The sequence below is a fragment of the Cavia porcellus genome, unplaced genomic scaffold, assembly GCF_034190915.1.
Source record: "Cavia porcellus strain 051 isolate PalLab524CR breed Dunkin Hartley unplaced genomic scaffold, mCavPor4.1 scaffold_25, whole genome shotgun sequence".
NCBI lineage: Eukaryota > Metazoa > Chordata > Mammalia > Rodentia > Caviidae > Cavia > Cavia porcellus.
The window spans coordinates 34,268,412-34,339,789 of record NW_026947508.1 but is presented as its reverse complement, the minus strand read 5'-3'; the positions used below and the strand labels follow the sequence as shown (position 1 = coordinate 34,339,789).

General features: G+C 46.7%; 1 protein-coding gene across 1 annotated transcript; it reads left to right on the top strand.

The window, feature by feature from the left end:
- Positions 1-48,291: 48,291 nt before the first annotated feature.
- On the top strand, positions 48,292-68,426 carry Foxo6 (forkhead box O6). The gene is made up of 2 exons (XM_063236197.1): positions 48,292-49,350; positions 66,276-68,426. The coding sequence occupies exons 1-2, from the start codon at positions 48,937-48,939 to the stop codon at positions 67,530-67,532; spliced, it is 1,671 nt and encodes a 556-aa protein (XP_063092267.1). The 5' UTR covers positions 48,292-48,936; the 3' UTR covers positions 67,533-68,426.
- The last annotated feature ends 2,952 nt before the right edge of the window (positions 68,427-71,378 follow it).

Genomic DNA, 71,378 nt, shown 5'->3' with positions numbered 1-71,378 from the left:
CAGGGTTGACCAAATGCCCTGAGATTCTTGTGGTCCAGATCCTGTGCCATGAGGTTCAACAGCACACGCTCCCCTATCCGCCAGTTCTTTTTTTATGCTGTTAACGACAGTCCCCAGGTGGGCCTTCCACACCTAGAATCACACTGATTCAGTTCATCTGGATATTACAAACAAAATTTATTCGATATTACAAACTGACCATCAGTTGACCATCTTCTCAACCTCTTCCTGTTGCAGTCAATGCTCTGGGCTCCGTCCTTACCCTTCCTCTCTTTGCCCACCTTGCTTCCTGAGTTCTTCCCTCTGAGTTCATGGCTTTTGGTGCAGGACAGGTCACGGGAGCCAAGGAAGAGACTCACTGGAGGTGATCCATAAGGATCCAGTGAGGGAGGTGGGCATCTGTCTGCTGATGACTTCAACTCTCAAGTGCATTTCTTTAGCACATACCTCTGCCCTGAACTCCAGATTTGTGCTTCCCCTCTTTGCTCAACTTGATATTGATCAGGCATCCAAATGTCAACTCTTGATTACTATTGTAATCAACCTTGCCCCCCCCAGGGTTACTGAAACTTGATCTCAGTGATATCACCATAGACACTAATTCTTCCAGTTTCTCAGACCAAAGACATTGGAATGATGCCTCAGCCCCTCCCGAAATTTCATCCAAAGCACTCTCCCATTGTCTTTCTGTTGGGTTGCTGTAGTGGCCCAGACTGGTCTTCCTGCTTCTATCTTTGCCTCTGTCTTTTTTTACCAGTTTCAAACTGGCAATTCTGGCTGCCTCCCAGTTCTTGGCCTGTTTCCTAATACACCAGTCATGCACTGATGGCCTTGGCCCATCAGTGTTTCTCTTTCTCTCCTGCATCATCCTGAGTCCTTGTTTCCATGAGCCTGGAGCCTGTTCTCACTATATTGGACCTTTAGGTGGTGACAGCATCTGACAAGCAACATAGGCAACTCTTCTGTCCCTTCTTACTCCATCTCTTTTGTTAGCCTCTCACTGCAGTCCCAACTGTTCTGGACAAGAGAAACCAGGTCTTAATCTAGGCCCATGACCAACATCTTAGGCACAAGAGCCTTCCAGGAGCCCAAGAGCCCAGGGATTAAGCCATTCCTTTGTGTTGGCTCTTACCTTCCTTTAATTTTTGCAAGAGTTCTGTGAGGCATCTATCATTGCCCCTTCCTATAGGAGAGAGAAGGAAGAAAAGACAACCCCGGTGACCACAGCTGCACAAGTCAGGATGGGACTCCAATCATCCATCTCCATGTTTGTTAGTCCCTATGTCTTCCACTTCCACAATCCACAGCAATCAAGTCACCTTTTCCCCAGTCACTCGGAAAAGAAGGTACTGAACCCCAGAGGTAGGGAGGAGGAGCCTTCCCAAAGGCCACAGAGGGACTCAGTGACTGAGCTAGGAAGGGTCCCCAGACATTTGACTCTGATGACCCTAGATAGACACAGAGGTAGAAGGGGCATACACCCCAGTTAACCCTCCCCCAACCCAGACTGGAGCCTAGAGCCCCAAATAGAACACGCGATGCCGTTTCCTTTCCTGGGGAGGGAAAGGCAGCTGTGGTGGTTGTGGCAGGCAGAGAGAAATTTCCCCTTTCTGTAGATTGGATCAGTCACTCTCAGAATTGATGGCAACGGCTTCATCACGAAGATCTAATGCTTTAATTATGTTGTGACATGACCTGACATGGGGGTGGCATTTGATGGATTCTCTGGTGTCATCAGCATGGCCCTGCCATAGGAAAGTGGCAGAAAGCAGGGGGAGGGGGAATAGGAAGGGTTCTCAGTGGGAGACGTGTCCTCCCTTTACCCTGCTCCCCACCTCGTCTCCCACAGCAGTCCCAGCAGCCATGGGGACTCCCGAGAAGAGGGGCAGCAGCTCCTGTGCGGGAGAGGGTGGATGTGCCCTTCTGGATGTCTGCGTGTGTGCGTGTGAATGGGTACACATGCTTAGACACACAGGGACATATCTGAGCCCATGGAGTTCAGATTCAGTGATAGAAACAACACCTGCATTGCTATCTGCCTACACAGGAGGACTGGGAGGTGAGGGTAGGGCCAGGGCACCCGCTTGATCTGTAAAGCCTGAGCAGAAGGAGCAGCAGCACTAGGCCTGGAGGGCAGACCTACAAACAACAGAATATCTTCAGGGAGGCAAGCTTTGCTCAGCAGAGTGAGAAGCTCTTCTAGGAGAGGGCTGCTGGGGCTGCCACAGAGGGCCTCCCTTCCCTCGTCTCTGGAGCAAGAATCCTGTGTATCCGTGGGTGAAAGTGTTGATCTCTCTCTCTTCTCCTGCTTCCCCAGTCTAGCTGTCTGCTCAGAGTAGTCTTGGCATGTCCTCTACATGACAAAAGAGAAAAGCAAGCAGCTCCCATCATCTGAGCTCCTTGCAGGGATGCCGGCTCACACAGCCCTCCTTTGTCCATTCTCCCTAGCCCTTTCCTGGGGCAAACTCATCCTCCCCAAGCTCACAGGTTCTAGGGAGCCTGACTCCAGAGCTAGCTATGTGAGTATACAGGCTCGATGGGGAAGGGTGTGGACATGCTTGTTGCTGGACCCATCTGGGCCAGATTTTAGCTGACACTTTTTTATGCAGTATTTCACATGATCCTCATGACCCATGTAGCCAGGGGCAAGCTGTTATCTCAGTTTCACAGTGGTGGACAGTGAGGCTCAGAGCTACAAGGTTGCCTGCCCAAGGCTATAGGGCTAGGGAAGAATGAATTAGGCTCAATTTAGCAATGTTTGTGAAGTGACTCCTATTTGTCAGGTCCTGTAGGAGAAGCTGCAGATCTGGAAAGTGTGATTTCACGTGGGCTCTGTGTGGCCACAGTTCTCCAGTTTGGATATTATTGTCCTTTGCATTGCTCTGTTCTGTGTTGAACAATGGTGCTGGATCCACAGCCCAGAGCTAGGGAACAGCACTAGAGCAGGTATCCAGAGACATTGGCTCTGGATGCCTCCATCCTCAGGGTAAGCACGGTCTGAGAACTCTTTCTCATTCCACTGTACCCCTACCTCCATGGGGCGGGGGAAGGAGCAAATGAGGTCCAGAGAGAATGGATGGAGTCCAGGCTCACCCAGAAATTAGAATATGAGCCAGTATTATGACTCTGGGCTCCTAATTCTTGGCTCACGGCTTGACCATGACTGTACGCAGGGACAGTGTTGCTAGGGACAGTCATGAAAGGCTTCTGGGAAGCCTTGGGCTTCTTCTGGGAAAGATAGTTAAGAAAAGGCCAGCCACAGAGGAAACTCCCAAAGCCTAGAAGAATTTTCACATCCTGAAGAAAGCTCTGCAACCCTTCTCAACCATAAAGCCACCCAAGCCCAGCCTCAGTGAAGAATGAGAAGGAGGATTGGCCAGGCCTGGAATTGCCTGGCCTGTGTCTCAGAGTTGTCAGGGAGGGGAGGCGGAAGGGGTTTCCTCTGCATGACTGGATGCTTCAAAATGCTGCCTGAGCAAAGACAGAGGACAAGAAGGGCCTGGCAGACATAGGTATGACACAGTGTGCCTCTGGCCACACACAGAAGCAAGTCATCATTGTATCGAGTAGTGGTCAGTGTTTTTTGTGGAGTTGAGGGTCTGCCCAGCTGAGGAGCTGTGGACAAAGCCTGGTTAGGGGTTGCACCTGTTTTCTCAGTGAGTTCTGTGCTGGTATAAGCCAGTATTCTAGTATGACTATGCTATGTATGGGACACCTGCCACCCAAGGCTCCATTGTGGTCAGGTGGTGTTGGGTGTCCCTGTGTCAAGGCGCTCCTAGTTATGCCATGTCTAGATATGGGTGGTGTGAGCAGCTGTTCCTATCGGAGTGTCCCATAGGTGCCAGCCAGAGAGTGTCCAAATGTGGTTGGATTTTTAGGGACTGTGGCTGCAGGCGTAGCCACGGTCCTCAAAATAGTCTGTGTCCCAGTGTGGTAGCTTGTGTGGAACTGTATGGCACTGTTTGATATTGTTTCTGGCATAGCTTTGACTCTGCATTTTGGCTCTTGGCTATTTGGGCTCTGTAGCAAATGGTCCCCACCACAGTGAGGTTTGGTCTATCATCCTCTACCTTCACTATCAGCTGGATTCCAGAGTGTGGGTAGGGTAGGGTGGGGATGGGTACCAAGATCCCCTTGGCTAAGCCCAGCCACCTCTGTCTACTTCCAACTCCTTGGTCCAAGTCTCCTCAGAGTTTTTGCCCTATGGGAAAGGGAAAGGATGCCATTAAAATCCTGCCTAGTAAGTCTCATGGTAGGTGTCTGGGGAGATAGGTCTTCTAGGTGTCTCATTTGACAAATAGAGAAATGAGATTTAGATAGGAAGTAACCTGCCCCAAAGCCACACCTAGGATCACATCCCAACCTTGAGATAAGGCTAACCCTACCTGATGTGCAACTGTACTTTCCAGTTCCTACCATAGGCCTTACAGTGCCCCGTTTGACAATAGGTATCACTCTGTATGTGGGAGCTGCCCTGACCTGGGATTCTGGTTCTGACTCCTTCAGTTAATTGTTTTGTGACTCAGAATCACCCCCACCCTCTCTGGGCTCCTTTTCCATCTGTAAACAGAGGAGCTATGTGTTTGTTCTTCAAGCTCTCCTTCACTCACAGGCCTTCTGTATCCCAGAGGTCAGAGATCAGTGCAATCTGGGAACAATGGAATTGTGTGACCCTTTCCAGTGGTGGTTACCTAGGACCCAATGATGCTGAGCATTCAACAAAACCTGGAGGGACAAGCAGTGAATGTGGGGTCATACCACGGAATGATGGCAGAGCCAGGATGAGAAACAACCTCTCAGCCCCTCATCAGTGCCTTCTGCCTCACCCCAGCAGCTGTCTCCACCCTATTTCTGGACCTGTAAGTGTCAGTGCTTCCTGATCTACCTGAAGTCCTCCCGAGGGCTGCCTGGCCATTTTCTGTGCTCTCCTGTCTGCGTGTATATGGCAGACAGATGCTATGCTAGATACTGTCCCCTCCGTTCCCTTATTCAGTCCTTGTAGAAGCCCTATTTTACAGATGAGGAGACTGAGGCTACAAAGAAAGCAGGAGGCAGGAGGGAAAGAGGAAGTGAAGACATCATAATGGCTTCGCCTTGTGAGCCTTCTCTGGCTGAATGCAAGACTCTGTGCTGGACACTCACAGAAGTGAGTCCAGCCTCAAAAATATGCCCCTAAATAGTCCTGAGACCTGCTTGGGATCTGCCAGCCTGATTTAGACAGCAATTTGCATACAATTTATCCAGAAAGCTGCACTGTGAAAAATATAATTACTTTTTTAATATTCTCACTCTGATGTGAATGCTTACCGCTTGTAATGAATTACTTGCTTAATGAAGATAAACCTGAATTGGAGATGCACTTCTGAGGGCTGCTGGGGCAGCCGGTTTGATGCCATCATTTGCAGCTGTTAATCTCTGAAATTGATGCCTTCGTTGGTGGGATCATAAATCTAGGGGAAAATCTATGAGCTCTAGTACTTACAGCAGAAAGGCTACTCTGCCTCTCTGTGCCTCAGTTTCCTCATCTGTAGCAAAGGTACTGGCATAAATTAGAGCTATGGTGATTCAAGGGAGGAACTGATGTTTATTCAGAAATGATTGTGTACATTCTGCTAGGCAAGATCCAGAGAGGGGAAGTGATTTAGTCAAAGACGCAGGTAGAATGAGGAAGCTTATGAATTAGAACTAGAACTATTAGCTACAGCTTTGCTGCCAGGAGCTACATGAGGTCCCTTTCTTAAGTCACCTCAGAGTTGCTTCTCATCTGCTGATGATGGGAGAAGGAGCCAGGGATGAATTTGGCCTTGATAGTACAATAAACCTGTATAGTATGTAGCCACTGGAAACTGGCCCATTCTTTGACTTGATGCTGGCCATTTTGGGGGGACAATCAAAAAAAAAAAAAAACAAGGACAGTGTCAAGAAGTGATAAATGGTGTGAAAATTTAAATGGATAATATGATATTGACAAGAAGGGTATTTTTTTTTTTTTTTTGTCTTTTTCGTTTTTATCGGTACTGGGGATCGAACTCACGACCGCCTGCTTGCAAGGCAGGTACTTATGCTGCTGAGCTAAATCCCCAGCCCTAAGAAGGGTATTTTGACTTATTGGTCAAAACATCTCCCTAGGGAGGTTACACTTAAGCTGAAATCTAAATAGAGTAAAGGAGTCCGCCTGTAAACATCAAGAATGTGGTTCCAGGTGAGATAAGAAAAGCAGGCAGGAGCTATATCATAAGGGACTTTATAAGTTGTGGAAGGAAGTCTCTTTCAAGGGAAACTATTGAGTGTTTTTATAAAGGAAATGATATGATTTATTAACATTTTGAAAGACCATCTTGTGAGAATGGATAACTCTACACCGTGCCTATTAAATTGTAACATGAAAATTTCTTACCCAGATGGTTTCACTGGTAAATTTGATTTTCAAAAATTTAATGAGTAGATAATACTTGTCTTGTCTTAGACAAGACCTGAGAAAATGAAGAAGTAATATATCACAAAATCTATTATGAGGCCAGCATAATCCTATTGTTGGTCATTTCCTTACAACTATCCCTAAAAGTAGTGGCTTAAAATGTAAGTTGAAATTACTATATCTCCTAATTCTGGGCCCAGAAATTTGGACAGAACACAGAGAAGATGGCTTATCCGTGCTCCACAATGTCTGAAGCCTTGGCTACTGTGAGATGGCTAGGGTATGTAAAAACTGGAGGCAGCTGAGCATCTTTTTCTCCTCTCCACCTAGCCTCTTGGTTAACTCAGGTTCCCTCACTGAATGGTAGCCTCAGTGTAATTTGCCTTCTAAGCAGGGCCTTCCAACAGGCCTAGGAAAAAGTGTTAAGCTTATAATGCAGTTTTGGAAGTGTACTTTTATTGGCCAAGCAAGTCATTAAGGCAGCTCAGGTTTCAAGAGATGGGAGTTAGTCTTGACTTCTCCAAATTACAAAAGCAAAGAATTTGCAGTAATCTTTAACACATCTCTGATGCAAAGGTATTACAAGAAAAGGAATCTATAGGTTAATGTTACTCATGAACAAAGATGCAAAAATCTTTTAACAAGACACACTGGATGAAGTCTATTAATGCATAAAAAAGATAATAGATTATTACGAAGCAGGGTTTACTATAGGAATGCAATATTTAATGCTTAATAAATCAACCAATTTAATTCATATTATTAACAGAATAAAGAAGAAAAATCATGATGATATCATCTCAAAAGATGTAGAAAAACATCATTTAACAAAATTCACTACCCATTCATGGTTTGAAAAAGTTTTTTAAAAACTATTTTTAAAAAAACTCTCAGTGGTCTAGGAATAGGAGCAAACTTCCTAACCTGATGAACAGCACCTCTGAAAAATCTGCATTTAATGCAGTCTGATGAGAGGAAAGAATGAATGATTTTCTCCTTTTTAGTACCAGGCAAGTTGCTTGCTCTCACCACTTCTGTACTGGAAGCCACAGAAGGTGAAATAAGGCAAGAAAAGGAAATAAATTTTGTAAGTACTGAAAAGGAAAAAGTAAAATGACTTTTACTGGTAGGCAACATAACTATTTATGTAGAAAATCCTAGAAGATCTCCTAAAACTACCAGAACTAATAAGGAAACAATATTTTGGAATACAAAGTCAATATATAAAAATCAGTTATAATCTATATATTAGAAATAAAAATGGGAAAAGTACAATTTAAAAAATATTTTAATAGCATAAAAACATTAGAGACTTAGAAATATATTTAGCAAAAGGTACAAGACCTCTATATGAAAATTTCAACAAACCACCGCTGAAATAAACAGACCAGAAACACATTCATGGATGGGAAGTCTCAATGTGTTAGTATATCCATTGGACATAAATTGATCTATAAATTCAGGCAATCTCAGTAAGTATTCCAGCAAGTTTGTCTGTTGTTAAAATGACAAGTTCATTCTAAAGTGTATATAAATATACAAAAGAATTAGAACAGCCAAGATAATTTTGAGAATGAATAAAGCTGAAAGCTTTCTACTCCCGATCTGAAAATGTACTGTAAACATAGTCATTTAAAGGAGTAAATGTAGGTAGAGAGACAGCGAGCATGTTTTTGGCATGAGCCAGATGAGAGATGATGAAATCTCAGCCTCCCGTGACAATGGTGGAGATGGAGGGAAATGAAGGGTGTATGTTGTATGTGTTGTATTTTGGAGACAGAGACAGATTTGCTGAAGGTAGCTGAGAGGTGAAAGAGACGAATCAAATGTTATTTGGACTTGACAGCTGGGCAACGATGGTGTGACTTACTGAGATGGGAAAATTGGTGGAGGAATGAATTGGAGTAGAGGAATCAAAGCTCTATTTTAGATGCATTATGTCTGGGAGACCCGTGAGGCCATGAGGGAATGTGTCCAGTAGGCAGGCTAATGTATAGGTTTGGATTCTAGGAAGAAATCAAAATTGCAAAGTTACTTTTTGGAGTAAATGTGAACATGACTGGATGAGCTCATCTAGTGAGGGAGACTACACAGAAGAAAGGGGAGTACAGTGATTGTTCCCTAGATCGCTCTCACTTTGGGAGGGGAGACCAGCAACAGGATTTGAGCAGAAGCCAGGGAAGAGTCCGTAGGAAGACAACCAGGAGAATGAGATACAGTGAGAGCCTACCTCACACTGTCCAGTGTCTTCCATGTGTCATGCACTCTCTTGGGAGATTTACTTCCTCAGAAAAACACTGAGAAATATTATTATTCTTATTTCATAGATAATAAAACTGAGACTCAGGTTGGTGAAGTGTCCTGCTCAAATCATACAGCTTGGAAAGGGCAAGCCTAGATCGGTAGCTAGACCCATCTTTGCAGTTCTGTCTACCAGCTCCTTTGTCAGTGCCTACAGGAAGGTAAAGGCTTGGAGAATCCACGTAGCGGTCTCTCTTCTCTAAATGCTCCCATTTCAGGGTTATGAGGATAAAATGGGGTAGTCTGTGTTAAGCACCTGGCAATGCTTAGCTGGGTGTGCTTCCCAAGAGATAATAAGCCTCGTGACTGTACATGCAGTATACAGCAAGGTCTTGTGGCCACTGGAGCCAGGGCTGGAGAACTGAGCAGATGAGAATGAGAGGGTGTTGGGCAGGTTTCCTGGAGGAGGAACAATGTGAGCCGAGGACTCAGTGGTTCTAATCTATGACAGAGTTTCCAGTGGCGGATGGGATGAAATGAGAAAAATGACAATACAACGGTTTGTGCACAAAGCTTAATGTGTTCAACATAAAGGATTACCCTTCATACTGAGATTGGGCCCTCCCTACTTTGTTGGTATGAAAGCATCCTTTTTATAAAATGGTCATGGAGAGGATGATTGCTTTATTTTAAATATGATTACTAATAGAAAGAAAATTTGGCAACCTTCTGTCAATTTCCTAAACTCTTCTCTCCAAGTTGTTGTTGTTGTTTTGTACCAAGGATTGAACTCACGACCTCACACTTGTCAGGCAGGTGCTTGTGCCACTGAGCTAAATGCCTGGCTATCTACAAGTTTTTAACTGGTCTATAGAATTCAAGACTCTGAGAACAACTGACAGCTCCAGTAGGAGGGCATAGTAGGCAACAAGAGCTGTGTGTGCAAAGGCAGAGTTAAAGGGGACAGCACAGTGTGTTCTGGAACTGCAGCTAAGTAGCAAGAGCACATGGGTGGGGTTTAGTGGGGCTGAACCAGGAGTCCAGAAGCCATGTCCTGGAGTGGGGTGGTTACCCCGTGGAGTCCCTACCCTCGGCTTTCTGGCAGCCTACACCATGGCAGGAGAACTTCCTGTGGTCTCAGACCCCATGGCTTTCCATGACCATATGCAGTGTGTGTGAGTTGTGAGTGTACATATAAAAGTCTGATGAAAGAAAGAGGCCATGCATGGGGAAGTGTTAAGACTGACAGCTCCCGCCTAATAAGTCTCAAAGGAGATGCACAAGATGCACAAAGAGACCAGGGAAGGAAGTGGAGAGAAAAGGAAAAAAAATGGGTCTATCCGAGGAGGGATCCAGTGTCAGCATGTTTGGGCACATGTATTTTGGGTGTGCACATGTGCTCTTGAGAGCATATGGGCACTTCTGCATACATTTGTATCCCATATGTGTGTACCCGTTTATCTGGGTTAATGGGAAGAATCTCTGTTGGCTATATTGGGCTTTGGATTGAGTATGTTGGTATACACTGGATGCTTTGTATGCTAGTATTACAATTATGGCACTCTTGGGTATATTGTGCACACACAGGTATGTATGAGAAGTGAGAGGTATCTATACTGTGTGGCTCAGTGTATTCCTGTGTGCTCCTGGATTGTGCCTATTGAGTCTGGGTACGTCTGAGCTGTGTGTGTCTCTGCCTCTGTGTAGGTTGTCTGTGTTGGGTTATGCTGATGGTATTGAATGTAAATTGTGTGTCAGAGGAGGTCCAAATCAGAAATGTGCTGGTGGACTCAGCTGTGTGCTGTGTCTGCGGTTTGGGGAGGGTTCCACATTGTGTATGTGCTAATGAGATTGAGTGTGGACTGGAGCCAAAGGGATCCTCTCCTTTCCCCATTTCTTCTAAGGACCAGGCCATGATGCTTGTCTATTTTTATGTGATGCTTTTCTGTTCTGTGTCTTTCTGTATCTGACCCTGACCAAGGACCCTTGGGTAGGAAATAGGGTACTAAAATCCTGGTACTTTCCCTTCTAACCCTCCTGGGCTTTTGTCAGTTTTAAGCCACTTAGGCTCATGCTCTTGGTTCTTTGGTTCCTCATTCTCAGAACACCTCTCAGCACCTGGCTGGCAGCCTCTTGCAAGGCCTGGTCTCAGGTGGCAGCCTTCTCACTGGCCTGGTGAGCAGCGGGGTCCAACCAAACCCCCTTCCTCATGTCCTACCTCCTTGGCCATTCATCTGGCAGCCTCAGGTCCCTTCCTCTGGTTTCTTCAGATTCTGGCCTTGGTAACAGGCTGTTTCACTGGGAGCAAGCTTTTCCTAGAGCCCTTGCCCCCTGACTTTCTGTGCCTCGCCTTGGAGTCTGCCAGGGAGAGTTTTGCAGAGGAGAAATGGGTCATGGTGAGAGGATGAGGGTACCCTGGGAGTGTGTTTGAGTTCCTGCAAGCCTGACTATGACAGGTGTGTCCAGGAGTGTCTGTGAGTGTCACTGCTGCAGCCAGTGCTGATGTACAAATAGGACTATGTGTGGATGTTGGGATGGTGGTACAAGTCCACATTTATCAAGCACTCAGGGCAGTCGATAAGATGCTAGGTGCTATACTCAAATGATCTCATTTAATGAGTGTGACTGTGTGAGACAAGACAGTTGGGGCAGTGAAGGGCAGGCAGTCAGCAGGCTGCTGCTGGACATTCCTTGCAGAGTACTCCCTCACCCCTCTCAGGGCTGCCCTAGTGGGTCTGAACTAAGCCTCATGTTGAGGGGCAGCTTCATAGCCCCTCCCCATATGAACTTGGCAGGGGCAAAGAGCAGGCTCCGCTTGGTTTCCAGCCCACCCCCCTGCCTGCCCTCTGCCCCCAGGATAGGCTGATTGTCCTCCTGCCAGGGCAGAGAGTTGCCCATTTCTTCTTTTCTTGTGGTGTGCTCAGTACAAGGCCCAGCCCTCAGGAGGTGCTTATCAGTCCCGTTCCTCAAGAGAGGCAGGCAGACTCCAGAAGGGGCCTGCACACGTCACATGGAGGGAACAAGAACCTCTTGGCTCCAAGGCCAGCCCTGGCAATGAAGATCAGTGGGTCTGAGCCAAACTCTGACTCTGTCTTTGGCTCATGTGTGGTTACCTTCTCAAATGTGCTCTCACATGGCTGCTCCTCTGTGCATACACACTGATGGCGTCTCTTTGGTTTCCTCTTCTTAGAAGGACCTCAGTCAGATTGGATGAGGGACCACTTTGAGGGCCTCTGTTAACTTAGTCATCTCTTTAAAAGTAGCTACATTCTGCGGTACTGGAGGTTTGGGCCTCAACATATGAATTTTGAAGGGATATAAATCAGCTCATAATACTCCTTTTTTTCTGGGCCTTTATTTTACACTGAGGTTCTTGCTGCTGGCAGCACTGTCAGTTCCTTCCCTCCCTTACAGATCTCTTTGTCATCTAAAAACCCAGCCAGAGCCTCACCACCTCCAAGAAGCACTCCTGGATAGACAGCTGCCTCCTCTGGGTTCCCACAGGCAGCACACTGCACTGACCATATCATCCACTGCACGCAATATACTCCAGAATTGTCATCTTACTTGCCACTTTCCTCCCTGGGCTGGTTGCCCATTGTTTTCATCTATACAGCATCCCTTCTCCTTTCTAATAGCATCCTCTTCCTCCCTTTGAAAAAGCACTACTCCCTTGCCCCTGTGGTTCTGTTAAGTGTTGAATTACAACTGCTGCTTCTCAGGGCAGGGACAAGGCATGTGAGGAGCAGAGCCGATTGGAGTTCTCCCATGAGATTTTCGTCTGTGAGTGCTGGGTGAGAAGATGCCTTTCTTTCCTCCAGGATCTAGGATGATGTAAGCCTGAAACCGTGTTTGGCCATGACATCTATCTGCAGGGGTCAGTATGGTCTTGGGCGAGTCACTTAACCCCTGTGGAATCCAGTTTTCTCTGCTGCACCACGTGGATCATAACAGCACTTAGAGGACCGTAGTGAGAACTCAAGTTAATGTGTGTGAGCGCGCTCAAAGGAAGCACCTACCGAGGGCCAGCCATGTTACCTACTTGGAAACGCTTTATGTTTAACTTTTTGTATTTTAGGTGAGAAGCATATTAAATAGTTCAAAAATCAAAATAATGCACAAAGCCATATAATAAAAGTCCTAGTTTTACTCCTATTCCTGAAAATCCTCTCATCACTTAGGTAATTACTTTTTCAATTTTCATGTAGATCCTTCAGTGTTTTTAAAATAAAAATATAAGTGAATAATAAGTATTTTTTCTTTGGAAAATATGCATTCTTTCATGGAAAAGGGAAAATAACATATATAGTGCTCTATAACTTGCTTATTTTCACTTAGCATTATATTGGGGTATTTTCTATAATGTTCTCTGTGACCTTGGTCTTTCTTATAGCTGTGTAATATTCCATTGTGCAGATGAACACAACAGTCTGAAATAATGAACATCAGGGTTATTTTCAATCCCTTTAATAATTATAAACATGCAATGGAAAGGCTTTGCATGCATCATTTCATAGGATTACAAAAGTATCTGTAACCTTAATAATACAAAATACAAACCTAGCTGAAAAAATGAATCAAGTATTTGAACAGATATTTCTCCAAAGAAAATAAACAAGTAGGTGATAAGCCCATAAAATGATATTCACGGTGATTACCTATTAGGGAAATGCGAATCAAAACCATAATGAGATATCACTTCACATCCACTAGAATTAATATAATAAAAAAAAGAAGGGCAATAGCAAATGAGGATGTCTTAGTATGCTTAGGCTTCTAAAAGAAAATGCCACAGTTCAGGTGGCTTACACAACAGACATTTGTGGTTCACAGTTTTGGAGGCTGGAAATTCCACAGTTAAGATATGCTGAGAGTGATTTCTTCAAGGTGTGGCTTGTCTTCCTGTCTTGTAGACGCTTGCATCTCACCAAGTACTTATGTGGCTTCTTTGTGCACAAAGAGGGAACTTGTGTGTCTTCTTTTTGTTTTATCAACTTGATTTAACTTTATGAACTACTTCAAGGACACAGAAAATGCAGAAAAATGCAGTTGACCTCCGTGTATTCTATTCATTTGATTTTGCCTTCTTTACTTCACAATATTCTTTGGTAGGAAATAAGATTTTAAAAGCACAGCTAGAGCCCAATACACTCATGCCCTCCCACTCCCTCTCCTAGGGTTAATCACTAGCTTGAAGTTGTATGTTTTTATACTTTATTACATATACAAGGATAGCCATAAAATATAGTGGTTTTTTAAAATAATTTTGATTATATTTTTGGAATTTTATTGTAGTAAAATACACAAAACATAAATTTTACTACCTTAGCCATTTTTAGGCATAGAGTTCACTGGTATTTAATACATTCATAATGGTGTATTAGCATCACTACCATTGATCTCCTTTTGATCTTATAAAACTAAAACTCTGCATCTATTAACAAATAACTCCCCATTTCTTTCTTTCCCCAGCTCCAGAAAACCACTGTTTTACTTTCTATTTCTATGATTTGGACAATTCTAAATACCTCATATGACAGTATTTGTCTTTTTGTGACTGGCTTATTTCACTTTTCATAGTATCCTCGTTTCATTCATGTGGCCTGTGACAAGATTTCCTTCCTTTTTAAGAGTGAGTAGTATCCCATTATAATGCATATCATATTTTGTTTACCTATTCATCCGTCCATGAACACTTGGGTTGTCTCCATGGTTTAACCATTGTGAACAATGTTTCTATGAATATGAGTACACAAATACCTTGTTGTTCTTACAAGGGCACCAGCCCTATCACTTTAGAACCCCTTATGGAACTTATGGAACATTCATCAACTTGTCAAAGGCTCTACATCTAAATGCAGTTCCACAGAGCTTCCACAGATGAATTGTGAAGGGACACAACAGTCCATATCATTGGTGAAAATGGGAAGACTAAAGTCCCAGTACTTTGCTAGTGGCAAAATAAGACAATGCAGCCAATTTGAAAACTAGTTTGAAAATTCTTCAAAATGTTAAAATGAGTTATCATTTGATATAGAAGTTCTGCTCCAAGGTACACACAAGAGAAATGACAATAGATTGCATGTGAACGTCCATAGCAGTGTTAATCATAATAGTGAAGAAATAGAAATAATCCAAATGTCATCAACTGATGAATGTTAAAAATGTATATAGTCATACAGTGGACTATTATTCAGCAGTAAAAGGCAGTGGAGTACTGATATATATGCTGCCATGTGTATGAACCTTGAACCTTTGCTAACTGAAAGAAGCCAGTTATGAAGGACCACGTATTATGTGATTCATACGAAATGACTAAAATAAGCGAAAACATATAGAAAGAAAGTGGATCAGTGGGATTTTTTTGGCTTTTATTTATTTAGAGAAAAAAGCAAAACAGAAAAGAAGGTAGAAATAATACAGAATTTTTTAAAAAGTAAGAAATCACTAGTTGATAAATTATATATATTGTTATCTTAGAAGTAGTTTCTCAAGTCACAAAATCAAAGCATAAAATGTGGACAAACAGTGACAGCACAAACCATTCTGTTTGATGAACTAACAGAAACTTAGTAGTATGATATTGGATCAGTGTTTTTTAGGACCGAGAAAATCAGTAGAAAATGGGAATGACCACCAATAATTATGAAATTCTGGGGAGGGAGGCAAATATATTTAAAAATAGTTTATGGTAAAGGTTGTACAACTTTGAGGATAAGCTAAAAGTCATTGATCTGTACACATTAAATAGGTGTATGGCATGATGTAGGAATTATATCTCAAAAGAGTTATTAAAGAAAAAAGGCATCTTGCAAGTAGGATAAATTTCCCGAATTGGTAATACTGAGTCAAAGAGAAAATGCATCTAAAACTTTGATAAATGTTGACAAATCGGGCCCCGTGAGAATGTTTATATTTTAATTCCCATGAGAAATTCATGAAAGTACAAAGCAGTACAATATATTATCTTCATTTCACATGTGAAGAAACAGAGGCATGGACATTCCAAGATGACAAAATGGGTAATGTCCACACTGTGACAAATCAAGATTCTGTGTAGAATCTGGGGCTCATGTTCTGTTGCACCCCATTCTTTGATATTTTCCTAACGGTCACATGACTTTTTTATCAATATATGTTTGCAGTACATAATGTTTACATTCTTTGTGTGGAGGTGGTACGTGCACATAGCACATCTTAATTCCTTTTTTCATTCCCTTCCTCTCCGCTCCCTCCCCTCTCCTGCTTCTCTTGATCCCCTTCCCATTTGAGAAAGATGTATCTCCCTGCTTCCTATTGTATATCTTTTATTTTGCTGTCTATAATTCGGGTGAGAGAAAGCATGCAATATTTAAACTTGTGTGTCTGGTTTATTTCACTTAACATTATGATCTCAAGGTGTATCTATTTTCCCACAAATGACTCGTTTACCCTTCTTTATGGCACAGTAGCACTCCATTGTGTGCAAAGACCATATTTTTAAAAACCATTCATCTGTTGCTGTATGTATAAGTTGCTTCTAAGACTTAGCTATTTCAAAGTGTACTGCTATAAACGTGGGTATGTAATACAATGTCTTTAACTCTTTTGGAAAATATGTATAAGGGAAATACTTGGGTCAAATGGAATTTTTAGTTTTAGTTTTGTGTTTTTTTTTTTTTTTTGACGAATTTCCATACAGATTTCTGTAGTGGTTGCACTAGTTTACATTCCCACCAACAATGTAAAAGGGCTCCTTTTCCACCACAACCACACCAGCATTTATTGTTTGATTGCTTGATGATGGACACTCTTTCTGGGGAAGATGAAATGTGAGTGTTGTTTTAATTTGCATTTCTCGAGTGGCCAGCAGTGATAAACATTTCTTCAAATACTTGCTAGTCATTGTACTTCTGTAAAATATCTATTAATTTTACTCACCCATTTTTTGATTGGGTCTTTTATTTGGGGGGTATAAATTTTTTAGTTCTTTATATATTGAGGATATTAGTTGTCTGAGGAATAGCTGGCAAATTTTCCCATTCTGTAGGTTTTATTTTCACTCTGTTGGTTGTTTCTTTTGACGTTCAGAAACTTTTTAAATTTAATGTGATCCCATTTCTTGATTCCTAGTACTGTTCCTGTGCAGTTGGGGTTCTGTTCAGGAAGTCCTTGCCTATGCCTGTGACCTTGAGTTTTATGTATTTTATCTCCCAGAAGTTTAAGTGTCTGTTTTAACATATAGTTCTTTGATTCATTTTGGTTTTAGTTTGGTACTTGATGAGAGGTATAAATCTAGGTTCAGTTTCCTGCACTGGATTGCCAATTTTTCCAGCATCACTATCTTTCTTCCAGTGTATGTTTTTGTCTCCATTGTCAAAGACCAAGTAGTTGAATGTGGTTGGGGTTGTTTCCACATTCTCTTCCATTGATCTTCATGCTTATTTTTTTTTTGTGCTGCCACCATGCTGTTTTTATAATAGGAGCTTTCTGGTATAACTTTAAGTCTGGAATTGTGAAACCTTCTGTTTTGTTCTTGTTACTAGGACTGCTTTCATTCTTCTGGGTCTCTTCTGGTTCCGTGTGAATTTTAGGATTGTTTTCTCCAGTCCTGTGAAAAAATGTTGTTGGTATTTTCACTGGGATTGCATTAAATCTTTTCAGAAGTTACAGTGGTACCTTGGTTTACAAACTTAATTTGTTTACAGTTTTGGGGAAAATGGCTTCATTTATGGCTGTGTGGGGAAGATGGCAATGGTTATGTTTGTCTATTGATGTGGAGTTTGATAATCAGAACAAAATTTTACTGAATGCTTTTGTTTACAAACAGAAGTGTTTGTGAACCAAGGCATCACTGTATGTCAGTTTTAGAATTGTGGCCATTTTGACTATATTCATTCTGCTTCTCCAGGAACAGGCGATAATTTCCTATTTTCTAATGTCCTCTTTGATCTCCTTTTTCAGAGTGCTGTAGTTTTTGTTGTAGAGCTCTTTCATTTCCCACATATTTAATTTTTCATGGTGCTATCATCAGTGGGTTTTTGTAATTTATTTCTCAATGAATTATTAGTGTATAGAAACACTACTGATTTTTGCATGTTGATTTTGTATGCTACTACATTACTGAATTTGGTTATTAATTCTAAGAGTCTTTTGGAGGATCTTTTTGGGTCTTCTGCATACATGCTCATGTCATCTGCAAAAAATGATAACCTTATTTCTTTCTTTCCTAGTCATAGCCCCTTTATTTCTTTTTCTTGCGAATGTTTTGAGTATTATGTTGAGCAGGTGTAGTGATAGTGGATATACTTGTTTTATTTCTAATTTTAGAGAAAAAGCTTTTGCGTTTTCTCCATTTTATCCATGTCTCCAAAGTGATGTTGCTACTTGGTTTATCATAAATGGTTTTCATCACATCGGGGTAAGTTTCTCCTCTACCTATTTTCTTTAGTATTTTTATCATGAAAAGATGGATTTTTTTTCCCAAAGGTTTTTCTGCATCTACTGAGATGATCATGTGATTTCTGTGCTTGCTTCTGTTTATGTGTTGCAATACATTTATTAATTTGCATATAGCAAAACATCTTTACATCCCTGGGTTGAAGCCTACATGGTCATGATGTATGACCTTTCTGATGATTTGTTGCATTATGTTTGCGTATTGTTGAGAGTTTTTGCATCTATATTCACTGTTTTGGTTGGGTCCTTGTCTAGTTTTGGAGTCAAGGTAATGGTAGTTTTGAGGAATGAATTTGAGAGTGTTCCTTCCCTTTCAATTTCATTAAAAAACTGAGTATTGGCATTAGAACTTTCCTGAAATTTTTGTACAATTCACCAGTAAATCCATCTGAACCTGAGCTTTTCTTAGTTTTCTTGTAGATTTTTTAATTACTACTTCAATGGTGTTCTCTGTTATTGTGCTATTTACAGTTTTTAAATCTTCTTGGTTCAGTGTTGGCAATTTATCCATATCTAGGAATCTATCCATTTCTTCTGAATTCTCCAATTTATTGACACACAGGTTTGCCAAGTAATGGTTAACAATCTTTTTAATTTTACTCATTGCAATTTTACCCTTTTCATTTCTAATTGCATGGTTTAGGTCTTTTCTCTCCTTTTTTGGTTAGATTAGCTAAAGATTTTTCTATTTTGTTTATTCTGTTGAAGAACCAATTATTTGATTCATTAATTCTTTATATTCTTTTTGGGTGTCACTTTCATCAAGTTCTGCTCTGATCTTTGTAATTTCCTTCCTTGTGCTAGCTTTGTGTTTATAGTATTCTTATTTTTCTAGGAATTTTAGGTGCAGTTTTAGGTTATTTATTTGAGTTCACTCTATTTTTGTTATGAGAGCACACACAGTTCACATCAAGTTATGCGGGCATAAACTTCCCTCTTTCATTATGTCTCATAAGTTTAGGTACATTACATTATAGCTTAGTTCTAGAAACTGTCTTATTTCTTCCTTGATTTTTCTCTGTAACAATTATTCATTTGAGAGTGTAATGTTTAGTTTCCATGCATTTTCATAGTTTTTGTGTTTTCTCACTGATTTCTAATTTCATTGTGCTATAATCTCATAGTAGGCATGGTACAATTTCATTTCTTTTTACATTTACTTAAGCTTATTTTATTGGCTAGTATGCAGTCTATTCTGGAGGAAGATCTGTGCACTTCTGAAAATAATGTATATTCTGTTGTCATTTGGTGGAACACTGTAGACATCTATTAAGTCCATTTGTTCAAAGATTTTGTTCAACCCTGCTATTTCTTTGTTGATTTTTTGTCTAGTTGATTTATCTATTTGTGATAGGGGGCTGTTATGTCCTCCACTATAATTGTGTTTGTGTTTATCTGGTCTTTTATGGCAGTAGTGCTTATTTTATAAAGTTGGATATGCCAGTGTTTGGTGCATGTATTAAAAATTGTTGTCTCTTGCTGTTCCCTTAACCAATATGTAGTGACCTGCTTTGCCTTTTTTGATCAGTTTTGACTGAAAGTCTACTTCTGAATATGGGATAGGTACACCTACTTCTGGGTTCCCATTGCATGGAATATTGTTTTCTTAGTCTTTAAGTTTCTTTTTGTATTCAATGTGATTCTTATTATAGCTTATTATTAGATTTTGTTTCTTGATCCATGCTGCTCGTCTCTTAATTTGAGAATTTAGACCATTCACATTGAGAGTTATTATTGACAGGTATTGATTTATCAGTGCAATTGCCTTATTTTCCTGTGCTGATTATCTTTTCCTTCTAGTTAATTGCTCACTCTACCTGTTGAATTCATTCTGTTAGATTTTTGTCATTTTTAGCTTTGTTGTCTTTTCTAGTATATTCTTGAGAAATATTTGGAGTGCTGGTGCGGTGGCAAACAATTTGTTTAGGTGTTCTTTATCATGAAAATATCTTCTTTCTCTATAAATTTTGAAAAATAGTTTTTGCAGACTGTATCAGCCTGGATTAAAGATTTTTTTTCCTTTTAGGGCTTGAAATACTTCATTCCAAACTCTCCTGGTTTTTAAGCTTTCTTTTGAGAAGTCTACTATTATTCTTTTTTTTTTTTTTTTTTTTTTTGTCTTTTTCATTTTTACCAGTACCAGGGATCGAACTCACGACTGCCTGCTTACAAGGCCGGTGCTTATGCCTCTGAGCTAAATCCCCAGCCCCGAGAAGTCTACTATTATTCTAATGAGTTTCCTTTATAAATGATTTGTTGCTTTTTTTCTGCTTTTAAGGTTCTGTTCTTTTGTTGGACTTCCAAGATTTTGGCTATGATACATTACAGAGAAGTTCTTTTCTGATCATTGCTATTGGGGTTCTATATGCCTTCCTTATCTGTTTGTTAAATTATTTTCTCCTATTTGTAATGTTTTCTGCTTTTATTTCAGTAGACAGGTTTTTAAGTACCATTTGTGCTGTCTTCCGATTTTTTGCTAATTCCAGTTAATCTTAGATTGGTCTTGTTTGGATCACCTAGGAGCTGGATCCATTTTTCCATGTTCTCTTGTTTTCATTAATTGGTCACTGAAAACAGCCCTGTCTTCCTACCTCTGGCACTCTGTCCTCCCATTGGTCACTTTTGCTGCCCATACTTTCAACAGAATTTTTAATCTCCTAAATTTTTACTTGAAGACTTATTATGCACTTTGTTTTCTATGCTGATCATTCATGTTTTACATCATTTTGTTTTTTTTCATCTAGCTTTTCATTAGTGTTTTTTGTTGACTCAGTGATCATTTTATTTATTTGGTCCAATATCTTATTACTTATATTTCCTGTGTACTTACCAAATTCCTTATTGATCTGTTTTGTTATCTCCCTTGATACTTCAAATAATTTGGGTGTGCAGCTTTTGGTTTCCTCTCTTTCAATGTCTCATAGATTACCTTTGGGGAAGTCGGTAGTTTTTGGAGGCATTTTGTTGGTTTGTCTTCTCATATTTCTATTTGCTTGTTTGTTTGCTTGTCTTGCAATTTGGTGTAGTGGAAACATTTGTTTCTGGTTTGGATCTCTTTAGTTAACGTGTATTTTTCAGTTTCATCCTTTGGAAGTGGCCAACTGTTGGTCTTTGCCTCTGTCCCAGGATTCAACTAAATTTAGTTACTTGGTATGGAAGGTTGTAGCATATTTGACTCAGAACCCAGTTTTCCAGGAATGAATCACAGTATTTTTAATGACTCCCAAGGGAATCCAGATATGGCATCTCATAACAACCGATTAATAGTAACTGCTATGTTGCCTTGGCTATAATCATAAAATCAGCATCATCTATAGCATCAAATACAAATTGAATATTGATAAATACTAAGTACCAATAATGTACCACCCCTAACAATAGAAAAGTGACCTTTAATTATAGTATGAAAACTAAGAAAAACCAAATACTGATCTACTATTGACTTAGTATAAATGTTGACTAAATGGAACAACTTTACCTCTATAATAATGTTCAATAGCAATAGTGTAAAATTAGTTACCCAGAGGTTAATAAAGCTAAAAAGTTATGCTAGTAAAGGTAGAAGGGAGGAGAACCAAAGAATGAAAATGCAAAGAATGAAAAATTAATCAATAGGATATGAAGAGGAGAGAAAAGTGAGATAATGGGTCCTATTGAAGAGAGGAAATTAATAGTTTTAGAGACTTGCTACAGGAAAGAGCAAATAAGAAAAAGATGAAAAACAACAAATAGAGATCAAAAACAGAAAACAAAAGGAAAAAAGTTGAAAGGGAAAAAGAAAAGAAACTAAAATTGGAAACAAAAAACCAATCCCCCAAAAATTCAATGAAGGAAAATAACAATAATACAAAATAGAAAGGTTAACCAAAAAAATTCTGTGTTTTTGAATGCATGGTTGCTTTTCAAGATCTGTATCTTGGGATCCAGACAGTCACGACTTTCCTATGCCCAGCTTTAGGGTCTATGTGTTTTTGAGGCCCCTCTGTTTGTTCCTTCCAGGCCATGGGTACTGTCTGATGTGTCCATTGGTACGCGGGGAACATTATTAGCATTCAAGACTCTGCTGAAGGCAGGCCCTAGCATAAGGTTTCCAGTGAGCTGTTGGACTTAATGCTCACAGTCACAGGATCTGTTTGGTCCCTTTTCTCCCTGGGGTGTTGCCCTCATCGAGTATACGCTCAGTTGGTTAGTGCTCATCTCTGCTGCCCAAAGCTATAGGGAAGCAAAATGTAGATCTGGCTTGCAGTTGGCAGATAGTCACACCCATGTGTCAGGAGGCCCTGCTTGTGTGGTGTGGGTCTGCTTGTTCCTGTGGGGGAGGAACTGCTCCTAAACTGTCCTTTTAGAACCATATAGCTTTATGGTCAGGCATGGAAGTGTACATCTGTAATCCCCACACTTGGGAAGCTGAGGCAGGAAGATCATGAGTTCAAGGCAAGCTTGGGAAAACATAGCAAAACTCTGCCTCAAAGAAATGAAAACAAGTAAAAAAGCCAACAGAAAGACACACAGCTTTTAGCTGCGTTAATTTACTCTGTTATGTTTCTGCTTTATATTTTATTTTATTTCTACTCTAATTGCCTTGGTTACTTTTCTCTTGTTGTTGAGACAAAATGCCTGACGCCCAAAATTAGGGAAGGGAAGGTTTATTTCTTACAATTTTGGAGGTTTCAGTCCATACTTAGTTGGCTCCAAGTGGCAGGGTGCCATGGTGGGGCTGCTGTTCATAGGCCCTGCAAACAGCAAGTGCAAAGAGCAAAAAAGAGAGAAAACACGACTTTTTCCCGCCTTTACACTGCATTCTGGCTCAGGTGTAGCACTCATACCATCAATCCGAGTGCTGGACAACAAACCAATCACAAACGCTAGATTTGGCTGCGTCCATGATTGCATGAGGCTTGGGGGGCCATCTGACATAAGGCATAACACTAGTCTTTATTATTTTCTTTTTCTGCAGATTGGAGTTTTAATTTATTCATCTTTTTTCTATTTCATTTTTTGCTGTTTTAAAAAACTTTTATATTAATGGCACATGTGTGCAGTACATGCAGTTTACAGTCATCTTGGAGGCAGTTGCATGTACATATTATGGCTCATTTCTTTTTCCGTTTTTCAGTCTCCTTTTCCTTCCTACCCCTTCCCTCCCTCCTGTATTTCCTCATCTCACTTTTCATTCTTGTTGATATCACTAATCTTAGCTCATGTTATGGCCTAAAATGTTTACATGAATTGAAGTTATTAGATTATGGCATGTCTTTATTCTTGTTTTCCTTTTCCCTCCTCTTCACACTCAGTCTTGTTTTCTTGGTCCTCTTCCCTGCTGCAGGAGATCCTGCCCCTTGTCCCTTTCTATCCATTCTTTGTTTATCGTTCTCTTTATTTGTACTTTGCCTCTCTCAAATAAGAGAGATGATATGGTATTTAAGCTTGTGTGTCTGGTTTATTTCACTCCACACTGTATTTTCCAGGTACATCCATTTTGCTACAAATGTCTCAAACTTGTCATTCATTATAGCCAACTAATATTTCATTGCATATGGGTACCACATTTTCTTTATTCAATCTTCTGTTAATGAGTATTCAGGCCACTTCCCAGACTTATTTTTCTGTTTCTTAAGGTAAAAACTGATGATACTATTTGAGAACATTCATTTCTACTATAGGTATTTATCCCTATAAGTTTTTCTCTAAGTACCTTGACATCCTACAAATTCTAATGTGTTCCATTTTTATTTTCATTCAGTTCCATACACTTTTTTTTTGTCTTTTTTGTTTTTATCGGTACCAGGGATCAAACTCACGACTGCCTGCTTGCAAGGCAGGCGCTTATGCCGCTGAGCTAAATCCCCAGCCCCAGTTCCATACACTTTTTAATGACTCTTTTGTTTTCTCTTTTAGCCCATGCGTTATTTTTAAGTATCTTATTTAGTTTCTTATTATTTAGAGGATACCTTTTTGTTATTGATTTATAATTTAATTCCATTTTGATCAGACAACATATTTTGACTAATTTATTTAAACTTGTTTTATAGTTAAAATATAGTCTTAGTAAATTTTATGTGTACTTAAAATATACATATTCTACTGTTGTTAAGTAGACAAATAAATTGATGGTGTTGTTTGTAAATAAATGTTAAGTAGACAAATAAATTGTAAATAAATGTTAAGTAGACAAATAAATTGATAGTGTTGTTTAAGTTCACTATGTATCCTTGCTGATTTTCTGACTTTTTGTGCTACAAATTATCAAGAGAAAGATATTAAAATAATTCCAACTATAATTGGGAAGTTTTACACTTATCTTGTCATTTCCATCAGTTTTTAACATATTTTAAAGCTTTGCCACTAAGTATATAGTATTTGGTATTATTATATCATCTTGATGAATTGAATCCTTTATTATTATGAAATAACTATATCTGTGGTGATATTTTTAATTAAAATCTGTTTTGTCTTTTTTAAATAAAGTCATTTCAGCTTTCTATTGGTTATTTCTAGCATGGTATTTTTTCATCATTTTAATTTAACTGATTACAATTAAAGTAGATTTTTTGTTACAGGCAGCTTATAGTTGCATCTTTCTCTGTATAAACAGTCTGGCAAACTTGGCCTTTTAATTGTGGTATTTTTGTCATTTACATTTAATATGGTTATTGAGATGAATTTAAATCTACCTTCTTGTTATTCATTTCCTGTTTGGCTTGTGTGTTGTTTACTCTCTTTTTTCTCCTTTTCTGCACTTTTGAATTAAGTATTATAACTATCTCTTTTATTGGTGTAACTTTTTTAGGGGTTAGTTAAGGGTTGAGAGTGTACAAATTCGATTTATCCTATTTGACCTTCAAGTAATATTATACCATTTCACATATAAAATAAGAACATTACAACAGAGTGTGCTTCTATTTTCTTCTCTTCATATACATGCTAGCGCTGTCATATTTTACTTCTATATATGTGAAAACCCAGAATATTTATTATTTTTTGCTTTAAGCAATTTATTATCTTTTAAATATAGTTTCTAAGATAAAGCTGTATTTGACATTTCACCACATAGCTACATTTCAGGAGTCTTCGTTCCTTTACGTAGATCCAGATTTCTATCAGGCATCATTTTTCCTTGTGTCTCAAGGACTTCCTCAACCTTTCTTCTAGAGCAAGTCTGTTAGTCATCAAATCTATCTTTCTTATTTTATAAATAATCTTCATTTCACCTGTTTTGAAATATAAGAGATGTGATCAAAGTCTAGATTACATGTTTAAATTTTTAAAAATTTATTATAGCTAAAGACACCTTGCCATTAATCTCCCTCAATAAACTCCCTCTTCCTTCAAACACACACATTCCTGTTGTTTTTGCCACTTGCTAAAGCAGTTTTGCAAGTCCAGTTTTATGAAAGTTTTCAGTTGGGCTGTCATGGCTGTCTTGGTGGCGTGAAGTGATTCAAAACACTGACCTTTTGTCTTAGTTACTTTTCTCTGTGCTGAAACAAAGTACCCAATAATCCAAAGTTAAGGAAGGAAAGATATATTTGACTCACAGTATGTAGAGGTTTCAATCTATAGTCAGTTGGCTCCAATTCATAGTCAGCTGGATCCAAGACAGCATGACATGGCAGACAAGCATTGCAGAGGAGAAGCAATTAATAGCGGGAAGAAAGTAGCAAAGCAATCAAGGGGCAACCACTCTTCTTTCTATCTCTTATATCTTATCCAGGCTATTTATAGCAGGTAGCACTTATACCCTTAATCTTAGAGGCCTTGGTTCTAGCACTGAACCATGAATCAATTCCAGCAACATACACTCTAGATCCAGTTACTTGTGAAAAAGCCTCACCTGTGACCATCTGAAGCTTTGAGGAGACATCTAGACACAAACCATAGCATTTTGTTCCTGGCCTCCAAAATATTAATGTATATTTCTTTATGAAAAATGTATTTTTCCTAACAAACTCCTAACAGTTTCAGCATTGCTAAAAATTCCAAGTCCCAAGTGTTCTCTGAGATTTAAGGCAAGCTCTTAGCTGCAAGCCCCTGTGCAAATGAAAAGAAAGTTAGGGGCTGGGGATTTAGCTCAGCGGCATAAGCGCCTGCTTTCCAAGCAGGCAGTCGTGAGTTCGATCCCTGGTACCGATAAAAACGAAAAAGACAAAAAAAATAAATAAATAAATAAATAAATAAAAAATAAAAAATAAAAAAAAAAGAAAGTTAAACACTTCCAACATTTAATGGCATAAGAAAGATATTTCCATTTCAAAAGTTACAAATAGAGGAATAACAAGAAATGGGAACAAAGCAAAACCAAAATCCAGTATGGCAAATATTAGGTTCCACACTTCCATTTCCATCATCCCTGACAACCTGTGGAGTTGTGAACTCCAAAGGGCTTGAGTGACTCTTCCCCTGTAGCACTGCCATGGTTGTAGCTCCCATAGCATCTCTCTGGGGCCTGGGTCTGCTCTCTTCTTTCAGTTTTCCTCAGATGATCCACGTTCCTGGATTCTCCAAACTTCTGGGGACTCCACTGCATGTTTGGCTTCACACGCACAGTTCACACATCGCTCTCTCAGGGGCACACTGTGTAGCCTCTCAGGCCTTCTTCTGAAATCTGGATGGAAATCTTTCTGACCCCACAACTCTTGCATTCTGTATGTACCTAGAACCAGTACCATGTGGATAATGCCAAGGTCTGCCACCAGCTGGAAAGTAGCCAGGTTTCCCTTTCTCTTGGCCATAGAGGTCCAGTATCTATGAATCAAATTCCAAGGATCAAGTTCCCTAGGATGCCACTGTTCTGGAACATAGTGCTCTGGAACTCTCTTCTCAAAGCAAAATCTTTTTACTTTTGCAACTCTGAAGCCACAGAGGCTGTTGGGTTTTGTGATGTCCTCAGGCTATCTTTTGTGTTATCTTCTTCTGAAATATTTGGCTTTTCCTTGCTAGTCTTTTCAGCAACCAATTTCTCCTCTGTTCCATCTTTGCAGGCCTGCAACTTTACTGGAGCTTCCTTTCCGGCCAAACTCACAAATGTTATAAGTCAGTCTTCTGGGCTCTTGATTCTCACATAAATATGGCTAAAAGCCCCCAGTGGTAGCCATGGCATTGCCTCCAAATCAGATTTCCTTGAAATTTCTTCTGCCAGATTAATTAGTCTGCCATTTAGTCTCAGAAAAAATCTCTGGGCAGAAGCAAAATGAAGACATAATTTCTCTCAAGGCATAACACATATAATCTGGAGTCCAACAGCTAATGCAGTTCTTTCAAGATGGAACCTCCCAAACCTAGTCTTTACCAGGAAGTTTTCTATCAATCTTCTGTTCTTCTGAGCTCTGACCAGAATCTCCCATCAAGTACAGCCTAAAGCATTTCATCTCTACTTTTTCAGCTAGCATCTCTGAATCTTTTCAAACTGTTCCCACAAGCCAGTCCCAAAAGCTCCTGAACCATATGGTCATGTATGGTAATGACCCCATAGCAATGACCCCACTCTTGATACCAAATTCTGCCTTAGTTATTTTTTGTTGTTGCTGCTGAGACAAAATATCCAATGCCCAAAATTAAGGGAGGAAAAGCTTATTTGGTTCACAGTTTGTAAAGGTTTCAGTCCATAGTTGGCTTGATCCAAGGCAAGGTGGCATGGCAGATAAGAATCACAGAGGAGAAATAGTTCATAGTGGGCAGAAAGTAGCAAAGCAAGCAAGGATTGACCACAGCTCTTTCTGTCCCTTATATTTTATTCAGGCTATTTAGGGTAGGTAGCACTTACACCCTTAATCCTAGTGATCCTAGCATTGAACCATGAATCAATTCTATCATCACATACTGTAGATCCAGCCACTTCATAAAAAGTCCTACCTATGAGCCTTGGGGGTGATCTAGACACAAACCATAATGCATTTAATGCTTTTAACTTTTAGGAAGAGCCAGAAGTCACACTATGCCAGATGCAGTAAATAAGGTGGTTAAGGATACACTGCACATGTTTTTATGAGACTGCCTTTCTGTTGGGTGGCATTTAGCAGCACCATTCACCATAGTTTTCATCATGTCTCATAGAAACATGGATGAGAACTTCCACAATTGCTTCAGAAAGTGGCAAGAATGATGGGGTAAGTGTGTTCAAAGCAAGAGAAGGGGAATATTTTGAGGGGGATTAATGGCAATGTGTTTTGTACTGTAATTTTTAAATTTAAACACATAAGAGGCTTTGATCAGCCCTTTATTTTCACTATCCTGTTTTCAAAGTAGAATTTTACTTTTTGTTTGTTTATTTGTTTGAGTCAAGGTCTTACTATTTGAGACAGGCTAACTTTGAACTCACTAGATAACCCAGGCTGATCTCAAACTAATAGCGATCATCTTGCCTCAGCCTTCTAAATGCTGCAATTAGAGGTGTGTTCCATAACATCATTGGGTATAGCATTCCAAATTGATAGGTTTCTTTGCTTTTGTTTTGTTTTCATCCTGTACTTTAAAGTTACGTTCCACTGTCTTCTACCTTGAAATATTTCCCAACAGAAGTCTGCTGTCATTCTTTGTTCCTTTCTATACAATGTGGCCCTTTTTCTTCTCTACTCTGTATTTTCTTTTTATCACTGGTTTAAGCAATTTTGTTTTTGTTTGTCTTGGTGAAGTTTTAATCAGGTTTTCTCTGTTTGACATCCACACAGATATTTTGAACCAAATTTAGGACTTTTCTGGTTATTTTTAAAAATCTTTTTTGTTCCTGTCCGTTTTCAAGGACTCTAATTACACATATGTTAGACTGCTTGAAATTTTCCCATCCTTTTTTCAAGATTTGTTTGGTTTTGGTACCAGAGATCAAACTTATAACCTCACATTTGCCAGGCAGGAACTTATGCCACTGAGCTAAATCCCCAGCCCCTTAATAATCCTTTTTAAAAAAAAATTTCCCCCAAACATTTGGAGAGACATAGACATTGCTATGTTTCTAAATGTACTAATTTTTTTTCTGTGTTGCCAAACCTGCTGTTAATACCATCCAGCATGTCATTTTCCATCCCAGACTTTCCGTTTTTCATATTATAAGTTTGGTTTATGTCTTTTCCCGCTACCCCGCAGTTTAACACAATCAGCTTAACATAGTCAAATATGACTTTAGCTTCCTGAACATATGAAATATCATTATTATAATTGTTTTAATGTTTTGTATACTAATTCTATCTTCTGTGCTATTTTTCAGTCTGTGATTAATTTTTCTACTTTATGGATTTATTTTCCTCTTTCTTTGCATGCCTGATAATTTTTGGTTAGATGTGAGGCATCATGAATTTTACCACTTTGCATGCTGATCATTTTAGTATTCCTTTTTTGTTTTGAGATGCAGTTAAGGTACTTGAAAAGAGATTCTTCTTTTGAGGCTTGGTTTGCAGCCTTGTTAGGTAGGGCCCATATCCCTCCTACCTCCCACTACCAAAGTCTACTTGATATTCTGTGATTTATGAAGTTTCTCACTCTGGTTGGTAGACACACAAACCATTCCAGTTTGTGTGAACTTTGGAAATTATTTCCTCTGCTCCTTTGGGATAGTATTTCCTTAGACGTGGGCAGCTCCCTTGTATCCTACTGCTGTTATATATTCAGCTTAAAGCCTGAGGGGAGCTCTGCAGGTCTTTGAAGCTCCCTCTCTCACTAAGAAACTCTCTTCTCTCAAGTTCCCTGTCCTGTGAACTCCAATTTCTTTGGTTTCTCAGACTTCCTGCTTGTCTCTACTCAAAGAGATAGCTAGGACCCCTCTTGAGCTGCAGCCTGGAAACTTCCCAGGTGAGAAGCTGGCAATCATGGGGCTCACCTCATTAGTTCTCCTCTCTCGGGGATTGCTGTTTTGTGCTGCCTGATTTTCAATATCTTAAAAACGTTGCTTCATATATTTTATCCAGGTTTTCAGTTGCTTTAGGACAGAGGGTAATCCGATTTCCTGTTTCATCTTCCCAGAAGCCCTGTTACTACACTTGTGCATTTAATTACATAATGATCTTGTATATTGTATGCAATTATTTCCATTTTACAGGAAGGAAAATCATGACTTAAAGATTTAGTTTTAGTATAGCGGAAAGGGAAAAGGATATAACAAGTAAAAAGATGGACAGTGTGGCCAAACAATCTGGTTTTATCTTTCAGATTCCCTATGTATTAGTTATGTGACTTTAGACAAATTACCCTCTCTAAGCCTCTGTTTCCTGACCTGTAAGATTAGATGATAATAGAAATGATCTTACAAGATTGTTGGGCCAGTTAACATATGATTGCTACATGGTCATCGTATAACTTTTGCGGGCTGTGCATAGATCCCCAATCCCCCAAATGGGAGCACAGTGAAGGCCCAAAAGAATGAGACAAGTGGCATGATCTTTTAGGGCCGCAGGAAGACTAAAATCCTCGGCAGAGCTTGTAACTCTGCTAGCTGGCTGACTGATTGACACTAGGCAGCCTATATTTAATCAGAACAAGCAAGGAGTTGAGTGGACAATGGAGGAAACCTGAACAGGATCTTGGGAGGGTTCAAAGACCCCTCAGAGCAACAGACGATGCTAAGTAAGGAAAACTATCTAGAAGTTCTCCAAGTGGCCTCAGCTGTGGCCTTTTTTGCCCTCTGAGGTGTCTCCTTGTTCTCAGTTCAATCATCCTCAGGCCGCACCACAGCCCTGCACTTGTATTCAGCTTCAACGGTCTCTAATATGTAACTATTAGCTGTTACTACTAGATTAGAGTAGTTAAAGTTCTGGAGCTGAGTATCAGATAGCCTCTTTTTAAATTTCAGATCCATCATAATTTACTGTGCAAACTGTGCCATGTGTATCAGATAGTGTTCAGTAACAGGCAAAATCACCAGGAGATTCAGGAAACATGCAGGAAAAGGAGTTCTGGGAAATGTAGTTCCAAAGAGCCCAGTTGACACATTAACATTAGCTACTGCTCTATGCTATTCAGCTGCATGGCTTCCTTTTGTCTGAGATGGAATAATATTACCCCTGGTTAGATTACCTGTCAGGGAGCACACAAAGCTTAGTGCAATGTCTAGTATAGGATGGGGTTTCATCAATGGTTCTTACCATAGCTGCACAGGAGTCCGCAGATAACAGCCAGAGGAGACATTTGAATCTTTAACTGCTGTCCCCAAAGATTGTTGCTCTTCCTAATGCCTGTGTTATTTCTCTGTGCTGGGCCTGGGAATATAAAAATGAACAAGACGATCCATGCTACAGAATCCCATAGTTTGGTACGAATAAGCCAGCATCACACATTCATGTATGTAATCTAGGCCATGAAAAAGAAGTCAATCACCATTATTAGAAGCCTTCTAGAGACTGGCTCTGAGCTGTATTCCCTATATGGGAAAGAAGGGGAAAGAATTCTTGGTTTGATCCATACATACTCTGTGCTGGTCACTGTGGTGGGCAGTTTAGTCTTCCCAATTAATGAGCTACATTTTATTACTATGCCCACAATCCATCTAAGGAAACTAAGACCCAGAGACATTAAGTCATTTGAGTTAGGTCACAAAGTCACTAAATGAGAGTGCCAAGGTCGTAGGGCAACACAACTCCCTATAATGGCTGTGGACTCTGCAGCCTGAGGTCCATTCTGGGATTATTTCTGAAGATGGAGACTCCCCTCAGCTCAGAAGCTGGGGTTAGCTTAGGAGCACCCCCACAGTTCTACACTGTGTCTGGGTCTGCCTGGGGGCAGTGGGCTTGGTGGTGGCTGCAGTGCCTCTGTGGTGGTGGTGGTAGTGGCTGTGGTAGCAGCAGGGAGACAGTCACACCTCGCTGTTTTGTAAACTGTTTCTCACAGCTTGTTTGTTCCGGGTTAGGGCTGGAGCGGCACCGTATGGAAGTGTGACTCATTGTTTAATGTGGCAGCTCATTAGCAGAGCTTGTTGCTGCCTCTGATTTCTCTGCTCTTGCTAATTGGAGAGCCCAGTGGGGCCCTGGATTCCCAGGAAGAGCTAGTCCAGCTCCCCCAGGGTTCCAACTGGCCCTTGCCCCTCATGACTCCCTGAGGAGGCCACCCCATGCCTAAGGACACTGGTGCCAGCCAGATCATGTTTAAATCTCAGCTCGTTCCAGCTTTGTAGCCTTGGACAACACTGCTCTTCCTTCTGAGCCTCAATGTCCTTAGCCACCTATTATGTGAATAGTACCTACCTTATCAGGATTGGTGAAAAGCATAATAACAAGTCCCTTGGCATTTAATAGATGCTCAACAAGTGGTTTTATTGTGTTGTTATTATTAAGCTAAAGGTTCAGAAAGCCCTTTGTCCTGAGCTACTTGAACCGGAACAGCTTCAAGGTACTGCAGAGTGTCAAAGGGTGAGGATAGTTTCCACTGTAGGTAATCAGATAACATGTCTTCCTCGCTTAGCCCCTCCTAAGGCAAATTCCCCAGAGGTGCCGGATTCTCCTAGCTTCCTGTGCTCCAAAGAGGCAGCACAGCTCAGCTCTGGGTGGTCCTGGACCTTCCTAGAGTAGAAACGTGCTCCTTGCTGCTCCTCCCCCATCCCAGCTCTCCTCCCTGAAGCAAAAACAAACAAAAAAAAATCCTGCTCCCTGGCCTCGTGACTGTCCTTTGCTATTTGCAGGCAGTGATCACATCTCTCCTAGTCTTCTCTCCAAGTGGGTCATGTCATTTCTTCAACTGTGCCTTCCATGACCTGTTTCACTGAAGACAGCTATAGGACAGATATGTCAGTGTTGAAGCTTTACTGTGTGTGTCTACCCACACTCCGCCTTTCTCTGGAGTTGCTGCTCTTTGCCAAAATGTCTCCTGATATGTATATTGCAGAATCCCACTCAGTCCCCTGCAGACTGAGCAGCTTTTTCCTTCTGGACCCTCCAACAGCTATATCATGTGAGCCATGTGTGTAATTTTTCATTTTCTAATAGCTACCTTAATAATATAATTTCAGTTTGTTATCAGTATCAAAAGTTACCAATGAGGTACTTTAAGCTTCTTTTTCATGCAATATTTCCAAATCATGTTTTATTCTTATAGAGTATGTCACTGTTGACCAGCGACTAGAGACTGTCGTGTGACTCTCCGCAGTTCTGGACTCGGCTGTGTGGACATGTCTGAGCTGGCCATGACTCTGTGACACATCACTGTCACTAGGAGGGAGGGACTCAGTTGAATGTTGAGTCTCTGGCTTTTAGTAGGTCTGGGTACCAGTCCTGGTTCTACCACAAGTTCACTATACTTGTGACAAGTCACTGCCTCCTTCTAAGTCTCAGTTGCCTTATCTGTCAAGCCCAAAGTGACAGAAAAAGAGAAGCACCTGCTTTGCCAGTGACTCTGTGGTCTCAATGTGCTCATGTGTGTTCCTAAGGAAACCTCATGTTGTATGTGTTCCTCCTTCTGTTTCAGACTAGACCCTGAAACTCACTGCTGGGCTTATAGATTCCCATAGCAGGTGGGTTGGTGGCTCCTGCCTTCCCAGACACCAGAGAACCAAGGGGCTCACTTTTTAGCACATAGCCCCAATCCTGTCTCCTTCCCGATGGTGGTGGCTCCTTCCCTAAGTAGCAGACATGGCAATGTTTTAAGTGTTTACAGGGGGTGGTCAGAAAATGAAAATGCCCCTTCTGTCCCGGGATCTAGTCTTATCCCTCCAAAGCTGTCCTACATCCAGGATGGTTGTGAGGCCAGATCTATGGCCCTCCCTATGACTGTCTAAAATATAACTGAACTACTCTGATACAGTAGAGAAAGCCCAAACCTCCCTCCCTTCACCTGAATCCTCTCAGCTCCCCAAATCCAGCTGACTCCTTGTTTCAATCCAAGAACCACCTGTGTGGCTTTGAGCAAAAATGCTTGACAAAATCTCAGTTTCTATGTCTGAATGGGGAGACTCCCACCTTCTCTAAGTCTGGAAGAACAGACATCTCTCCCCATTTGGCTGTCTGTTCTTTCCCTAGCTTGCTCCAGCATCACTTTCCTGATTTATTGTCCATGCCAAGGAGTCCATAGGGATGGGTTGTATGTGGACATATCTCAATAATAACTATAATTGAATCTTCACAAGTCATTTTAAGAACAATATATCCTCGCTCCTACACTAAGCCTTCTGCATGGTCTGAATGGCTTGTTTTCCAATCTCCTGCCATCTGGGTTTTCTTAGCCTGGCCAGTCAACTTCCACACTGACTCCTGTGGAGTTCATCCACAGGTGACCACTTCTGTCTAAAAGGAGCCACCATATGGATTAGGCTGGGGGTGGGCTTGGGAGGTCCTGTCTTGGTACTCAATCACCAAGACCAGCCATTTTTGAAAATAAGACAGACATGACTTGTGTTGTTACTCTAAAGTACTCTACTCTGCCTTATGTCCCTGAAGAGAGGGCAACTAACATGGCATCAACTTCTGGAAGTTTCAGGGCCGTGGTTTGGAACCAATGTGCCCATGTTACAATGAAGAGTGGAGAAGGCTGATATTTACCAAGTGCCTACGCAGGTGGCTGTGTGGTGGCTGGAAAGGGATGCTTTTTCAAGTGAGATTGTACAAGTCTTACACGATGTTAGAACAAAGTTTATTCAAAGTGTCCTCTTTTCATAGATGATGAAAGTTAGGCTCTGAACTGTTTGGAGACTTCCCAGGGTCTCACGCATAGGGATTCAGCCTCCTGTCACCTCCACATTGCCCATGCCCTGGAGCCTCGGGGCTCCTTTCTGAGAGCTTTTGGCTAACGGGAGTTGTTTGCAAGCTCTCTGGACTATCCTGTGCTTACTGGGGCTGGTGGGGTGTATGAGCAGCTCCTGCCCCGTCTTTGGCTTACACTGGTTCAAGGAAGCACTTACTGCAACATTTGCTTTTTAAGCCTTTTTTTTCTGACCAGTCTGGACACTTGCACTGTCACTACTTCTGAATTACCTACGGTCTCCTTGTAGCTTCCCTAACTCCCCAACTGCTGCTCTCACATTGTTCTGTTCCCCTGAGCACAGAGCGGTCCTTCAACATCCCCATTTGGCTGTCTGTTCTTTTCCTTGCTCGCACCAGCATCACTCTCATGGTGACTTTATTGTCTGTGCCAAGGAGCCCAACCCACATCTCCTGTCAGGACCTCTTCCCAGAGCCCTAAACTGTGTATTATCTGCCTTCTGAATGGATGTCTTCCCTGCCTATCCCACCAGCATCACAAAGTCAGCTTCCCAAACTACATCCAGATCTGAAGCTCCTGGCTCTGTGCGGTCTCTGTCTCAGTGGACATCTCTCCCCACCACTCCAAGAGCCAGCAGAATACAGCCTCCATGGCAGAAGACGCCAAGGCTCTCACTTGATCCCTAACAAACCTGGTGAGTGTGGTATTATTTTAGCATTGTTCCTGCTTCACAGATGAAAATATGGTGACAGAAGTTCCTGGTGTGTAATGAACAAGGAATGGTTCTTTCTTTGACTTTTTTTTTCCTTCACACTCTAAGTCCATAAATTAAATCAGCTCTGCCTAAGATGAGCCAGGGTGGACAGCAGCTATTCTTACCTGGGATATCTACAGGTGTCCTGTGTACTCTGTGAGCTCAGTTTGGTAAACTGACTCCCCAGGTTGGTTCCTTGTTCTGTGATAACTCACCCTCGATTCTCTCCCCATGAAACCCCAGGCCATGCCTCAGGGAGCTTGTCTGTGAAGAGGTCATATGGAGAGTTGCACATGACCCTGACCTGGGGTGTCCCACCCCCCAGGGCTACCTCCTCCTCACTGTGACTCTTCCCTGAGAAACAAAATCAGAATAGTTGGTGGAAGAGTTTTGAGATGTGGGAGCAGCTGGCTGTGTGGTGGCTGGAAATACTTCCATTTCTCCAGTGTGGCCTGTCATTCCATGGTGGTTGACTGTGATGCTAGTCTTAGGTCCTCTCTCCCACATTTTAAAAAAAAAAAAAAAAACATTTCATCATTAGCATCCTAGAAGCCCTATGAAGTGGGTATTCCCAGTGCTACCATAAAGCTAAGAACACTGGGGCTCAGAGAGACAAAGTCAAGATATGTTTTAAAGTAAGCCAGTTGGGCCAGTTTATATGTTCTTTCCATGTTCAGGTCAATCCATTGGTTTAGGATAATAAGGTTGTGTTTAAAATGAATTTATAAAGTATAGGGGTCAAAAAATAGAAGACTTGTAGAGAGTCAGCCACACACACATTATTTAGAGGCTTGTGTCCTACAGACACTGGGTGACCCACTTATTCACACTGTCTAAGTTGTTCCTCCCACCAAACTATGCAAAGAGGGATTTTCCTTTGTCCTAGATATGGAAATGGAGATTCTCTGAAATTCAGTGATTTTTCTCCAAGTCCCCCAGGTGATAGGTGATGCCTCAGGACTGAAAGGTGAATCTTTGAGATTCCAAGCCCAGTGCTTCATCCTCCTGCAGGAATGTGGTGAGGTGGGTGGAAGGTCACAGGTGAAGGGAGGCAGATCTGGTTGATGTGATGTATGGAGTTTCACTCTAACATGTTCCTTAGGCCAGGGACAAAAATCTATCTATCTATCTGTCTATCTATCTATCTATTTATTTATTTAGGATAAGAACACCAAGATTTTGAGAACTATAATAACATGCCTGAAGTTACACAGCTGGAAAGTGGTGATGTGATATCAGTGTGAATCTATCTGGCTCAGACCTTTGCCCTCTGTGCCACTCCACACTGTAGCTGCCAAAGATACACACCCTCTCCTTTTGAAAGTCTCTTCCCCAAGCCTGAGGCCCACTGGGAACTCTGGATCATTGTCTCTCAGGTGGAACGGTCTTGAGGCCCTCTGCCTTATAACCCCTAAGAGTGTCAGACACCATATTTGGTAAAAACTTAGCATTACTTCACATAATTCTCACTACAAGACTTCAAGGTAGTAACTACCATTATCCCTATTTTTATAATGAACAATATTAGGCTTTGAGATGTTTCATGATTACAACAAGCAAACCAAAATTTGCATTAGAGATGGACTCTGGGCATGGTTCTTAACTGCTGCATGCTTACTTTTTCTGGTCTGGTCTGGACGTAGATTTAATTCTCTGCCATAAGCACTAAATTATCATGCCATAAGCACTAAAGACAAGGGTCCAAATTTCCAGCTACCCTGTTCCTATCCATAAGTTCCTGCCCTTCGTAAAGACACCACTCACTCTCATCTAATACCATGAATGAACTTGAACTGTCAGTTGGAGATTTCTTTGATCATTTTTGTACCTAGTCTTCACTTCTCACAATTCCCTTTTGATAGGCATGATTGCCTCCATTTCCATGGGGAGAAATTAGGGGTTCTAGAGTTTTCAACCAGTGGGCATCAAACACCCAAAACAGATCTGTCTCCAAGACCCATGCCCTCTCCATTCCATATCTCACCCTGCTGGGAGGACATGAGGGAGCCCAGATAATTTGACGCTTTGAACCATGGAGTCTGAACTGTGGCTGTCCCTGCCCCCGCCCACGTGCCTTATGCAAGCTCAAAAACCAGCTTCCATCTGCGAAGTGGGAGGAGAGGCCACATAGTTTACTTATGGCTAAGGCTCTCTCCTGATCTGACATGATTCTTCACGATTCACCCCTAGGGCCCCAGAGAGGAGAAGGCCAAGCTCCAGGACAGGACTAGACACCTGAGCTTAAGGCTTCAAATGATTTGGATCAAAAATGTCTCCCAAAAGTATCATGTGTTCAGAGGCAGAGACTTTTGCAAAGTACCTAGATCACGGGGTACTGAGTGGGCTTAGTTGAATAAAGCAGATCACTAGGAGCATGTCCTTGAAGATTACTTGTTGTCTCTGGTCCTTTTCTTCTCGGCTCTTCCCCTACTCTCTGCTTCCCAGATGAGCAGCTTTTCTCTGTCGTGTCCTTTTGGCATATTATTGCCTTAGAACCAACCATCCAAGGACTGAAAACTCTGGAACCACAGGCCAAAACAAATTTGTCTTCCTTCAAGTTGAAAACATGAATTATTTTGTCCCCGCAATGAAATACTGACTAACATAGGACTGGTTCCCAGGTATCTCTGTCTCCTCTGGCTCCAGGTGGTCACCAGTCACATCACTCCCCAGTGAGGGCCAATTCATCTAATTCAAATTTCCCTAGGCCCCTAGAGCATCTCCCAGGGCTCTCCCTGTGACACTGAGTGAATCCTGCCCCTCTGTGCTCACTTATCAGACTGACCTGGGGTTGTGGAAACAAAGAAATCAAGTTACTGGCCTGTACTACACCAAGTCACCTTGCTCTTCAGCTGGGCTCTTCTTGGGGTCCTCATTCATTCTTATATACTTCAAGGACCTGCATTCTAGAAAACTGCTTCTTTATTATTTTTCTTTATTATTTTAAATTTTTTGGAAAAAAATTCAACAATATAATTTATAGAGTAAAAACTGAAGCTCTTCTCAACCCTAATATCAGTTTTTTAAAACAATGTTTTGCTATGTAGTTCAGGCTGACCTTGAACTTACTATATAGCACAGGCTGGCCTCAAACTCATGGTGATCCTCCTGCCTCAGCCTCCTGAGTGCTGGCATTACAGGTATGTGCCACCAAGCCCAACTCTTAATATTATTCTTGATTAGTACTAACTATCCTTAATGGTTAGGGGGACCCTTTCTGGAAATGTTTATATATACAAATATTATCCATCTATGTAGTATTTACAGAAAGGACACACAGTGCCTGGCATGCCATAGGTGCTATTATTTTTCTGTCACTTTCTTTCTCATTTAATGTTGTATTATGGCCATTTGTCTATGTTAGAACATACTACTTTTGAGATTGCAAAGCTTTTCCCCAGTGTATTGGGGCTATAAAACAATCTTCTTCACATGACCTTCATTGTATCCCTATTATAACAAGGGTCACTTCTTGAGTGTCTATCATGTGCTTGTCACTGTAGAAGGCCCTCTGCATACATGTTATTATGAAGATACCATTCTTACTCTTGGATAACTAACACTTAGTATACAATAGATGCTCAAAAAAATTTTGAAGGACTCAGCACGAGTGCTCTACCTTTACAAAGCCTTTACCTTTTCCTCACCCCTTCCCATTCTCCATTCAGGTCTTGAGCTGAGCTTGGGAGAAAAATGAATAAGATAAATACCCAGAGCTAGAGGAACTCACAGACTAGTAAACAGGTGTGGAGATGGAAAATTATAGTAGAGAACCTGGAAATCATAGGCACCATCCAATTCACTGAATACCAAAATTAAACACAAAGTGGAGGAAGGGAGAATTTGTCCTCTTCCTGCCCATCTATCCGAAACAGGACCTTGGTCTTCTTCAGGCCTTGCACTGTCAATGACACCATTGGTTCCCTGGGTTCTTAGGTCACCTAGCGTGGATTGGACCACGCCATTGGCCATCCTGGTTCTGTGGATTGTGGGACTTCTCAGCCTCCATTTTTCATGTGCCATCTCATCACCGATCTGTTCGTCATATGTATGTATGTATGTATCTATCCATCTATCCATCCATCCTCTATCTCTATTGGCTTATTTATTTGGAGAACCTGCAGTAATACAACATTCAAAAGAATCTAGGGAGGCTTCCCAGGAGGCCTACTAGATAAGCTGAATTTCAAAATATACTAGGAGTTTGTCAGGAATGTGAGGTAGCTGCTTTGATGTTGCCTTTATCCAACATGTGACCAACTTCAGCTTTTCCCTTCATTCATTATTCCTACCACCCAAAAGGGAGTTGGGATAGATTTTGATTTTTATAACATGATACATACAATAACAATTGGGCCATTAAGTGAAGAAAAGGAGTAAGAGTTTGTAGTAAAATAGGAAAAGAGAGCTATAAACCTAAACTGAAGATAATGCATTTGAATATGATATTTAGCTCTACACTTCCTAGCAGACAAAAAGATAGTACTGTTATAACTGCGGCAAGGTAAGCACAAAGGCCCGGCCAGTGTCACCAGTAGAGCCCATGATCGGCCAGCCAGCTTCTCTCCACTGACTCTCAGTTTAGTGATGTGCTTATGGCTGCTTTGTACATTTAGCCGATGCTATTGTTTGGATCTTAAATGTCTCCTAAAGGCCTATGTGTTGAAGGCTAAGTCCCCAACCCATGGTCCATTTGGAGATCCAGTTTCCAGACTAGCAGTTAGGTTCCTGTGGGCATGACCTTGAAGGTGATATTAGAGCATCAGCTCCTTCCTCTTTCACTTCTTGGTACCATGAAGTAAGCAGCATCCTCCATCACGCATTTTTTGCTATGTTGCACTGCCTTGTCACAGGCTCAAAGACAATGAGTCCAAGTGGCCACATATAGAAACACCAAAGCTCTGAAACCATAAGTCAAAATAAATCTTTCATCCTTGTAAGTTGATTATTTCGGGTATTTTGTCATAGTAATGGAAAGCTAACACAGCTGGGTAGTGTTTTGATTCGATTCTGAATTATGTCTCATTCCTATAACTAATTGTGAAAGAAACAGTTTTAGAGTACCTACTGTGTATCATTTCTTCACAACTGCCTTATTTTGTCACATGAACACAGAGGAAACTGAGCCTCAGAAAAAATCAGTACAGCATGATCCAGGTTGCACAAGGGTCCCACATCTCCTAATCCCAGCACAGCCCCTTTGACAGTTTGGCAGAGAAATAGCTGAGGGTAGGATACCTCACAACAAGGAACAGGCTTAGGTTTGCAGACTGAGGTCTTAGAGTAAGCCTGATACCTGCAGATTTCCCAGCTTGAACATAGTCATTTGAATTTTTGAATTTATGGTATAAAAAAACAGAAAACCATAGAACAAGCCATTCCCCTGTCAAGTGCCCTCCATATCTTGATCTAGGAAATGAAAATGTCATGAAACCATACCAAGTTTTCCAGGTTGATTTGGATCAATGAGCCACGGGGCCATGCAGCATAGAGGTGCTCTTTATCAGCTCTTGAGAAATATTAATGTTATTATCTTTGTCATTTTTATCATCATCATCGTCATCGTCATCCTTTGAACAGCCCGGTAGAGTATCACTGCTATTGTTACCTTGCAGCTAAGGGCGATGGCTCAGGGAGATGCCATGCCCAAGAGCCCTGAGTTAGAGCCAGGATTCTAACCCAGGCCAGGAGACAAAAGGTAGGCTGAGGACGAGAATGCTGAAGGCAGGTAGGTTAGGGATAATTGTGTATGGCTTGGGGTCCTTCTGATGGGAGAGACACTTTGGACTGCAGCTGCAGAGAAAGCCCGGACACACATGTAAGACTGGACACTGCACTGACGGCTGTGGTCCTTGTGGTGAGGCTGGACTCAGGTCATTCATACTACCTAGCAGAAGAATGCAGAAGTGGTGCAAAGCAGGGGGAGCTGGACCCATATCTCAGGGACCCAAAGTTAGGTCTCCTGAGAGACTATCTCTTGGATCTTGAGTTAACAGAGTCCAGAAGGAGTAAGACGATAGCATTGGTGTGGCCCACACTATGGCTTGTCCTGATTCAGTCTAACTCGGGAATTGAATTGAGATGGTTACAAAGTAGAAGTTAAGGGTATGTGCTGAGTGTGTTGCACTAAACACTCAGGAAACAAGGTGGTACATCTCATTCCCGCTGCCCTCCAGTATGTATGCCACCCTTTCCTGGCATTAGCCTTGAGTGCCCGCAGCATCCGGGTGGGAGAAAGCAATTGCAGTGGTGAAGCACAGCTTTTGGAGTTGGAAAGCCCTGGTGAAGAACTTGGCCGTAAGAGCCAGGGAAGTTGTTTTACAACTCTGGGTCTCTGCTGCCTCATCTAAAATAACACCAAGTCCTGAAGGTTAATTAAGGATTAAAATCAGCCCTGTGGAATCACTTACAGAGATGCTGCACTAAGTGCTTAGTAAATATTATAATCTTTGTCACTGTCCTAGCCCATTTGGACTGGCTTAACAAAATACTATTGACTGGATAGTTTATAAGCAGTTCTAGAGACTGGGAAGTCCAGGATCAAGGCAGGGGCAGGCTCGGTTTTTTTTTTTTTTTTTTTTTTTTTTTTGTCTTTTTTGTTTTCTGTTTCACAGCCTTTTACTTCTTACTGCAACCTTGAATGGCAGAAAGGAAGAGGGTTCTCTCTCAGGCCACTTTTCTAAGGGCACTGATCCTATTCCTGAAGGCTTCATTCCCTGACTTCATCCCTCCCACGGGCCCCACCTTCTGATACGCCCTTCACAGTGTGGGGGAAAGGACTTTGACATATGAATGTGGTGGTGGTGGTGGGAATAAATATTCAGGCGACAGACAGTGTGATCATTATTATCATTCTCATAGCAGCACTGTGAAGTTTCCTCAGCAGAAACCCTCAGTTTTCCCACCTTTAAAATGGGAATAGTGTTGACTGCTCCAGAGTATGACTATAGGGATTAACTGGGAGGAGATGTTTTCCTCCCTCCTCTTAGCAGCCACTCTGTTGGGCTGGTTGTTCATCCCAGCCATCTAATTCACCAGAATCCACAGCATTTCTGCCAGGGTCCCTCAAGCTGTAGGATCCTGAGACCCAGAATCAGCCTACTGGATGGGAATGTTTACCCTGTGCCTTGGAGACACAGAGCAAAGCTAAGCTGTCAGTTAGAATTAGAATTCCTCAGAGCTTGCACAGTTCTTTTTCCACCACATTCTGTCCTTTTTTCCCTTGTATCCACTCTGGAAGGTAAATATTTTAATCATGACTTTGCAGATGGGGAAACTGAGTTACCAGCCCCAAGCAGATCCTTGACAGGGCTGGCACTTGCTACCTTCTGCCACAGCCACCTAGAGTACAAGTGCTGGAGGCGACGCTGTGGGTGGGGAAAGCAGCTGACTGGACACTGTGGACAGGCCTACAGGGTCCCTCACGAACAGAGCTGTGCAGGCTGAAAAGTCTGCTACATCTATAGCCAGGCAGCCTGGGAGGGCAGCGTGAAGACGAAATACTCTCCTGGCAACTTTGTGCTCCTCTTTACCCTTATGATGGACTCTGGAGAATTCCACCTGACTTTAGTATTTTGAGGGAGGTCTCAGGATTCTGAGGACATCAGCATCAGATGGGAGCAGAGATGACCTGTTTTAGGCCCCAACCATTTGACTAAGCCCCAGAGGAGAGGTGCCTCTGGCAAGAACGTTGCAACCCAGTGTTCTGATAAAAACATCGGTCCTGGAGAAAAAGCCCAGAGGTCAGACCAGGCAGGGGAGAAGTCATACAGGCAGAGAAGGGAGGGGCGGGGAAGCCTTGGAGACATGCTAGCTCTTACTATGCTGGCAAGTGTGTCAAGTCCTCTTGTTACCTTCTCCCTGCCACCACCTTGGGGCCTTCAGTAAGACCCAGACCCAGAGGCTCAAAGTCAAGCAGTTTCTTTATGAAAGAAAGAGGCGAAACTCAAATCCAGACCTACCTGTCACCTATTCTAAACTTTTCTGTTATACGTCTGGGAACAGTGGCATTCCCTTAAAATCTGCACACCTCACAGTGTGATCCTCATTTGGAAATGAAGTCTTTGCAGATGTAATTAGCTAAGATGAGGATATACTGGAGTAGGATGGGCCCCGAATCTAGTCTGGCTGGTGTCCTTATGGGAAGAAGAGAGCACAGACACAGACCCAGGTGATTTGCACAGGAGATGGGCATAGGAAGACATAGACAAGGAGGAACACCACACACTAACAAACATGGAGGCCGAGACTAGAGTGATGTGTCTACAAAGTAAGGTTGCCAAACATTGTCAGCAACCACCAGAAGCTGGAGGAGGCTAGAAGTATTCTCCTGAGCAGCCTTTGGAGAAAGCCAGTCCCCACTATCAGCTTGATTTCAGACTTCCAACCTCCAGAGCTATGGGATAACGCTTGCCTCCTGGTTAAGCCACACAGTTTGTGATACTTAACACATGCATACATCTCCTTCCTACGGTACAGAAAGAGTGGCAGTGTGGCTCCCAGGTGGAGCCCCGGTAAAACAGACTCTCAGGGTAAATTCAAGGCAGAGAAGAATGGCAAGAACACCTATTTACCCTGCAGGCGCTCTATGCACCTTATATGTAGGATCACGGTTGTTCCCCCAGTTAAGTATGAGATTTCCATTTTACAAATAAGGAAGCTGAAATGAAAAGCCATTTCCTTCTAAACTTGTTTCCCCCCCCCCTCCCATAGATACTACACAAGGAGCAAACTCATACCTCAGTTCGAGTCTCAGGGAGCAGGCTACTTACTTCCCTTCTCTGAGCCTCATTTTCTTCAGCCAGAAAATGGGTATAATAGTATCTTCCTGTCAGATGGTTGTGAGAATGAAATTAGTTCATTTTTTCATTCAGCATGTTTTATGGAAGGTCTCCTCTGCACCAGCCCCTCCACTTGGCCCTGGAGACACAGCAGTGACAGGTCCCCAACAGGGTGGGCACTTTGGAAGTGCTTCATAGAACTCTTTTAGAACCCAGAGGGACAAGAATGTAGGATTCAACAAGGGGGCGTGTGAAGCTGACTTAGCTTGTAGAAGGCTCACCTTGGTACTAATTCTTTTCTCCTTGTTGGAGATGGTACAGATCCCTGACCAAGGAAGACAAATTCCTTGAGGGCCTGGGGCCTGTGTTCTTGGGCACCTAACAGTGTCTGCTCCCAGTAGCCTCTCCAGAGCCAGCAGAACTGTGTGATTCAGGCAGTCTGTAGAGGCAGCTGAAGGGGCCTTGGTTTTCTCCTGGGGGCCCTCCTTAAGGCATTGTCCCCTCAGCCCATGCCTTCCCAGCTCAGCCCCACCCACTTCCTGACAATGTCCCTGCCTGGGCCCGGGCTGAGCCTGGCCTGGAGATGCTCCCAGCTGTCCTGATATCCCCTCTAGCTTCTGCAGACATTCCTTTTTCTGCCCCTGAAGGCGTCCTCTGGGCAGAAGTCATTCGCTTCCCTCCAGAGGTGTCCCCAGACACCGCCCTCATGCTATTCTTTTTCCTTGACAACTGTGGCATCCAATATCAAATGGGCTGTGCTCAGCACAGGCAGAGTGGGATTCCTGATAGCTAAGTGGCTTAGGGAAGAGTCCTCTGAAGCTCCCCTGTGGACTAGGAATGATCAGTCTGGTTGGGTCTGGTTGGGTACCAGCAAACCTCTTCCAGACCTTTGCTTCTCTAAGCGTAGGATAGAAGACACCCTCTCTGCTTCCATGGAGTGGGGTGGGGGATGAGGACCAGGGACACCAAAAAAGCCTGCGCGTGCGGCAGCAATCAATCCTAAAAGCTGACTGCCTACCAGGTAGGCTCTGGAAGTGGGACAGTGTGGGCACAGAGTGGCTACGCCTGTCAGACCTCCTGTCCTCACTTGCCCCGGGTGAGCTGGGAGAGCTGGCACCAGGCACTGGGGACATGGGCTCTGGCTGGCCCAGACAGCTCAGCAGTGGCAGCAGCAGTGGCAGCAGGGGCTATTCTGAGAGCTGGGAGGGGCCAGGAGCTGCGCTCTAGGAGGGAAAGCAGCTGGGAGGAGACAGTCCCTGGAGTAGGGGTGGAGTGTCCCTGTGGTGTGGGCGGTGTGTGCACTGGGCGAGGTGTGTGATTATCACTGTGGGGTGGCCCCACTTGAGGTCCTGAAAAGTTTGCTGGGATTGTTTGGGCGTATGTGTAGCAGTGTTGTGATCTAAGTATGAGTCAAGTGAATCACACAAAGTAAGCGAGTGAGTGAGTGAGCTCAGGCAGGGATAGAAGCAAGCATCCCTGAGTGTGGAAGGAGCAGGAATAAAAGTGTCAACAGCGGGGGCCTGTTGGTGAGCAGGAATGAATGTGGGAGTGAGTGACAGCAAGGGTACACAGGAGCTGGGAGATTGTGTTGGGGAAAGGAGGGGCTACTGGTGGGGAAACCAGAGGAAGACCTGAGGTTTTTCAATAGGCACAAGAGCATAGGGTACATGGCAAATGTGCTTGTGAGAAAGTTGGTGTGTGTGTGTGTGTGTGTGTGTGTGTGTGTGTGCGCGCGCGCGTGTGTGTATGTGTGTATGTAGTGAGAACAGGTGGGAGTGTATGAGTTGGAAAAAGTGGGAGGGCAAAATACAAATGATCAACAGAAATATAAAAACGAGTGCTCACAGAGCACTTCTTCTGAGCCTAGTGCTGATGTTTAGAATCTTATTTCATTCTTCAAATGTCCTGTGGAGTTAGTGCTATATAACCCTGCTGATAGAGTAGGAAACTGTGGCTTGGAGCAGCTAAGGAACTTGCTCATACTACTAATCACTGCTAGACTGCCTCATGATGAATGCATGAGCAGGGCCAAGTTGTGAGTGAAAACGAATGTCAAGTGTGCATCAGTGGGTGTGTTGAGTGTGTGTGTGTGTGGCCTGAGTGTGCCAGACATGGACTCCAGAGGAGAGGGCAGGCGGCAGCTGTGGACACCAGGCAGGGTAGGGACTGAGCAGAGTCTGAGTCAACATCTGAGGCCTCTATGCCAACCTGGCTTCCCAGCCCTGCAATGGCAGCCTGTGCCAAGGACCCCAGCAAATGATCCTCCCAACCCTGGGATGGCCCCCAGCAAACTCCCATCTGACACTCAGAGCTGGGCCAAGGGGCGGAGACTGGCAAGAGGCTTGCCTGGCCTCCAGGGTACCTACAGGGGCAGCTCCCAGGGTGGCTCCCCAGGCAGAAAGGGCATATGAGAGTGGTGGGAGAGGGTCCAGCAGTGATTTCAGCCCCTTGTGGCTCTAAACAGAACCACCTGGAGGGTGTGGAGGGGGGAGGAGGAGGGTAACAGTTCCCATGCCCACCCCTGCTTTGGGATGTGACTCAGCCAGATGCCACACCAGGCATCTGTAAGCAGGGCCTGCTCCCACTCTGGGGGGTAAGGAGGAGCCCCTCCATCCCATCACACTCTTGGCCCTATTCCTCAGGTCTTAAACTGGAAGAAAGGAATTTCTGAGAAAGGAGGACTGTCCCCACAGTACTCCCACAGTGCAAAGAACGCTGCCTCTGCAGCCCCTCAGGAGGCAGCCTAGTGGCTAGGGAGGTTTAGGAACCTGGGATTTTTGTGCTGGCCTTGCCATTTGAGCAAGTTACTTCCCCACTCTGGCTTCAGTTTCCTGATTGTCAAAACAGGAATACTGTGCTAAAGGACAGCAAGCTGTCTGGACAAGCAGGGAATGGAGGCGATATGTATGTGTAGGAGGTGGAGTTAGGGAAGTGTCAGGATTAAATTGACACAGGAGCTCAGTTTTGCAGAATGGAAGATATTTGCATAAGAACTTTGAGGAGGGGAAAGCATGTTCTAGGCAAAGGGAAACTCTGAATGAAGGCTTGTGGTGCATAGAGGTATGGCTGGAAATCTAGCTTAGCACCCAGTGGGATAAAGTCCTGGACTGCCCAATCTCTCAGCCAGCCTCACCCATCTGCAGTCATGTGATGATCTGGTTACCATCTGGCTCTTTTACTAGTCTGTGCAGGAGGGACCTCATTTGTCTCAGTCTCTGATCTTCTCCTAGTGCCCTGAACAGTGTCAGGTGGATCAGAGATGCTAAATAAGTATTAGTTAAGTGAATGAGAAGCTTTTCCTCAAACACTCAGAATTCTGGGGTAAGCACTTTTCCAACAGCCTCTGTAAAGAACCTCTTCAGACTCTTAAGACAGTGGTTTGCAGAATGTGGTCCATAGGACATCACCTGGGCACTAGGTAGGAATGCAAAATTTTGGCCCAAATCTAAATCTATCCAATTAGAAACCAGGAGTCAGGACGCATCAGTCTGTTTTAACAAAATGTCCAGGATAACTGTTTTATACGTTGAATAAACTTTGAGAACCAGAGCTCTAAAACTGTGTCCACAGACAACATAAAAGCACATGAAGACCCCATTTACAGATAGACAAACTAGGATTGTGGCAAAGCCTGGCCTAGAACTCAAGTATTCTCGAATTATTCCTTTCCACAGACCAGGCCAGGGCACAAAGAAGAGTTAGATCCTCCATCCAGTCAGGTTCTTGGAATGGAGATTTGGAACCTCAGGGTCGAGAAAGGGAGGGCGGGGCATTCCTCTGGGGGATAGAAGGCGGAGCCAGTGCTCTGAGCCCCGCCCCATTAGCGTTGCCCCGGGAAACCCCGGGTTGTAACAATAACCTGCTGACGCGCTTATGGGAGGGATCCTGTCGAGTCTGTGGGCGGGACAGTCCTGCCGCGAACCAATAGGAATCCTTGAGCCCCGCCCCCGAGCCCCCCTCACCAGGCGCCAAGCAGGGGGCGGGGTCGCGCCTGCCTCTTCTGCCCTATTCCGTAGGCGGCGCTGCAGCTTCCACCGGGTGCGGCGGGGTCGCCCTGAGCTAGGAGCTCCACGCCCCCGCCCCAGCCCTCGGCGGGGCACCCGGGCGGGCCCAGGATTCCAAGGCCGCGGGCGAGCACGCCCCGCCCCTCCTCACCAGCCCCGCCCCTCCGCCCCTCCGCCCCCACCCCGCCCATCCCGAGGTGCAGCCGGCGCTAAGCGCGGCAGGCGCGGGAGCTGGCGCTGGAGCTGGAGCGGCGGCGGCTGCGTTCACCGGGCGGCGGCGGCGGCGGCGGCGGCGCGGGCCCGGACACGGGCTCGAGCTCCGGCATGGTGCATCCCGGCCTCGTCCCGGGAGAGCAGGACCCGTGCGCAGAGCCGGTGCTGGGGGAGCAGCGGCGGTGGCGGCGGCTGCAGGCGCAGGCAGGCAGCAGGTGCTAGTAGCCCGGCTGGGCGAGGTGTGTACCCGAAGGGCTCCCGGGCCGCCGCCCCCTCTCCGCCGGGGTCTTTTCCTGTCCTCGTGCTCCCCAGCGCCTCCAGCCCCCTTGCCTCTGCTTCCCTGCTCATGGCGACCCGCGGCTGAACCGCGCCACCAGGGACCCCTCCCGCGGGCCTCCCGGGGCGTGCAGCTCCCGGAGCCGCCCGCCCACCCTCCGCGGAGCCTCCTTCCCGTCCTCGCCCGAGCCGGGCGGGACCATGGCCGCGAAGCTACGAGCGCATCAGGTGGACGTGGACCCAGACTTCGCGCCGCAGAGCCGGCCGCGCTCCTGTACCTGGCCCCTGCCGCAGCCAGATTTGGCCGGCGACGAGGACGGAGCGCTGGGCACAGGGGTTGCAGAGGGCGCCGAGGACTGCGGGCCAGAGCGCCGGGTTACGGCCCCGGCAATGGCCCCCGCGCCGCCGTTGGGCGCGGAGGTCGGACCGCTGCGGAAAGCGAAGAGCTCCCGGCGGAACGCATGGGGGAACCTGTCCTACGCCGACCTCATCACCAAAGCCATCGAGAGCGCCCCGGACAAGCGACTCACGCTCTCGCAGATCTACGACTGGATGGTCCGCTACGTGCCCTACTTCAAGGATAAAGGCGACAGCAACAGCTCAGCTGGCTGGAAGGTGGGGGCGTCCGGCTGGAGACAGGGGCTAGGATGCAGACTGGGGTTTCCTGGGCGGGCCGTCGGGGAGGGCCTCTGGCGCACTTCAGGGGTCAGGGAGTGTGTGCCCTGGGCGTGGGGCTGGTCGGTGGACAGGTGGAGGCATGCTGGGAACAGCTGTGTGCGTGATCCCTGGTCAGGAGGGAAGTGGGGTGGGAGATCTGGTATCGTGAAAAGGTACTGCCTCTTTAAGGTGTTCCTGAGCAACATCTCCACCCTATCCTGGAGGCTTGTGACGAGCCCATTCCCAGGTCAGAACATTAGGAGCCCCCAGCTCCCCCAAGTTTGCTTCTTACCGCACTTATTTCATCCTCTCTACCAAGACATCCTTTAAAGAGCTGGACTGAAGACTTGGGCCAGTGGCTGCTTTCCCTCCCAAATCTCCACTGCCTTTCCTCCAACTGGCCCGTGGGTGTGGAGTGCCAGCCACAGGCCCACAGTTCTTTCTGTGATGCCAGGAGTTCACCCTGGGCACCCAACAGCCTGGGGTGGGGAGTGTGGCAAGTGACCTGAGCTGCAAGTTCATGGGGCATATGGTGCTGGCCACTTACCTGGCTCAGCTTGGGGTGGGGGGGTTAATCACTGCTGGTGCCAGGGTATGGTATTGAGGGCTAGGAAATCTGTCCCCGCTCATCCTAGGAAGCTTGTCTTTCACTTTCTTGGCTTTCTGGGCCCAAATGCATTTAGGGGTTGGGGGAAGGGTGGGGTACCCATTGGAGACCTCAGTGCCAGGCAGTAGAAAGGGGGAGAGCCATCTTGGGAAAGGACAGGGACATGGGCTTGATTGGATTTTGGTCTCCAGACCTAGTTCATCCTCTGGCCACTTTATTGGAGAATATGGGTAGTCTGTGCTGTTGGGGGTGGGGAGTGGAAGGGGCTTGTGCCTAGGAGGTGAGCTGTCAGGCTCCCTATGGAAAGGGGTTCCTTGTGAGGGAGGCATGCCTGTATCTAGGTAGGGGGCTGCACTCTGTGGTGGCTGCTAGCAGGGTCCCAGGAAGGAAATGTGCTATGGCAGCGGACCTGGTTTGCTCTAGATGCCCCTGGCAACATTGTAGGGATCAGAGTGTCCTGTCCTGGGAGCCTGTGACTCTCAGGCTTTGTGCTGGCAGCTTCTCTCTCTTGCAAGCCCCTATGGGGCAGGGATGCAGACCAGAAACATAGACATGAATCTCCTTCCCCACTCACACCTCCCTCACTACTCCATGTGTCCTGGTCCACCTTCTGCTTCTCCCTGGAGTTGTATTTACTGTCCTGAGGGGACATAGTTCAGCTGCCACCTTCAGGAAGCCCTTTCTAACTGTTTTTAGCCACCTCAGGACTCCCTTTCTCCTGCCTTCTCCAAACCTACAGTGGGTGTTAATCATTGGTGTCTTGTCTCATTTCCCCTTCCTAACCTTTGAAAGACAGTGGCAGTATCAGAGCTGTTCTGTACCCACAGCACCCAGCATTGAGCCTGGCAGCAAGAAGCATGTGTAGTGAGAGAGAGGAGATAAGTTGATGCTGCAGACGATTTGGAGTCAGGAGAGTACAGTGGGCCAGAAGGCCAGGAGGGCTTCCTGCAGGTGGTGGAGTTCCAGCTAGTCTTGATGGATGAGAAGGATGGGGAAGATAGGGAGAGGGGACCTGAGACTGAAATCCAGGAGACAGCTGCAGTTCATTGAGCATGTCAGGGCCAAGCTTTTGCCAGGTTCCCCTGCATCTTTAATGCTCTCTCAGCAGTCCTTGAGGTGTGTTTTACTAAGTCCATTCATAGAGGAGGGCACTGAGGCCCAAAGTGGAGGGTTGAGCTGCCTACGGTGCTACACTTAGGAGATGGGAAAGCTGGATTCCAACTCAGACATGTCTCCTTCCAGGGCCCCACGGAGCCTTTGGAACAGGGCCTTGCTGACAGCTGGGGCAGGAGGGGGACATGAAAGGCTTTTGAGCAGGAGCAGGTATAAATCCTAACATAAGGTGAGAGTGTGCTTGAAGATAATTTGGTACTGTAAGTTCATTGCTCAGACTGTGAGACTGAGGCCTTAGAAGGTGATAGGACTCTCCTGAGAGCATCAGTGAGCAGCAGGCCCTGGACAAGAGCCCTGGGCTTCTGCCTGCCTGCTAGATGTAGTTTCCATTACACCACACTGATGGGGACACAGTGGTTCTTCTGTCCCTTGTGTCTGGCCTCCAGTCCTGGGCTTGGGGCCTTAGGCTTCAGACTTGAACTCTTGCCCTAGGACCTTCCAGAATTACCTAGGCACTGGAGGGCATCTGCCCCATGGTATCCCTTCATCCCCAGCTCTCTAGGTGAGGTGAGGAGACTTCCTTTTCACTCCCTCCTGGAGCTTTCTGCCCCTTTCCCAGTCAGTTCCTCCAGAGATGGAGGAGCCATCCTTAACTCCTAAACTATCTCTGGTTAACAGAGGCTGTAGTACATGTGGGGTGCCAGGTGGGGCCAGGGCCCATTATTCCTTCCTCCCTCTCCTCCCAAACAAAAGTGTCCCACACCCTGTGTTCCATAGATGGGGGCACGGAGAAGGCCTTGGTCCTGCTTTCTGGGTGCACCAGTGTTCAGCCAGTTCCCTCCCCCTGCCATCTGCTTTGTAGACTGGAAAGGCTCAGGGCGGGCAGGAGTAAGAGAAGGTGGTACTCTGGGGAGCCAGGCAGGTCTCCACAGAGGAGGTGATACTTGATCTGAAGAGGGGAGAATTTGGGAGATAGTATTCCAGGAGATATTGCATACCCAAACTGAGGTGGTAGGATTGTGATGTTGTATTTTTGGCACCCTTTGGCAGTGCCAGGCTGGAACCCAAGGCTCCCAGACATGGCCAAGAGATGGCTGGAATGGTCTGACACTGAGCCTTCACCCAGTGGTCCCATATGTGATGTGGGAAAGGTAGTCCAGTGCTACTGAAGACAACAACGGAAAGAGACAAGACCAGCCACAGGCTCGGGACACCCAGAAAAAGGTTGGGCTTGGTGCTCAGAGCCACACCAGAGGCATTGGTCCTGTTCCCTTCAGGACAGAGCATCTCCTACCAGGCCTGCGAGATCCTTTCCCTTTAACTTGTCTGGGAGAGTGTGGCTAGCTGGGTGGGGCCTCCCACTCCTTCTCAGATGCTCCAGCTTCAGGGTCCCTTAGCCCTGACTCTTCCCAGAAGCCTTCCCAACTTCTCTGAGCCCTGGTGTGCCTTCCTCTTCTGGAGTTGCTCAGCCTCCTTTTGTGTTTTCTGGCGGCCAGTTAGTTCCTTTGGGAGCTCCTTGGAGAGGCCTGGGCGCCTCCCATGCCTGTCCCCAGGCCTAGTGGGGAGGCACACAGTGGATGGGGACTTACCTTCTCCCTTTGGGGCTGTAACAGCCTGGTTGCTGAGGGTTGGGCTCAGAAAGGCTGGTGCTTCCCCCATCTGACCCAGGCCTTGGCCTGTAAGTTCCAGGTTGGGCGGGGGTGGAAGGGAAGCACTGATCTGAGAGGCCAGGAGCAGCACCCTGCTAAGGTAAAGAGAGCAGCCCTAAGTGCAGGCCCCCTTTCTTCTTAGCCTGCTCCCAAGGGCTCCCTCCTCCTCCTTTGTCCTCTGGGGATCCCCAGCCCCAGGGGCTGGCGGGGGTGCAGGAGGAGGCGGTGTGAGCCCGAATTGGGGGGGTGTCCTCACCCCCCTCACTGCACGAGCGAGGGGCTGGCAGCTGCCCGCCTCCTGGGCACGGGGCCCGTGCCAGCCGCTCCTGGCACAGTTGCTGGCACGCCCGGCAGACTCCCACGGCCACCTGCTCACACCCACCCACGAGCGCTGGCGCGCTGCGGGCCCTTCCGGCTTCCCGGGCCTCCTGGCGCCCCTCCCCCGCCGTCTTGCCCGAGCCCCCACCCCAGCCTCCAGCTCCTCCTCTTAGACCCTTACTCTGTTCACCCCATAGCCCCGCCCTGTGCAACTTGGGGACAGCACAGGCCAGAAGGGCCTCGGGGGCCTCAGGGCAGCCACGCCTTGGTGGGGGGAAGAAGACCGCAAAGCCAGCAAGCAGACAGACTGACAGACAGGGTGAGGGCCCCCGCCTGCCACCTGGCGCCGCTCCAGCGGGACGATGGCGGGCAGCGCCGTGCCAGGCGGTAATTGCAGACAGACTAATTTAAAGAGATGAGACGGTTATTTTTAACTCGCGTTAAGGTAATGAACGGCGGGGGGGGGGGGGGGGGGATGGCGAGCGGGCGGGTTGCGGGTTCGAAAGTTCAGCGCCCCCCAGCCCCCACTTGCTGTGGCTCTGAGTCCCCTCTTGTGAGGGGACCAAGGAGGCTGAGAGCAGGAGAGGCCCCGCCAGAGGTGGGAGGGCTGAGAGGGCCGGGCAGGGGTGCTTCCAAGCCCAGTGCTTGTCTCATCAGCTCCTCACCACTATCCTCAGGAAGGTTAGTGTCCCTGCAGGTGGGGAAGATACTTGCCCTTGGAAGTGGCAGTGCTAGGAATTGAACTCCCACTCTAGCCATGAAACTCCAGGTCTTTTCTGTGGCATTAGGCATAACTGAGATGGATCGGTGCTGGAGGGAAAGGCTTGGGTTTGGACTGTGAAAAGCTTGGGGGCTTATTCCTTGCAGCTCACTTCTCCTGTCTGAGTGGCTGCTAGTGATGGGCTCCACCTAGGGTGCTGCGGTTTGTCTGTAATGTGGGAAGGTTGATGGGATGGTCACCGGCTCTGTGCATGGCTCTGAGCGTCAGATAGAGGTGCTTGGACTGCACTCCAGGAGGCTGTCCTCTCCTTCCTGCTTCCCTGACCTCCAGCTGACTTTCTAGGTACCTCCGTACACCAGTGAGGGCCTGCCTCCCACTGGGGGCTGTGTACCTGGGAAGCCCCTCCACCTTGGGGCTTACTCTTCACCTCCAGATGGGACTTTGGATTTCTGAAGAGAAGAGCTCAACCCCTGGTGCTGTGCCTCTTCCTTCAGCTCAGCCCCTTCTGACACTCCCAGGGACTAGGAACTCACCCACTCTGGGCTGGTCCCTTCTATCAAGGAGTACCTTGATACTCCTTACAGCTTGTAAGGATATGTTTCTTCTCTCCAACAGTCCCCTGTCTCTAACAGTGTCACTCAGTGTGTCCTGGTTCAGCCCTTTGAGGTCCTGTGGAATCAGCTGTCCAGTCAGGGATGGGTGAGGCTGGGCAGAGGCTCTGGGGGTGCCTTGGTCCAGTGTGTGTGTGAGCTATAGCCAAGCACTCTGATTCTAGTCCTCGGTGTCCTCCATCTGTATCCAGAGGGCCTTAGCTCAGTCCCTGGTGCCTTCCAGTGCTGTGATTTTGAAATCATGGAGCCATGAGATAGTCATTGGACAGAGGGCACATAGGATTGTGAGGATTTCTCCCTGGTGGGTGAATCATGGGGTACAGGTCTTAAACTTGAAACTCCTGCTTAGATATGCCAGTGATAGTACACAGGTAGCAAACGTTCTCCCAGCACAATGGAGTGGGTGTTTGTGGCCATCCATTCTGCCCCCAGAGCAGGTAGATGGGTGAGGAGTTCAGGATGTTGGGTGGGCATTAGCTCAGGCTCTGGGGCTTGGGTAGGGTACTTAGTGGGACAGCTGGATCTGGAGCACCCCCCTTCTCCTGGCACCCTGATTACCATGGAAACCAACTCCTGTTTGGGAGGGTTTGGCTGTTTGCTGCCTCTCCCCACCCCCCAACCCATATGTGGAGGTGGGAGGGGGCCAGGTGGTGGTGGGGGGAGGGGCCTCCCACACCCTCCCCGCAGGGCCTCCCTCTGCAGAGAGAAACCTTCCTGGTCCCTAAGCGGGATGTCTCTTGTGAGAAGGGGAATGAGAATTAACAGAGTTAATGTCTGGGTGGCCAAACAGTCACTTGGGCACATCACACATATTCTCATCTTCCCTGAGTCCTTCCAGATAGACCTTAATAGCCCCATTTTGCAGTTGAGGAAATGAAGGCATGCTTGGGATGAGACAGCCTGGATGCTGACTAACTAACTGGTGATCAGAGTTACATAGAAGCTTCTCAGCCACACAGTTTTCCAGTCTCCAGCTCAGCCCTTGTTAGACTCTCAGCAGATAGGTTCTACATTTTAACAGGTATGTCTGATGATGGATCATTCAGAAGTGATACCTTAGATGGTGGCTTCCTGGCCAACAGCTTGTCCCCTTTCTGCCATTGTGGGCCAGCTTCTCTAAGCAGGCTGCCCAGATTGAGCCCATTTCTTTCCTTTTTTTGAGTCTCCAGAAATTTAAATCTCATGCAGTCAATTTCAAGGGACTGAGCCTCCATCCCAGCACCTGTGCCCACCCCTGTGTGTTAGCCGCGCTGTGTAGGATAGGGATGGAGAGAATGGAGCCGGAGCCACAGCCTGCTGTGCAGCACTACTGAGGGCCTCTGCCAAGGAGGGAGGGAGGACACATGCGGGCAGAGGCTCAGTGGGCCGCTCAAGGACCACGTGCTGAAGAAAATGATAGCCAGAGACCCTACCCTGCAGGCCTCACAGGTAGGAGAGAGAAGAAGACCCTGTGCACGGCCCAGTGCTGCTTGGTCCAGATTTGGAGCCTTAGTGTGACACTGCAGGTCTGGTCTCCTTTCCAGCCACTTTTCTGCCTTCTGACTCCTAAACTGCTCCAGCGTGGGATTCAACCTGCCTTGTGTCAACACTTACATTCTTTCATTTTATTTTTATAGCTACTCTGTGATGTTGGTATTATTACTTTGTCCATTTTGCAGATAAGGAAACTAACAATAAGAGAAATAAAGAGACTTTATAACTGAATCCTGTTGTGAGTGGTAAAAATGGAACTCCCAGGACTACCTCCACCCATCCCAGTGCTCTGGCCAGGCTGTTTCCAGCTGGCTGCCTCCCCTCTGTTCCCCTAACCCCAGGTACCATCTCTGTTTCCCTTAGAGTTTAGCCCAAGGCTTCTAGCCTTGGGAATGGCCCTGGGTCCCCAGCCAGAGAACTCCCCGGAGGGCAGGACAGCCTGCTGTTCCCCTGATCTGCAGTCTCAGGGATGACGTCAGTTCTTCCATTTATGGTAACCCAGGCTGCACCATATAGGCATGTATGGTGCCATGCTACTCAGAGGGAAGCTGGACCCTGACTTGGAGGGCATCTATGGGTCAAGAAGGGGAGAGATGAGGATACTCCTTTCTGATTCAGTGTAGAGACTTCTCAGGGTCAGTCATCAGCAGTGGGTACTTTTTAAGGACTCTGGGGAGGCCAGCAGGAATCAGGGCTTGGAAAGCAAGTGAGTGGCCTTCCAGGGGAGGACTAAAAGCTTGCATTCTAGGCTGCAGGGGATGACATGAGCAGGAAGGTCACTGGTGGTTGATGTGGAGAGAAGACCAGAGGGACACTCACTAGAGGTTGATGTGGAGAGAGACAAGTGCCCCAGTGTGGGCCTTGGAGCTGGGGTGCAGAGTCAAAAGCTGACATAAGGTAGAAGCCCAGAGTCCTCAGTGCTAGTCTGAGATCCCTGCAGCCTCTCTTGGGAATCTCCACTGAGACAAAGACCTGTAGCTTGGAACTTGTAGTTATGGTGCTGGCAGAGCTGAGTCTACTTACCCTCTGTGTAGCCTTGGACAACTGAGCTTCAGAACCTCTTCTACAAAATGGGACCATAATCGGCCCACATTCTAGCTTGGTTGGGATTGCAGGACATGTGCCTGTAAAGTTGCAAAGGAGTTGTCATGACTTTGCAAAGGTGTTGTTCTTTATTCCATGAAAGGAACTACCTCCTTAGGTACCCTGTCATGAAGGGTTCCCTGGGCCCCATCCCTAAGAAACTGCATTCTGTGTTGGGGAGTGGATGTGGGGATTGTCTTGGAGAAGATCCCTTCTAGGGCCTCCCTGAGCCTGAGGTATCAGATATTCTGGATGTCCAAGCTCCCTCCTGCTCTTAGTTTGACGCCCTGCTTTCAGCCTCTGCAGCCTTCTCCCTGTACTTGGGAGGCAAGCAGAATGGGTTTAGGCTGCTCATTTTATAGATGAAGGGAAGAAATGACTTAAGTCACCCTTGAACCAGGGTTGCCTGACCCTGGGCTAGTGGCTTCTCTTTATCCCACTGGCTGAATGTGTGACCCTGGGCATGGCCCTTCCCACTCTGACTGCTGGTTCTCCCCTAACACTCTGGGAGGCCTCCCTCCTCTTATCCCCTCCCCTGTCCTCAGCTGGCCTTGCCACCTCCTTCTGTAACCCGAGCTGGGCCATGGGGGAAGGGGCTTGCCCTCTGCCAGAGGCACCTGCCAGCTGAGCAGATGTGCTGGGGGGAGGGCCTAGGAGGGGTGCAAGGTGGGGGCTGGGCAGACAGGGCTCAGCACACCCCCCCTGGCCTCTAGCCCCTGTCCCTGGAGCTCACCCTGAACACTTGTCATTTTTCAGCCAGCATGCATGGTGTTTTAGCGTGTTCTGAAGGACCTCTGAGTTTCCAGGAGAAGGTAGTTGGCAGATGGGACTGGTGCCCCAGGCTGGGTGGATGCCCTGGGCTCCTGGAGCTCCTTGGCATGGGGACTGAGAGCCAAAGGTGGCCCCTGGGGGCAAGGCCAGTGTCTGTGCGGGTGGCCATGCCCCTGGGAGAACAGATGGTTCTCTTGGCACGGTGCCCACCCCCAACCTCCGCCCGCCAGCCTGCAGGGCTGGGGCACAGCTGCTGGGTCCTCCCAAGAGCCGGGCCTAGGGCAGGGCTGGGTGAGGTCACTGCAGCTGCTCCCAGGGCCAGGGCAGGGGAAGAGGGAGGTGCTGCCTGTAGGAAGGCTCTGCCTCAGCCCTGTGTGGGAAGGGGTCCGAGTGGCTTTGCATTCAGGACATATCTTTATTACTGGCTAGGAACGAAAGAGTCTATCCAGGCAGTGCTAAACCGGTGTGGACAACATCTCTTCTTGCTCTAGGGCCCCCCTGGAGCTTTTTCCTGGCCTGTGCTCCTCCCTAGAGGCATCTCAGGGCAGGAGGAAGAGCAAGAGCTCTGTGCAAATTCCTGCACCATTCCTTACATTGTGTGACCTCAGTTTCTCATCCATGAAGTGGGAATAATAAGCCAACTCAGAGCTGTTACAAAGACTTCATAAGAAGATCCCTGTTGGGTGTTAGCACAGTTTATTGCATGTAGTCACTGTTCAGTAAATGAGAGGAGGAACCTTGGAGAAACAAAGGGAGGTAGCAGCAGCAGGAGAGCCAAAGGAGGTAGCAGCATCAAGGCAGAGGCTCAGGCAGGACACTGGTAGGATATAGGTAGGGCCTGAAGCACTGACTTGAGGTTTTGCTGAACTGAACTTGCACAGAAAGTCCAGTCCTGGGCTGTTTGTGACTACTGAGGGCTCCGCCCTAAATACTGACTTGGAGAGCCAAGCCCTGCCCTATGTGGGCAGGCACCCAGACTCTGGTTTGCAGTTAGTCTCTGCAGCAGCACTGAGAGGCAGCAGCTATCTTTGGGCCTTCCAGAGGGGTTCAGGAAAGTTCCACAGAGCTGGTCTGGTTGGCAGATGGAGGAGCAGGAACTGGTTGAGCTGAAATGGCAAGGACAAAGGGAACAGTGCAAAGGCGCAGAGAAACAGATATCCCAAGTACCTGAGGGGCCTGAAGGTTTGGGGTGATGGGGCTGGGATGCACCAGAGAGCTCTTGAGTATCTGTCTGGAGTAGAACTCAAGCCCATGGATAATAGGCTTTTTTGCAGGGGTAAGTCTGGACTCTGCCTGGGCTGGCTGTGTGGGCTCTGCTCTCTTTGGGGTGGGGAGTTGCTACCACCTGACCTTGGACTCTTGCCTTGCTTCCTCCTGGAATCCAGCTGCCCCCTTCTGTTCTACTACAGATCCTGAGGCTAGTCACTTATAGGCATCCTATGCCTCTCTAATGCCAAGGATTTGTTCTTGGGCTCCAGTCCCCAAAGTCACATGTGTTACTCTTCTCGTGTGAAGCCTGCTGGGTGAGCACACCATCTCCACCACAGGTAGCAGACCAAGGGACTCCAGGGAATCTATGGCTCCATCTGGTCCTGGACCAGGATAAGGCTCCAGAGTGGGGTGAGGGGCAAAGGGGTGGGTTGGGTGCAGCTGTTGGGACTCTGAGACAGGGGAGGGATGAGGTTCTTGATATGTGGTATTCCTGTGGATTTTGGAGTTACCTCCTTTACAGGGGATACTCAGGGTCCCATGAAGTTGAGATTCCATCTCCTGCCCTTATCCTTTCTTCATACAAGAAGGGCAGGAAACAGAAAGAACATGGGAGTTATGGATGAGACCAGAGCTTTTGCCACAGCCACACAGGTGTCTCTACTTTGGGGAGTGACAAAAGAGAGGAGTTGGTCTTCATCCCCATTGGGCAGCAGAGTTAGTATCCTGAGAGGTACTAGATGGAGACTGTCTGTGATGAAACTTGGAATTGGGTCTATATCTCACTTTGGGTGTAGGCTTGCTTAAGAGGACACAAGCCCCAGGACTGAACTCAGAGGATCCTAGAAACCCCCAGATACCAGGAAAGCAAGGAGATAATACAGGGCTGGGCAGGGGGACAAAACTTGCATCTCTTGTTTCTGATGGAAATGAGAAGAACTTGCATTCAAGAGTCAAGGAAAGATGCCCACTGGGGTAGGCAGCATCCCTTGCCACTTTGGGGCTGGGGGTGGATAGAGCCCTGGCTTTGGAGTCTTAACAAATGCAAGCGTGGCTGCATCACTTCCCAGCTTTAGGGTCTCCGTAGTCCTTTGACCCACCTTGCTTCCGTCTTTGTAAAATAATGCTCCTTGCTGGCAGGATGATGATTGGGAGAGAAGAAGGCTTGCCTATGCCTGGCATGCAGCAGGTGGTGCCTTTCTCCTGCCTCAGTACTGGAAGCATGTACTAGTGGCGTGCTGGATCTGGCTCGCTCTGGCTTGTGAGAGCTGAGTGTGCACACTTCTTCCCAGTTCTGTGCTTGGTGACATCACACTGGCAGCTCCAAATGGGCAATGATGGTAGTATCCACACCACGGAAATCAACAAAAGCTACAAATCGATGCAGGTGGGATTTTATTCATCCCAGAGAGCTGATTGTTAAACATTTACTAGCACACACCGAATGTGCCTCCAGGAAGGGTAGCCTTCCCCATACCCTCTGCCCAGGATCACAGAATCAGAAGATGGCTCAGAGATCAGGGGAGCCCACATCCCAGAATCTACCCTGTGGGCTCTCTTTGGCCCTAGTGGGGACAGGAAGTAAGGCAAAGTCCATGAGCCCTTCTGGGCCTGGGAAGAGGAATACAGTTGTACCAGGAAGCTCCCTGTAGGCAGGCAGCAGCAAATGGTGGGACTTCTCTTATTTCCGTGCTCCTTTCCTCATCCCCATGGATCTGGTTTTCCCTGGCTGGAGAAGTAAGATTGGATGAGGTTGAGCTGTCAGGGAATGAAGCTGTGCTGGGAGGAGAAATGAGGTTGTACTGGAAGATAAACGAGGCTGTACTGTCAGGGAATAAGGTGGTACTTGGAGCAAGGTGAGGCTGCATTATTAGATAAATGAGGTTGTACTGCGGGATGAAGTGTACTTGTTGGAAAGAGGATGTCCTGCTGGATTGGTCGGGTTACACCATCAGAGAACACAGCCACACCACAGGAGGAAGGTGCGTGTCCAACTTGGAGGATAAATGAAGGTGTCCTGCAGGATAAATGAGGGGACCCGACAGGTGAATGGAGTGCTGTTAGCAAATGAGGTTGTACTTGCTGGATAAATGGAACTGGTGTGCTGGATAATAAATGGGGTTGTTCTGTCAGATGAATGCATTACTGCTCGTGGGCGAAGGGTACCCTGGGAACAGATGAGGGTGCCCTGCAGGATAGATGAGCTGCTGCCACCAAATGGATCACATCCTGGCCATGTGGGAGGCAAGGTCGAGGTTACTCCGTTCTTTCTGGGGCTGCTGGAGTGTCTTCTGGCTCAGGAGGTTGGGGCTGCGGGAGGCCTTCGCATGATGGAGCTGGGGTAGTCTGGGGAGCAGTTGGGGTGGGGACAGGGCAAGGCAGGACAGCTGCCTCATGCACCTGTAAGCCCTTCCCCAGCTGTCTCAGACCTTCCTTCTGCTTGTAGTTCCTTCCATGCCTCATGCTGTTCCTGACTTTCTCCACCATCATACTGGATTCTCATTCTGTCCTATGGTCTCTCCTCAGCCTACGAGGGAAAAGCTCCTAATCTGTGCCAGCTCTGGCACTCATGCATAGCACAGTGTTATGCTTCCTTTTTTCACTCGTTCATTAATTCTGTACACATTTAAGTGCCCACTATGCACCAAACGTGTGAGATACAGAATAAAAATGAAGACAAAAATCATCAATCTCTAACGTTATATCCCGCTAGAAGGGCAGCCAGGCAATAATTAAAACAGAAGATAAATAAATTATATATAGGTTGAGTATCCCTTATCCAAAATGCTTGGAACCAGAAGTGTTTCAGATTTTAGAGTTTTTCGCATTTTGAAATATTTGCATACACTTTACTGGTTTAGTATTCCTGATCCAAAAATCTGAAAGCTAAAATCTGTAAAATCAGAAATTTTGAACACCATAGTGTTCAAAAAGTGTCAGAATTTGGAGCACTTCAAATTTAGAATTTTGGGGTTAGGAATGTCTAACCTGTATTCATTTAGAAAGTGCTGGTTGTTTTGGAAAAGTTCAGAGGGATAAGGACATCAAGAGATGGCAGGGAAGAGGAACAGTTTTTAAGAGTGGCCGAGATGGGCCTTATTGCAGGAGGAGCCTTCTAAACCTGAACAGAGACATGAAAGAGATGCAAGTTCTGTGGGGCATGTGGGGGCAAGGAACCTAGGAGCCGAAGGATCCAGAGTCCAGGAACATGTGGGAGGGATGGAGTAGGACACTGGAAAGTCACGGAGGGGCTTGTGTGCCATGGCACTGTCTGGGTTGGGATGGCAGGGACCCCTTATTACCTAAGGGATCATTCTGGCTGCTGTGTGGAGGGCTGCAGGAAGTGAAGGTGGAAGCAGGTAGCTGCTTGAGCTTCAAAGCATCTTGGCCCAGGATTGTACTCTTCGTGGTATTTGGAACTGAAGCTGGCATCTAGATCCAACACCAGAACTCATGCACTCTGTTCTGTGCCAGCCTCACCAGTCTCCTCTCCCTGATGAGAGAGGCCTGGGGTTCTGTTCTTCCTGGCTCAGGTTCTGGGGGAGAATGGGATGAGCATGGAGTGTAACCCACTGTTCCTTACCTAGACCCCAGATGCTCTCCTTAGAGCCTCAAATCTGGGAGGTCCTATCTCCACTGGGAACATGTACCAGGCCTGGATGTAGGTGTAGAAGGTGGAAGGCCTCAGAAGCCAGGCCCAGCTCTTGGCACCAGGGGAGCCCAGGCTTGCTGGGGCTGTGGCTGTGGTGGTGGGTTGCTTAGCGACTCTAAGAAGGAGCCCTGGTTACTGCTGCCTGGCAGAGGCGTCTCCCTCCTCTACCTCCCTCGCTTTCTCCATGGCCTCTGGCCTCCCAAGAGGCTTTGTATGCAAGCCAGATTTATGATCAGCACTTGCCACTGGATTTTGGTGGGGAGCTCTGGTTGCTACCAGAGGAGCCATACTGGGCTGAAGGACTTGGGCTTCTGTCATTGAACACAGCCCTGCTGCATGCCTGGTACAGAGGCCAGCTCAGCACTCAAAGGCCTAGGTCTTTATCTAGCTCCAAGCCACCTCCCTGCATGACTCTGGTTAAGGCATTGATATTCTTCCCCCAGGCCTCAGCTGTCTCATCCATCTGGCTTGCAGAATCCCTCCCTAAGGATGTTTTTTTCAGAGGTGGGAAGGTGATGAGTATATAGGGCTCCAGATAATCCTACCCCCTGCTCTGATGGTCCAGCACCTAGAACTTCAGTTTTTGTATTAGACTGCATTTACCAAGTTCCAATGATTTAAAAATATGTGTATGTATGTATGTATGTATGCATATAGATAGACAGATAGATTTGAGAACTCTAGACCATATGATTCCAAGAATTTTCATTGTCAAACCAGAAAGGTTCCCAGAATACAATTGGCCCTTGTCATCAGTGTATAATAGGGAGTGAAACAGTCCTGGAGAGGCAGAGGGACTTGCCCGAGGTCAGGACTGGTAGATTGAGAAGAAAACCAGACTGGGGGTCAGGAGGTCTACACTCATACCGCTACTCTGACATCAGCCATTGTGTCAGGCTGGGGCTAGAGCTCCCATGTTCTTGACTGGAGGGAATCATAGGAAGGATGCAAACCTTTAGTAGCCTGGAACATGTCTTGGCCTAGAGCATGTAATCTAAAATATTTTTTAAGATTTATAAAGAAATGAAGAAAGTATGGGGGCTTCAGGATATAGCTCAGTGGACCTGGTTTTAATCTCTAGTACTGCAAAAAGACAGAAAAATTTTAAAAAAGAAAATGCATTATGAAGTACAGGTAAAATTCCCTTGACCTCTAAAAGGGAAGCACAAGTCTTTGTAGGAAATTCTGACCTAGGCTTCCTGTGTCACAGGCATCTAGGGATATTTTAAGTGGCAAGTTTGAGAAGCACTGGAGTCCTGACTTCTTAACATTCTTCGAGAATTCTGTGACCAGCTTTTCTGTCCTATGACAGAATATAATGTCCTTTAGACTCAGAGTAAGAGCAACCTGAACTTAATGCCTGGCTTTATGGTTAACAAGCTATGTGACCTTGGCAACTCAGTCTCTGAGTCTGTCTCTCTCCTCATCTTGAGATAGGCATCTCAAAGCTTGACCTTACGGAGTCTGATATGATTATGTGAGATAAGCTTTTTGAGCACCCAAGGCTGACTAGGTGCTGGTACTTGGTGGTGTCTTCCCTTCTCCTCCAGCACTCTGAGCCAGGCTAGCACAAAATGACATTGATAAAAAGCTGTTGCCTGACCCACTCCAGCTGGAGAAGGGAGAAATTAGGAGGGTAGAGCCTTTGGCAAGCTAGACAGTTCTATGTGAGAACTGAAGCCTCCTGGGCCCTTGAACACAGGTGTGGGGGAGGGGCCAGGGAGCCAGGTGCAGGGGCCGGATGGGAAATGGCTATCCACTTGAGAGAACACCACTCCCTGGGGATTGAGCTCCCCGCCTCTCAAGGCCCCAGTAGAACCCAGGCAGGGCAGAGTTGGCAAGCCCCAGCTGTTGCTCCCAATACTAGAAAGTGCCAGACATAGGGAGCCAGAGGCCCCAAAGAGTAAAGCTAAGACCAAGAGCTGGGATGAGATCAGAGGGTGCCCTGGGCAGAAGAAGGGCACTCCTGATGACTTGTAGTCTCCACAGCCTTCACAATACGGTGGCTGACTAGAAGTGTGGCTCAGTGGATTAATGGGTTAAAAGCAGGTCCATGGTCTGGGGAGAGCTGGGGTAGTGCCTGGCATAGCTGCCCAGCTGTGGGACTGTGGGCAAGTTACATCATGCCTCTGGGTCTCTGTCACCTGGTAGATAAAATGGGGTAATGCCAGTTTCCCCAAGAGGTTGGTGTGTAGCACAGCTGTGCTCAGGGTAGCATGTGAGGGAGTTACAGACGGCAGGTCTGTGGAATGACCTAACAGGTGAGGCCTTCTAGCCAGAGTGAGGGGTTTACCCTACATTTATGAGCACTTATGTTCACCAATACTTAACCACACGTGTTAGCTCATAGAATGACCTAACGGCTTTATCAGGTGGTTATGACTAGTCATTTTTTCGGAGTAGCTCAGAAACCACCGGCACCCAGCTAGGAACCAGAAAGCCTGGCACTCTGCCCAGGCCTCTTGATAGCCAAGCCCAGGCTGTTTCCATAGCAATCCCTGAGCAGGGAGGTCAAGGCCACCAGGTGTGAGGCTCAGACAAAGTTTTACTCTAGGTACCTGTAGGCTCTCCCGCCTTCCTGTGTCTCCAGGACAAGCCTGGCCGGAGCAGGCCAGGTAGCACTGCAAATTGGCAGAAATTAAGAAGAGGATATGGACAGGGTTGGCATGATGAAGCCAGGGAGGTACCAAGGGACATCGGAAAGTTATGGTGATTTAGGCCTCCTCACCTCTCTGAGCCTAGATCTTGTGTGTAAATGGGGTTTGTGTGAAAAGTCCACTAGGAGGCAGCTGAGGGGATCCCTGTGGCAGGGGAGTCATTTGGGGTTGGCACACTGGAGAGCTGACTCTCCTTAAGGCAGGTGTGGAGTGTGAGGTCTGCATAACCAAAGGTGATTGCTGAGGGGTTTTGTGGGATCCAAGGTTTCCTAGGAGTTTTCAGGAGCTTAGAGTAGTTGGGGAGCGATTCCTCAAAAGTCTCTCACCTATACCCACGTTAAGGACCCCCCCAGCCTATTCTTTCTGGCCAGGCCCTCCCAGCAAAGGGTTAACAGTCTTTTCTACCTGCAGTTGCATTTTAAAGACGCGAAATTAAAGCAGGTAATTTATTCTCCCCACACACGAAAGAGCAATTAGTTCTAAACAGGGCTTAATCAGTCACCGCGAGATTGATTTCTGGAGCCCTGGGTTTTCGGGCTTCTGGCGCCACGCCAGGCCGGGGGGAAAGGGGGGCGGACAAATGAGCCGCAGCGGCATGAGCCCTTACATAATCTGCTGGGGGGCCCTGGCAGCCAGGCTAGCCCCTTGAGGTGCCACTGGCTGAACTGGGGAGGGGGGTCCGCTTCTCCGCTGCTTGTCCCTAGCTGGCTCACAGTAGTCCCGAGGCTGGCCACGCCTCCAGGGACGGGCTAGCTCCACCCTCTGGGCTGTGAGTCCCTGTTGGGGGGGGGTGCGCGGTGCGGTTCGGGGGTGCTTACGGGGGAAGTATTCTGGGTTTGTCCAACTTAATACTTACACTCGCACTCCCTCTTCTCCCGACTTCCCCGCTTCCTCTCCTCCCCACCCCGCGTGTATTCTCATGCTCCCTCTTCTCTACCTCTTCCCGCCTCTCGCCATCACTAACTCCCTTCTGCCCCTTCACTCCCCTCCCCGACCCCCACCCTTGTCTCCGGCCACAGAACTCCATCCGGCACAACCTGTCGCTGCACACTCGCTTCATCCGCGTGCAGAACGAGGGCACGGGCAAGAGTTCCTGGTGGATGCTGAACCCCGAGGGCGGAAAGACGGGCAAGACCCCGCGGCGCAGGGCTGTGTCCATGGACAATGGGGCCAAGTTCCTGCGCATCAAGGGCAAGGCGAGCAAGAAGAAGCAGCTGCAGGCCCCGGAGCGAAGCCCCGACGACAGCCCTCCGGGTGCGCCGGCCCCAGGGTCCCTGCCCGCCGCTAAGTGGACCGCCAGCCCATCCTCGCACGCCAGTGACGACTACGAGGCCTGGGCCGACTTCCGCGGGGGCGGGAGACCCCTGCTGGGGGAGGCGGCCGAATTGGAGGACGACGAGGCCCTGGAGGCTTTGGCGCCGTCCTCGCCACTCATGTACCCGAGTCCCGCGAGCGCACTGTCGCCTGCGCTGGGCGCGCGCTGCCCGGGGGAGCTGCCCCGCTTGGCCGAGTTGGGAAGCGCACTAGGCCTGCACGGCGGCGGTGCGGGGCTGCCCGAGGCGCTGCTGGACGGCGCCCAGGACACTTACGGGCCACGGGCCCGCAGCGGGACGCCGGCCTACTTCGGAAGCTGCAAAGGTGGCCCCTACGGGGGAGGAGGGGGTTTTGGGCCGCCGGCGATGGGCGCGCTGCGCCGCCTGCCCATGCAGACCATCCAGGAGAACAAGCAGGCCAGCTTTGCACCGGCCGCCACGCCCTTCCGCCCCGGAGCGCTGCCCGCTCTGCTGCCACCGCCTCCGCCCGCGCCAAGGCCCGGCCCAACCCTGGGAGCGCCTGGGGAGCTGGCGCTGGCTGGTGCGGCAGTACCCTACCCTGGCAAGGGAGCGGCCCCATACGCGCCACCCGCAACCTCGCGCAGTGCCTTAGCCCACCCCATCAGCCTTATGACGCTGCCCGGCGATGCGGGAGCCGCCAGCCTGGGCCCGCCAGGCCATGCTGCAGCCTTTGGGGGCCCGCCTGGCGGCCTCCTGCTGGACGGGCTGCCCGGGCCGTATGCTGCCGCCGCCGGGCCACTGGGTGCCGCGCCGGACCGCTTCCCTGCGGACCTGGACCTTGACATGTTCAGCGGGAGCCTGGAATGCGACGTTGAGTCCATCATCCTCAACGACTTCATGGACAGTGATGAAATGGACTTCAACTTTGACTCAGCCCTGCCTCCACCGCCACCCGGCCTGGCCGGGGCCCCGCCCCCTAACCAGAGCTGGGTACCGGGCTGAGAGCTGCCACCTGCGACCTGGGCATCCGGTCCCGTCCCCAAGGGGCCTCTGTCTTCCCATCCTGATCCCCGGGTCCCCAACCCCGATCCAATCCGCGGGAGGATCCCGGAGGCAGCCCCGGCCATGCTAGAGATGTCCCTCAGAAGCTGGCCACTGTGGGGCATGGAAAGGCGGGGCTGGGGATCCCCACCATTCCTACCCCACTCCTGAGCCTAGCATCTCCTTCCTGGGCGGGTAAACTGGGAGAGGAGACTGAAATCTGGGCCTGGTCAGAGTGGGGAAGAGCGAGGGGGCCGCTAGGTGTGGATGCTGATTATGGAACCGCATAGAAGAGGGGGCAAGGGGTAGGGGGCGTTTCTGAATCTTCACTTTCTTTTGTGCAGGCCTTGCAGTAACAGGACCTGTACTCAAACTGCGAGCCCCAATAGACACCTTTTTCCACCAATCTTGGTCTCACTACCTGAAGCCAGCAACCCTCCAAAAACTCACATCTATTGGCCATCCACCCTGAGCAGTCCAACTCCAGCCCTGTGCCACCCTGCGAAACCCTCATCCCAACGGTTCAGCCTCCCTCCCATCTTAGCCGGCTGAGTCCCCTTCCCTGGTCAAGCAGTCCCATTACAGCCCCAGTGCTGATCCCAGCCTCTCCAGTGGGCCTCAGCTCCGGATCCCCCCAAGTTCAACACCCCTTTCTCCGTGCCAGTAATGGCCCCTCTCTCCCATATTTATAAGTGTCCGGTCGGGGCGGGCGGTGGGCGTGGCGTCCCCCGCGCATATTGTAGGCAGTGTACTGTGGCTGTGCCGTCAGCGTGTGCGTGTGCGTGTGTGCCGTGTTGAGGCCGTGTAGAGTGCATTGTACAGCATATTTTCATGAATAAAATTGTTTTAAATATTTCCCATGCTTTGGGCTAGTGGGGGCTGTGGAGGATAATTGGCAGGGATTGGGGTTTCAGGGCCAGTGTTTCTGCCCTTGTGACTGTGCCCAAGTGCACCTCAGCATTCGCCGAGGTCAGTCTGCTCAATTTATGGCCGTAGAGTTCCTGGCATGGCTGGAGACCCTGCCTGTTGGAGCTCTGCCCCTATTTCTCTAAACATGTGCATGCAGGACATTTTGGGTCTAGAGAAACTATCCTGAATTAAGCCTTAGAAGTTGAAAGAGAAGGCACTGATGTTTACAAAAACTCTGTGCCAGATCATGTATTTGACATATTTTTGTGCCCAATTTTTGTGTCCATTGTACGGATGAGAAAACAAGAGCAGAGAGGAAAAATAACTTGGGAAGGTGGAATGGCAATAGGGGAAAGAAAAGCCTTCAAAGATGCAGACTTGTGTTGGAATCCATTCCCTCCTGTTTACCAGTGTCGTCACCTTGCTCACATCTTCAGTCTCATGTTTCTTGACCAGTGCTACAGCACACTGGATAAGCACCCATCTCAAGTAAATGAAAAAAGGTACACAGAGTACTCAGCACAAGTCCTGCACTCCTCAGTTCCTTCAAGGAAAATTGAGTGAGCACCTGTTAAGTGCCACTTCTTACACTCAGCACAGGGACTGCCGTAGAGAGCAGCGGAAGCACAGTCTCTGCCCTTGAGAAACTCAGAGGCTTGTGGGGGCACCCATTGTTAAGTAGGCAATTATGGGTAAGAACAGTGATGCGCCAGGAGTCTGCTGAGAGACCCCAGGAGGAAGCAGCCCTAGAGGAGTGTTATGTCAGCATAGCCTTGAGGGATGAATTGGCATTGGAAAGGGAAGGATTCAGGAGAGGGAATGGCCCCGAGTCTAGAAAGCAAGCGTGCGGGTTCCAGAACAAAGCAGTGGCTGGGAGGCAAGTGGGCCAGAGGGGGCCACAGTGGAAGACAGGGCCAGGTCAGAGGTGCTGATGGAAATGGGGACACAAACCAGGCCATAGGAAGACAGTGTGGCTGGAAGGATGTGTTAGATGCGTTTGGAGTGTTGAGTCATATGGATTGGACATGAGGAGTAAGGGGAGTCAGTAGTTGAGCAAACAGGGAACACAGCCAGTAAGAGCCCCGGGGAAATGTCTGCCCAGGTTTGGACAGGCTCCATTTGAATACTTCCTATGGGAATCTTTGGGGTTTAGGAGCAGGGAGAGAAGGAAGTTCTGGAGCCTTTCTGTGGTGTGAATGGCACTGGGTAATATAGTGGCCAGGAGCTGTCCATCTGGAGAGAGAGGTGTCAGAGTGCCTAAAAAGATTTCGGGGCTGGAGAGGGAGGTCAGAGAATCAGGAGCACAGAGATTGTCACAGGCTGCTAGGAATGGCCTGGGGTGGGGTTGTGTGACACAGTGGGATGAGCCAAGAAACCAGGTCTTGGGTGTGAGGGTGATCTGGCTGCAATATCTTGTCATCCCCTTAATTGCAGGAGTTGATTGGGCTGATCCGGCTGCCTAGGCAGGTGTCCCCTTCCTCCGTGGCCACTCACTCCTTATGCATCTCTCCTGAGGCTGCTGCAGGGTGGAGTAGGACAAGCACCCTACTAGAGGAGAACGGGTTCCTGGTTCCTTGGTCAGGGGTATAGGAGGTGCTGCACTCCCCTGCTAGAATCTCCAGACAAGTTCTCAAGAATCCTGGTTTGCCCTGATGAACACCTTAAAACCCTTCAGTGTACAAAGAAGGATGCATCAGCTGAGAAGGAACAACTGGGGAACCAGGATGCAGAAGTTCCCTAGAGTCTGGGGAAAGAATGTAGTAGGCCCTAGAAAGGAATGCCCAGGGCTCCTATCTCAGAGCCTCACTTTCTTGGTCTGGAAGATGGTGCAGTAGCACCTGTCTTGTAGATTTGTTTGAGGAACAGTTAAGATGAAGCTGGAACACACCTATAATCTCAGCACTCAGGAAGCTGAAGCAGGATTGCTGCAAGTTAGACACAAGCCTGGAATACAGAGTAAGAACCTGTCTCAAAAACCAGGACATCAAAAGCTAAGAGTCGTTTTCTGAGGTCGTACTACTGAGCCAGGGTCCCTGGCCCTGACTGCCCTCAAACCTCAGGTTCTCTTTAGCATCCCTCCCCCAAGGCGGGGCCTGTGAGAGGAAAGCAAAGGATTTCTCAGCCAGCAGAATCTGTACAGGTTCAGGCTCAGAGTTTGGGCCTGAGACCTCTCTGCTGTGGAATGGGGGTGTCCCTGCTGAGTGGGAATGACCTAAAGACTGACAGGCCTTCTCTTGGGACAGATGCTCCAGCCCAGTCACAACCAGACTTTTTGCGCTGGCCCAGCTGCTTCTGGGCTCCATATGGGCTGCAGAGCTGACCCTAGTCTAGGCTGCCTGAGGGTGGGCTGCTGGTGTACATATGCAGGTCTGTGTGTGTCCATGTAGCCCATATGTGTCTGTGTGTGGGCGTGTGTATGTATGCGTGTGCGTTAGGTGTTAGTGAGTGTGCTAGAGTGGGGTGGGGAGCAGGCTGGGTGGTGGTTGAGGTTTCCCTGTTAAATATGCACACGAGTGAGGATGTGTATTCACGTGAATGACATGTATCTGTCTCTGAGTGTGCCCATGTGTGTGTGCAGGCCTGCCTGTGAGCTGCTCCCCGAGCCCCCACATGCTCACTGAATGCCTCCCTCTTTGGGCGTGCCTGCCTGTCTTGGCACATCCCTCTCTCTCGGGAGCACCAGGCTGGTGTTCCCCTGCCAGGAGCGTCTTCCGGGCTGCTGGGCTGCTCCGCTGTCTGTTGGAGGGGAGGGCAGCAAAGGACGCTTCAGCCCCTGGGATGCAGCCCAGCTCCTGGTTAAGGAGCACAAGACCACCTCAGAGTAATGACTGAGCTCAGCCCAGCTCAAGCCAGTGACAATTCCCAAGACAGAGTCAGTCCTGCTGGGGCCCATCAGGA

Bases quoted from the DNA above. Each gene is read 5' to 3' on its own strand.
- Foxo6 (XM_063236197.1), top strand. From the start codon at position 48,937: ATGGCCGCGAAGCTACGAGCGCATCAGGTGGACGTGGACCCAGACTTC. The intron at 49,351-66,275 runs GTGGGGGCGTCC...CTCCGGCCACAG, and splicing joins ACAGCTCAGCTGGCTGGAAG to AACTCCATCCGGCACAACCT.